The sequence below is a fragment of the Lathyrus oleraceus genome, chromosome 3 (assembly GCF_024323335.1).
Source record: "Lathyrus oleraceus cultivar Zhongwan6 chromosome 3, CAAS_Psat_ZW6_1.0, whole genome shotgun sequence".
NCBI lineage: Eukaryota > Viridiplantae > Streptophyta > Magnoliopsida > Fabales > Fabaceae > Lathyrus > Lathyrus oleraceus.
In genome coordinates, this window is record NC_066581.1 from 57,541,736 (window position 1) to 57,613,824 (window position 72,089).

At 38.0% G+C, this 72,089-nt stretch overlaps 2 protein-coding genes and 1 pseudogene across 4 annotated transcripts; all 3 read right to left on the reverse strand.

Annotated features, from left to right (window-relative positions):
* Nucleotides 1-4,737: 4,737 nt before the first annotated feature.
* On the reverse strand, nt 4,738-4,837 carry LOC127134065 (uncharacterized; annotated as a pseudogene).
* Nucleotides 4,838-42,002: 37,165 nt separating this feature from the next.
* LOC127132505 (protein NRT1/ PTR FAMILY 4.6) lies at nt 42,003-45,547 on the reverse strand. 3 transcript variants are annotated; one of them, XM_051061460.1, is made up of 6 exons: nt 45,410-45,547; nt 44,951-45,038; nt 44,650-44,867; nt 44,148-44,570; nt 43,929-44,047; nt 42,003-43,356 (listed from the first exon to the last, which is right to left on the reverse strand). In XM_051061460.1, the coding sequence occupies exons 2-6, from the start codon at nt 44,961-44,963 to the stop codon at nt 42,450-42,452; spliced, it is 1,680 nt and encodes a 559-aa protein (XP_050917417.1). In that variant the 5' UTR covers nt 44,964-45,038; nt 45,410-45,547; the 3' UTR covers nt 42,003-42,449. The 3 variants fall into 3 exon arrangements, with proteins under 3 accessions (XP_050917417.1, XP_050917418.1, XP_050917416.1); XM_051061461.1 differs by having other exon boundaries at nt 45,389-45,412; XM_051061459.1 differs by lacking the exon at nt 45,410-45,547 and adding an exon at nt 45,149-45,337.
* Nucleotides 45,548-58,027: 12,480 nt separating this feature from the next.
* Nucleotides 58,028-59,750, reverse strand: LOC127129643 (uncharacterized). Its single transcript, XM_051058794.1, has 3 exons — nt 59,457-59,750; nt 58,676-58,744; nt 58,028-58,615 (listed from the first exon to the last, which is right to left on the reverse strand). The coding sequence occupies exons 1-3, from the start codon at nt 59,748-59,750 to the stop codon at nt 58,028-58,030; spliced, it is 951 nt and encodes a 316-aa protein (XP_050914751.1).
* Nucleotides 59,751-72,089: the final 12,339 nt, after the last annotated feature.

The following is a 72,089-nucleotide window of genomic DNA, read 5'->3' on the forward strand; positions in this document are numbered from 1 at the left end:
CGAGACTACCAACCGAGACAACAACAACAACAACAACCTTATCAACCACATCCTCAAAATCAACAACAAAACTTCCAAGGGAATCAAGGGTTCCAACCTAGGAGGAACTATTACCGTAACCAAGGTTATGGGGGTGGTTCTTCTAGCCGTCAAAACCCTCCCCAAAATCCTTATCAACCTCAACAACCGCCGGTCGTAACTTCAAAATTAGAAGAGACATTGACACAATTTATGCAAATGTCAATGGCTAATCAAAAGAGCAACGATGCGACAATTAAAAATCTAGAGACTCAAGTTGGACAACTTGCTAAGCAACTCGCGGAACAACAACCGGTCCTTCTTTTTCGGCGAACACGCAAACAAATCCTAAGGAGCATTGTAAAGCGATCACGACGAGAAGTGGGAGGGAGTTGATTAGTGAGAATAAAAAAAGAGATGAGAGTGAACAAAGAGAGGAAAAGAAAAAAAATGAGGAGGAAATATTGGAGGAAAATATTGATGGTGAAGTGGGGGAGTGGAGTGAGGAGGAAGAGGAAAAGAACGAAAAGAATGGTGAAGTTGAAAAGAAAGAAAGTGTGGAAATTGAGAAAAATACGAGTGACGAAGTAATGGTGGAGGAAGTGAAAAAGAAAAGAGCAAGAAGTTCTAGAGTTGCTAAAGGAAAGGAGGTAGTGAGCGCTACTCCAATCCAAAACCTTCCTTATCCACATGCTCCATCTAAAAGGGAGAATGAACGGTATTACGCCCGGTTCATGGATATTTTTAAACAACTGCAAATCAACATTCTGTTTGCCGAAGCATTGGAGCAAATGCCCAAGTATGCCAAATTCATGAAGGACATACTTACAAAAAAGCGGAGGTATACGGAACCGGAGACCATTGTCCTAGATGCGAGTTGTAGTGCAATTATTCAAAGGACGCTTCCGAAAAAAGAGGTTGATCCGGGACGAGTTACTTTGCCGGTTAAAATTGGTGATATCTATGTCGGAAAAGGACTAATTGATTTGGGGTCAAGCATTAATCTTATACCATTGTCTATTGTAAAGAGGCTTGGCAACATTGAAATTAAGTCCATCCGGATGACGTTGCAATTGGCTGATAAGTCGACTACCCATCCTCATGGCGTAGCCCAAGATGTTTTGGTTAAAGTCGACAAATTCTTTTTCCCGGTCGATTTTATTGTTATTGATATGGAAGAGGATGATGATGCTCCGCTCATTCTGGGCCGACCGTTCATGAAAACCGCGCGCATGATGATAGACGTTGATGACGGTTTGATGAAGGTGAGAGTCCAAAATGAAGAAGTTACTTTCGATCTATTCAAAGCAATGAAGCATTCAAAAGATAGAAGTGATAGCTTTCGTATCGATGTGATCGAAGAGGCAATTTTGGAGGTTTCTAAGCATATTCATGAGATATCTCCTATGGAGTTAGCTCTTAATGACTCATTTGAAGTTTTCACAGTTGAAGAAGAGCAAGCTCTTGATGAATGCTTAAGGGAACTTGATGGTTTAAACGAACTACAACCGTGGGAAGTTGAGGAGGAAGACTTAAAGAAGGAGGTTAATGACGAAAAAGCGCCTATTGAATTGAAAATGTTAACTTCTACTTTGAAGTATGTATTCCTAGATGAGACCGAAGCAAAGCCGGTCATCATAAGCAACCTCTTGTCAAATGATGAAGAAGCCTGTTTGATCAATGTGCTAAAAAAAATCAAGAAGCCATGGGTTGGACTCATTCCGATCTAAAAGGAATTAGTCCTTCCTATTGCATGCACAAGATCTTAATGGAAGAGTATTTTAAGCCGGTAGCTCAACCACAACGCCGCTTAAATCCTACTATGAAGGAGGTTGTTAGAAAGGAAGTTGTCAAGTTGTTGGATGCGGGAATGATTTACCTGATTTCGGATAGTCCATGGGTTAGTCCTGTGCATGTGATTCCGAAGAAAGGTGGAATTACCGTAATCCGAAATGACAAGGATGAGTTGATCCCTACTAAAGTTGCAACGGGGTGGCGAATGTGTATTGATTATAGGCGGTTGAATACCGCAACTCGAAAAGATCATTTCCCACTCCCGTTCATGGATCAAATGCTCGAAAGACTCTCGGGGCAATAATACTATTGTTTCTTGGATGGCTATTCCGGGTATATCCAAATTGCGGTTGACCCGGCCGATCATGAAAAGACGGCTTTCACATGTCAGTTTGGAGTTTTCGTATACCGAAAAATGCCCTTTGGGTTGTGCAATGCACCAGCGACTTTCCAAAGATGTGTGCAAGCCATTTTTGCCGACCTTATCGAGAAAACAATGGAAGTCTTCATGGATGATGATAACACGAAATTATATCACATTTTAAGACTTAATTCAATTAGATTATATTATCATTTACTTTCGGTTTACTGCATTTTATGGGATATTACGTGGTATTTTCTTCCTAATTGTCGCAGGTAGTCTATTTTGAAGAACAAGTGAAAATGGAAGAAAAGGAGGTGTAAAAAGGAATAAAAAGGAAACAAATAACAAAGACCAAGCCCAGCCCAAAGAAAGTGCACGTTATGACTGTGACGGGCGTCACAAGGGTTGTGACGAGCGTCACACTAAAAGCACTCCTGTGACGAGCGTCACACATGGTGTGACGAACGTCACACCAGTCCTCTATATTTTTGGCGCAAGGAACTCAACTGACCACGTTGAAAGCTATTTCCACGCACGCTTAACCCTCGGAACGAGACCACGCACACGGAAACCCTTGAAAAGCAGTTACACCAGCAGCTGTATAAATAGCAGCTAATTGGGAAGTTTCAAAGTCTCGGTTTTTCCACGCTCATATTGCCGAAGCTCTGCCAAATTTTCTTGTCACACCTTTTGCTTATTTTTTCCTTTCCAGCACTTAACATTGTTTATTTTATTTATTTCTTTTGCAAGCTTTACATTCTTTTTCCCTTGCAAATTTACCTTTCCCGTTTTAACTTCTAGATATTTTCCGCATAATAGTTTCTACACCGGAAACTATTGTGCAACTTTATACTGGATTTAACCTTACGTTGTATTCCAGTTTTATTTCCTTGATTTAATTTACTGTTTAATTGAAGAATCCAAGAACAAATCCTACCGGCTTGTGGTGGAGTGTTCAAGACTATTGTATTACGCATTCAGGTTCTTTAATCATTATTTAATATTTTGTTTTATTATTTATCTATATTATCTGCCTGGAATGAGTCTGTTTATGCATGATATAAATTCTTATTTATTTAGCATGTCTGGCTAATTTGCCTATGTATCGGTATGTAAAGTAAGCAGAATAAGGGATCAAGACTGAGTCGGTCTACCTAAACTTAAAATCAAAATCAATCTTTTTACGGTCTCAACTTACAGGTTTAATAACAAGATTTTTTACAAAAGTAAAAGACATAAAGAAGTTAAAATCAATAGAGCGAGAGTTTGAGATTTTAACTGGACAGTGTAAGTTAGGCATTAATTCTAGATCAGGGCGAGAGCAAGTTTTAGAGTTAATTAAATTCTGACCTTTTCCAAAAAGTATTTTTAAAGATTGAATGTGAGGACGAGAGTTAAGCATTTGGATTTACTTATATAACCTAAGTCAACAGAGCGAGAGTTTGAGATAAGGGTGTTTAAAACGATCAGTATTTTCTTAAAAAGAGTTTCTGCAACTTTATTGCTTTCAAAATATGGTTTTTGACTTAATTATAAGTGACAGCAACATTAATATAAAATCATGGTTTATTCAACAGAGCGAGAGTTTGAGATAGAACCTTTAACCAATAAAGTTAACCGAAACGATTCATTTTAAAACCAAGTAGCCGACAAAGACTTGATTCCCTAGTTTTGACGAACTACATACCAATATCCGTTTTATTAATATTTAATCTAGATATTAGTTTAGCTCTTAGTTTTTTCCCAAACAATCAAACATTTTCACCTTAGATTTACGTAGTAACCTTAGATAACGGTATATCGATTCATAAGTCCCTGTGGGATCGATATCTTTTAAAACTACGCGATAGAACTGTGCACTTGCAGTTTGTATCCCATTCTCGACTACCCAGTCGAGCGATCAAGTTTTTGGCGCCGTTGCCGGGGACTTTTTATTCAATCGATATCGTAACTCTTCCGTTACGCTGTAGAGACTAAGGTTTCTTTTCCTTCTATTTTCTTTCTTTCGTTGATTTGTATGCCACGCACTCGCTCTCAAGGCGAACCGCTCTATTTACGAATCAACGATATCGAACTATATCTCCGAGTCTTACGACGAATTCGGGAATATCGTGCTGAAAACAATCTCCCTCCTATAGACCTTCCTGATCTCAAAGATTTTCCTTCTTTAACCGAGATGGCAGAACCAGCTCGTGCTCTTAGAGATTACGCCGCTCCATCGCAAGATGAACCGCATTCAAGTATTGCTCCGCCCGCAATCGAAGCAAACAACTTTGAACTTAAACCTTCGTTGTTGCAGGCTGTGCAACAGAACCAATTCTCTGGAAATCTTACCGAAGATCCAAACCTTCATTTATCCGTATTTCTCCAATACGCTGATACTGTTAAAGCTAATGGTGTCACTTCAGAGGCAATTCGACTTCGTCTTTTTCCTTTCTCATTAAGAGATAGCGCTAGAAGATGGCTTCAATCTCTTCCTTCCAACTCAGTCACCACATGGAACGAGTTGAAGAAAGTTTTTCTTGCCCGATATTTTCCACCAAGCAAAACAGCTATGTTAAGAGCCCAGATAAACGGATTTAAACAGAAAGACAACGAGTCTCTTTTCGAAGCATGGGAAAGATACAAAGACATGATGAGACTTTACCCACACCATGGTTTGGAAGACTGGTTAGTAATTCACACATTTTATAATGGTCTCTTATACAATACAAGGTTAACAATAGACGCCGCTGCAGGTGGTGCACTAATGAACAAACCTTACACTGATGCTTACCAGCTTATCGAGAGCATGGCCCAAAACCACTATCAGTGGGGAACCGAACGAACAACGGTGGAAAAACCTCAACCGAAAACTGGCATGTACGAGATAAGTAACCTTGATCACGTCAATGCAAAAGTGGATGCTTTGGTCCAGAAAATTGAAAGTTTAAACGTATCACCTCCAGCCGCCGTGGTTGCTGTAACTCAGAATTGCGAGGTCTGTGGAATCCAAGGCCACACTCCTGCGGAATGTCAACTCTTGATTGGAATCCAAACAGAGCAAGTAAACTATGCTCAAGGAAGCCCCTATTCGAATACCTATAACCCAAATTGGAAGAACCATCCAAACTTCTCATATAAGAGTAATAATGCTTTATACGCACCTGGACAGTCTCCAAATCAAGCCCCATCTATACCTCCGGGATATCAGAAACCGAATCCTAACAATAATACCCCTAGAAAATCCAACTTGGAAATCATGATGGAAAACTTTATAGCTTCCCAACAACAAACCAATAAAGATTTCTTAAACCAGAACATACACACTGGCGAACAACTTAAACAACTAGCAAGCAAAGTAGATGCCCTGGCTACCCATAACAAAATGCTGGAAACGCAAATATCTCAAGTAGCTCAACAACAAGCACCTACTGCTGCACCAACTGGTACATTCCCTGGACAGCCCCAACCCAATCCGAGAAGCCAAGCTCATGCAATTATATTAAGAAGTGGAACGGAAGTGGAAGGACCGTCTGACCCAAGGATAGAAAACCAAAACCCTAAGAAATCTACTGAGGAAAGTGAACCTAAGGAAAAGGAAGAGAGTAATAAGGAAACCCTAGAAAAGAAGGAACCTTATGTACCTCCACCACCTTACAAACCACCTATACCTTACCCTCAAAGGCTTGTTAAAACCAAAGATGTAGGCCAATTTAGAAAATTTGTTGATCTCCTTAAACAATTAAACGTTACAATTCCGTTTACCGAAGCTATTACGCAGATGCCTTCATATGCTAAATTCTTAAAAGAAATTCTTTCTAATAAAAGGAAACTTGAGGATAGCGAAACCGTTACACTCCCTGCCGAATGTAGCGCTATAATCCAAAACATGCCCCCTAAACTCAAGGATCCGGGTAGTTTCTCTATACCCTGTCACATAGGAAAATTTGTCATCGACAAAGCCTTATGCGATTTAGGAGCCGGAATTAGCGTTATGCCTTTATCCATATGTAAGAAACTGGAAATGGGAGAATTAAGACCGACCAAAATGTCTGTGCAATTAGCAGATCGTTCCATCAAATATCCTGTAGGAATCCTTGAAAACGTTCCCGTACGCATAGGTCAGTTTTACATTCCCACTGACTTCACAATTATGGACATTAGAGAAGATGATACGACACCTATTATACTAGGAAGACCATTCTTAGCAACTGCCGGTGCAATCATAGACGTAAAACGAGGACGACTCACCTTCGAAGTAGGCGAAGAGAAAATTGAATTCATTCTTTCCCAATTCTTGAAAGCACCTGCAATAGAAGATACATGTTACTTCATGGATATCATCGATGAATGCATAAAAGAAGCAGAGTCAGGAGAAGACAAATCATCAGACTATCTTTTAGAGGACAAATCTAAACAATGCCTAGCAATAACACCGGATCCTACGCAGTGTCTTAACAAACCAACCCCTGATTTGAAAACACTTCCCAAAAATCTGAGATATGAATTCCTAGACTTAGAACTTGAACGACCTGTGATAGTTAATGCAGATCTAGGAAGACTCGAAATAGAAAAACTCCTACATATCTTAAGAAAATATCCAACCGCACTAGGATACCACATCACCGATCTTAAAGGAATAAGCCCTTCTATTTGTATGCACCGCATCATGTTAGAAGAAGACTGTAAAACCTCTAGGGAACACCAGAGAAGACTAAATCCGATCCTAAGTGAGGTAGTAAAGAAAGAAATAACCAAGTTATTAGAAGCAGGTATTATATATCCTATATCTGATAGCAAATGGGTTAGTCCTGTACACGTTGTACCAAAGAAAGGAGGCATAACCGTTATTGAAAACGAAAAAGGAGAAACTATAACTAAACGAATCGAATCGGGATGGAGAATGTGCATTGATTATAGGAAACTAAACAAAGCAACCCGAAAAGATCATTTCCCTTTACCATTCATTGACCAAATGTTAGAACGATTAGCTAAACATTCACATTTCTGTTATTTAGACGGTTATTCAGGCTTCTTTCAAATACCAATTCACCCTGATGACCAAGAAAAGACAACATTCACATGCCCTTTTGGTACCTTCGCGTATAGACGAATGCCGTTTGGTATGTGTAATGCCCCTGCAACTTTTCAAAGATGCATGATGGCAATATTCGCCGACTTTCTCGAAGACATCATGGAAGTATTTATGGATGACTTTTCTGTATACGGACAAAGTTTCGAAGAATGCCTTGAAAACCTGGAAAGAGTTCTGGAGCGATGTGTAAAAGTAAACTTAGTACTTAATTGGGAAAAGTGCCACTTTATGGTACAAGAAGGAATTGTTTTAGGACACATCATCTCGAACAGAGGAATCGAAGTAGACAAAGCCAAAATAGAGGTAATCGAAAATCTTCAACCCCCAAGAACTGTGAGAGAAGTACGAAGTTTTTTAGGACACGCCGGTTTTTACCGACGATTCATCAAAGACTTCTCTAAGATAACTAAACCCTTAACCGGACTGTTGATGAAAGATGCTGAATTCATATTCGACGATAACTGTTTAAAAGCATTTCAAACTCTTAAACAAGCATTGATCTCCGCACCCATTATGCAGACACCAGACTGGAATGAACCATTCGAAATAATGTGCGATGCCAGTGACTATGCTGTAGGTGCTGTTTTAGGACAAAGAAAGGATAAAAAGCTTCACGTTATATACTACGCTAGCAGAACCCTGGATGAAGCGCAGATGAATTATGCCACAACCGAGAAAGAACTCCTAGCAGTGGTATTTGCGCTAGATAAATTTCGTTCTTACCTGGTAGGAGCCAAAATAATAGTTTACACTGATCACGCTGCTATCAGGTACCTTTTAACAAAAAAAGATGCTAAACCTAGACTCCTAAGATGGATCTTGTTACTACAAGAATTCGACTTAGAAATCAAGGACAAGAAAGGAACTGAAAACGTAGTAGCAGACCACCTCTCTAGACTTGAGAACCTTGAACCGGAAAGAACATCCATTAATGATGATTTCTCGTATGATAAACTCATAGCTACTTTGGAAGAGAACAACTCCGACATGCAAGTAGAAACCACCTTAGCTATATCTGTCACACCATGGTACGCTGATCTAGTCAATTATTTAGCTGCCGGAATAGTTCCACCTACTTTATCTTACCAGCAGAAGAAACGATTCTTCCACGACATAAAACACTATTACTGGGATGATCCCTTACTTTTCAAAAGAGGCCCCGATGGTATTTTCCGTCGATGTATACCCGAAGAAGAGGTAGAAAATATAATCCAACACTGTCACTCTGCGCCTTATGGTGGACACACAAGTACATCCAAGACCTGCTCTAAAATCCTACAAGCTGGCTTTTATTGGCCTACTATATGGAAGGACGTACATGCGGCTATTAAGGAGTGTGACAGATGTCAACGCACGGGAAACATATCTAGACGTGACGAGATGCCACAAAAAGGTATTTTGGAAGTAGAGATTTTTGACGTGTGGGGGATAGACTTCATGGGACCCTTCCCATCCTCTTTCGGTAACAAATACATACTCGTGGCAGTTGACTACGTATCAAAATGGATCGAAGCTATAGCTTCTCCAACAAATGACACCCGAGTAGTAACTAGACTCTTTAAAATATAATATTTCCGAGATTTGGCATCCCAAGAATAGTAGTCAGTGATGGTGGATCACACTTTATATCCAAGGTACTCGAAAAACTACTACTTAAATATGGAGTGAGACATAGGATAGCAACACCTTACCACCCTCAAACCAGTGGACAAGTGGAAGTATCTAACAGAGAAATCAAGCAAATACTAGAAAAAACGGTCGCCACTTCAAGGAAAGATTGGTCATTGAAATTACCAGAAGCTTTGTGGGCATACCGAACTGCTTATAAAACTCCCATAGGGACGACCCCATTTAAGCTCATTTATGGAAAATCCTGTCACCTCCCGGTAGAATTAGAACATAAAGCCTATTGGGCTATTAGAAATTTAAATTTGAATTATAAAGCCGCCGGTGAAAAGAGAATCCTTGACATAAACGAATTAGAGGAACTCAGAAGAGACGCCTATGAAAATGCCAAAATCTATAAAGAAAGAACAAAACAATGGCATGACAAGCGTATATCAAGGAAAATCTTCAAGCAAGGCGACGCAGTACTTTTATTTAACTCTAGACTAAAGTTATTCCCGGGAAAACTACGATCCAGATGGTCAGGACCTTTTCATATCACTAAAATCTTTCCCAGTGGAGCGGTAGAAATAAAAGGACAATCTACAGAACCGTTCACCGTAAACGGGAAACGTCTGAAACATTATCACTATGCGGAAACCAACGAGGATTCGCAAATTCTACACTTAGACGAAACGCCCCCAGGACTCATAGACTATATTTAACAGTTTATTTGTCGAGCTTGCGACATTTAAACAAAGCGCTTAGTGGGAGACAACCCACAAATTAATTTGTTATTTTATTATTCTATTATTATTATCATTTCCCTATTTTTCTCTTAATTATTCTTTTAATTTCTATTTAGTACTCATTATTGATTTATTAAAAAAGAAAAAAAAAATATAAATATATATAATAATATTAATTCTTTTCTTCTTTCGGCATTTGGCCAAATCCTGACTTAAACTCATGTTTCTTTTCTCTAGCTAACACTAACCAGATGGGACATTCTGATCGTATGGGTATCAAGTTCAGAGGAATGGCTCAGAAACAAAAGTTTGAAGAACTAGCCGCTAGAGAGATGCTACCTAGTTTATATGCTGATGATTGGGCTATGACTGCCCTTGGACTGAGACAGAGTGTCCTGTTTTTGCTGAATCAGATAGGATGGGAGACCTCCCCTATCCTGAGACATTTCACCACCTACCGGAGACTCACACTAGAATTCCTTAGTTCATTAATCTATCTACCCAGCCACGGAAAAGGAATTAGCAGAGGTTTTATCCAGTTCAGAATGTTCAATATGGAGTACCAATTTAATATTAGAGACTTCACCAACCTTTTGGGTTTTCCTACCTCCTTTGATACATTCACTGTAAGCCAGGAAGAACTTTTTGAATATAGAGAGCTTGAACACTTTTGGGGTAAGCTGACTGGAAATGATGATCCACATGATTCAAGACCGATATCGAACCCACGTTATGCTAAACATCCATGCCACGCACCAGATGATATCCATAATCTTGCAAAACTCTGGCAGCCGCATACCGGTATTGTGACCCAAAGTTCTGCAGCGAACCATTCTACAATAGCTCAACCGCGACGCGACAACATGATACCAACTTGAACTTGAAACTGAACCGGCCACCGGAGGAGAACCTGTTCACAAACGACGCAAAGAACAATGCTTCCCATGCTGTTCTTCTTGAAGCCTTTGCTCTGTTGTGCAAGATATCATAAAAAGACATCAAACCACTCATGAATGTTCCGATTTTCACTGCAGTAAAAACAAGTAAATTAGCAAGGCGGTAAAAAATTCAACAAATACCCCAAAAGAGAATTAAGACAAAATTAGAAGAAGAAAGCGTAGGTTCATATTACCGTTTCCAAATTAACGTCAAATAAGGCAGACCAAAATCTGAGCGCCTTAAAGCACTTCCAGGAGATGCCCGTTTGATCTCCATAAGACAACTCAGAACCCTAAGTTGTTGAGTATAAAAGGAGCGAAGCGGAGGCGAGAGGATGAAGAGGAAAAACCCTAATTTTTTAGGCAGCCACAAAAAACCCTAAATTTTTCAGAGAGCAAAAAACCCTAAAGAGAAAAGTGAGGGCGGCGACGGCTAAAAACCCTAAAGACTTTGAGGTGAAGGGAGGAAGATTCAAGCATCACCATCACCGTCGAACCACCGCCGAAGGTGAGCTTTGTTTGAATCTCTTTAAAGCCATGGATTTTTGCATGTAGAGTGAGAGTAGGGAGTGAGAGAGATTGAGAGATGACGAGTGGGATTGAGAGATGACGAGTGAGATTGAGAGATTGAATAGTGAGAGAGATTGGGAGAGGAAAGGGTGTTCGTCTGAGAGAAGCGAACGATTTGGTGGGGTTTGTTTCACGTGCCTCCATTTCTGTTTCTTTTATTTATTTTCAAAAAAGTGGCATTTAAAACCTAATTAAAAACCACCTACCCTTTGGTTTTTCTTGGCATTTTCTTCATTAATTTTTGTATGCTGGTATTAATGTGTTGTTATTCCCCACCAACAGCCAGGCGGCTAGGGTTGATTTTTGGGATCCCTCTCACCATTTTTGTGAGCTTCGATTAGTCCAACAGACCATCTCATTCTAGTTTTTTTTTGTTTTTTTTAATTTTAATCTATCCCTGTTCATATATTCAAGTTGTTATTAAGGTAATAGATGACCATAAGTGGCCTAGTGGAGAGAGAGCAGTTTCACTTTCTTTAGTGGGATGGGTTCGATACTTGGGAGTAGCATACCTCCATATTTTTTTGAATGTGATTATTTACATGTGTAAAGGTATGAATTAGATATCAATAACTATTGAGTGTAGTTTTGGTATCGGGTTTTTGTTATCGTCTCCACAGGGATTGTGAGATATCACCGCCGTTCGACAGTTGTTTTAATTCTTAACTCAAAGTAACAAGGGGTTTTGGTTTTAGTCACGGTAGCTTGCATAAAAGTGTAAGAAAATGCGGTAAAAGTTTTGGTTTTTCTATTTGAGAAAGATTGTCAAAGTTAGGGTTCGACGATCACTTTGCATGTATATGTTCGATCAACAAACTCATAAACTCCTTTAGATGATAAATTATTTCACAAAGTCCTCCCAATGTGTTTATCTCTAACACACATTATGGGTTTTCCCATTTTGATCCATTGTTTATCTCTAACACAATCTATCAAAATGACAACTTTTTGGTTCAACTTTATGGTGAACAAAATCATTCATTACTATCTCTAGCTAACAAACAAGATTGGATGAAAACCTAGGTAAATAGTTGGTAAACATCTCTCGATCATAAACCAACACAAAGAGTTATCGATAAAACAAAGTTTTCACCATATATTCATCATTAAAGAGTTTACAAATGAAGATCATCCCATTTACACACAAAGCTTATGATCATCTACATCTAACCTTGACAAAATGAAGAACTTAGCCACTCATTTTCATGGTGGCTTGCACAACAAGTCTCGGTTGAAGGTTGATCAACATCCACGTCGAAGAATCGAGATTGGATGGGAATCCACCTTCTTTTTGTAGAATAATGTTAAGAGATGAAGAAAAATGGGTTTCTAGGTTACAAAATATCTCTAGAGCAATGCTGGAAAAATATCTAAGAAAAATGCTAAGTAAAAGTACAAAGTATGGAAGTATGGTTCCAAAAAGTAGCCCCTTCTACTTATACTACTGTTGTCTGAGCTGTCATGCTCGCTAGGCGAGCTGAATGGTTCGCTTAGCGAGCCCCAAAATAGGCATCAGAGGCACCTGCGTCCAGAGAAAATATCTTGGCCAGATTTCACCTGTTCGCTAGGCGAAGAAACCTTCTCTAGGCGAAGCCTACGCTTCAACCTTCGCTCTAGTGAGCTTAGGAGGTTTTGCTACTGGAATTGTTCGCTGGGAGCTCGCTAGTGGCTCGCCTATCGAGTAAGTGCTGGCTGCTCTTTTGACCAAGTCTGGGCGTGTTCGTTGCCACCTTAGCTGGATGCTCGCCTAGCGAGTTTGCAGACTTTTGCTACTGTAAAATTCTGGCAATGCTCGCTAGCAGTTCGCTAGGTGCTCGCCTAGCGAGCCCTTCGCCACAACCCTCGCCTAGCGAGCAAGCTGATGAAACCTTTCTTCTCTTGGTCCCTTTGCCAACTTTCTTTTGCCTTCATTTTCTATTATTTCATGCCTAATTCCTGCACAATAACGCACAAATTAAAGGTACCAAGATCGTTTAACATTGTATTGCAATTCATCTAAAACAAAGGTGGTTTCGAACACTTTAGCAACAAAAAGGAGTGAAAGATGCCCACATTTGATAGCTCAAATAAGCACTTTTGGGCATCTAACAACTCTCCCCAACTAGATTCTTGCTTGTCCTCAAGCAAAGTATGCCTCTTGAAGGACAAGAGGATTTGCTTAAAGAAAAAGGTTTCTCTGAAGTCGGATAAAACGGCTCAAACACAAGAAAATCAACCAGGCATAAGTTCCCAATGGTTAGAATAACATAATACACAAGAACTAAAACTTAATAGCAATGTAAAACATGTAACAATCCACAACAATATTATCTTGAATGAATCACCCTATCTCTCCTCTTCGAATATGGATTGAAGAAATTACGCGTTTGCAACCGCGGGAATAATCTCACTCTCCAACAAACAATGAAGAAATCAATTCAATTCATACAATGTCTAACAATTAAAAATAAAAAATGCGGAAGCACGAAGATCACTAAGGACTTTTCGGTTGTAGCTTGGTTAGGTTTACAAACAAGGGTCATTTCTAAGGCCATTGAAAACGAGATTGCCGATGCAAAAGAGACATTCACTGTACACTATTTACACATCTCAACTTTGTTCCCTTTGTTTCTCATTTGAAACCTTCACAACTCTTATTTCACAACTCAATTTTTTTCTCACTATTTTTCTTCCAAGCAAGCATTCATTTTCATTTTCTCTATTTTTTCTTTTCTTTCACATCATATTTACAAAACAGATGTTTCTCTTTTCTATTATATTTTTTTTATTTTCAATGCTTGCTCGGTTTTTCAAGAGTTGTGGCACTTACCGATTCTCTTTTTCGTTCTCCCCAACTTATTTCTTACTCACCCTAAGTGAATACTCTTGACTTTTTACGGCAAAAGAACAATTATCAAAATTTTCCGGGTTTCAAGAATAAAAAGATTTTTGACATCTCGCTTTATTTCAAGCTGAGATTCAACTGTTTAAGCTCAAAGGGGTTAACGGATACTCTCTCTGCTCATGGGTAAGTTGTATTTGGAACTGGTTGTGCTCATAAGAAAACAAGCGCCTTGATCATTTCTAATTGCTTCCACAAATTCACAATAATAAAAGACAAAGCATGAATCAAATGAATCAACAAAGTTTTATAGAATCCAGCATTTAAGTGTACAATGGAGGTTTCCTCACAATTTGTGGTTCTAAGTCCTAGATGTAACATTCATTCCAATATGTTGCAAAAAGAACAATATTCAATTACAAAAAGAGTAAAGTTCTTAATGCATTCTAAAATTCTAACCGGAGGTAACCATGTACCTTAGCATTATTCACTTGTTTATTTTTATCATTGCCATCCAAGCTCAGATGCACCTTCATTGGATACTTCTTTGAGGAGCAACCAATCTAGAAGGTTTGACACTCAACAACCAAAAATTTATTAAAACAAAAAGAAATTTAAACCAAACACACAAATTAAAAACATAAACAATACTATTACTTAAAAAAATTTAAAATGTGCGTGGGGGACAAAACACCCCAAAAGTACATAACCAAAATCAAAATACAACAAATCTGAAAATACAATAAAATAAAACAAACTTAGCCCTCAAAGGACTCAAAAACCCTCATCACTACCGGCTTCAGAACCGGTAGCATCATCGTCATCACCATCATCCTCAGCACCACCAGAAACACCAGCACCAGATGCACCAGCACCCGCCCCCTCTCCGAAAGTAGGCTTGTCCACAGGCCAGCTAGCGTGCTACAGAAACTGCTCACGCGTTATCATCGAGTGCTCACCGGAGGGGTCACACATCTGCAACTGTAACAGCTGCATAGAATCATGAATATCTAGCATGGCGCGCTGAGTTACCACCATCCAATCCCAGTTATAGTTGCAGACAGCCTGCTGGAAAGGATCGGATCCATGAGCAAAAGTACCAGGACCATCAGAAGTCCCGGTAGCATCAGCAGTTGAACTACTCCTTAAGTTCTTCGGTTTGCAGTACTTGGCCACGTATCTGTCATCAATGGCCGGCGGGATCCTTACTTGACCCCGAGAGGGTAGCTTCACCCTCGCATGCTGGCATAAAGCCATGATGAGACACGGGAAAGCAAGGGGACAGTTAACTCGTGCCCCCGACTTTAGCCCGCTCTCAATCACGGACTTCAACTCTAAAGCAATTATCCTCGCCACATCAATCTGGATATTCGTGAGGATGCAGTGAACCAAGTGTGCCACTGGGATCGACACGATAGAAGTGTGAGATTTGGGTTTGATATTTGTCAGAACCAACAAAAGGATCAGTTGAGCCAAGGGAATCATGTCCTCTCTATGGTATCTCATAGGAACCCCAGATGGGTTCAGCTCAACTGATTTCCCTTCAAAAAGCAGGGCAGCAGAAATTGAATCGGTATCTCTGTGAAGCCTTAAATCCCGGTGGTATGCGTCTCTTTCATTGGCTCCCAGATGGAGCGGTTCACCCAATACTCGGTTAATTATATCCCGATCGAAAGCAACAGTACGGCCAGACACTCTAGTCGTCCATGTGAATGGCTCGTCGTCGTTCGGTAGTGCATTCGCGTAGAACTCACGCACTGTTTCGATGTCATAATGCTCAAGGGGAGATATCAACCGGTCCCACTTTTTGCTGTGAATCAACCCGGAAAATGTACGGTAGGTGCCTTCGGGGTTGATTATGAATCTTTTTTCCGGTAAAAATTTTCGCTTCTCCAAAGCCACATATGTAGCCGCTTGCTTTGGCCCGACAAATTTGTCGGTGTCGAATTGTATGGGCACGGGACGGGAAGTGCTCCCGCCCTTTCTCTTTTTAGAAGTGCCGGACCTGGATTCCATCTGAAAAGACATAGAGAAGAAACACACAAAACCACAGAACAGATTAGAAAGCAAAACAGAAAATTCACTACTGTCATGGTCACTGCTGCTTCGCCTAGCGAGAACCTAGCGAAGCTTCGCTACAGGTTCGCCTAGTGAAGTGGCAGCGAATGCTCGCCACTGATTCTCCTAGAGAGATGCTAGCGAATCTACGGGTTTTTGGGTTCTGCATTGTTAACACTAAAATTTCAGAAAAACCCAAGGTCTCATGGTATCTATTTCAGAACAAAATGATATATCATGCAAAAACTCGTTCTAGGATACATGCAATTCTAAACCCACATGCAAAACCTAAAGATTCCCACACCACCAACTTCACCCTAAATGTCTCATGTTCAGAAATTTCAAGCAATTGGAAACAGAAAGTAATGAATAAGGGGCAAACCTGATTTGAGATCTGTTGAATTTGAAATGCACAGGAGGTTAGGGATGCAATGCAATGCTAGGGTTTAGAGTTGTTAGATGAAATGTGAGAGAGTGTTTGTGAGTGTGAGTTCAGAGTTCGTGAGTGCAACACTTTAAAAATGGGTATGGACCCAAAAGAGTGGCCTGCTGAGAATTAAATGAGTTCTGCCACGCAACGCTCGCTGTTGCTTCGCCTAGCGAGCAGCTAGCTTATTAGCTCGCTACTGCCTTCGCCTAGCGAGCAGCTAGCGAGCATGACAGCATTTGCTTTTTCAAAACAGCATTCCAAGCACATATCAGCAAGGTTTTTCAAATGGGACACCAATACAACAAAAAAAAAACTGTAAATACTTACAATGTTGGGGTGCCTCCCAACAAGCGCTTGTTTAACGTCGGATAAGCTCGACGGTTCGATGCTCACAGAGGAGCATCCAAGGAAATAGCACAGCTCCTGCGATCCACATGACCGCCGAGATAAACCTTCAATCGTTGGCCATTAACGGTCCAACTCTCCTTCTTTTCCATGTCCTCAATGACAATAGCTCCGTATTCCTTAACTTCTTTGACCCGAAATGGCCCGGACCATTTTGATTTCAATTTTCCGGGGAATAGCTTCAATCTGGAATTGAACAATAAGACTAACTGTCCGGGCACAAATTCCTTCTTGCGAAGCTTTTTGTCATGATATTTTTTACCTTTTCTTTATACAACCAACTCGAGTGATATGCGGCATTGCGCATCTCTTCCAACTCGAGCAGTTGGACCTTCCTTTTCTCACCGGCCAAATCCTTATCAAAATTTAATAATTTCGGGGTCCACAATGCTTTGTGCTCCAATTCAACCGGCAAATGGCAAGTTTTACCAAACACCAATTGAAAAGGAGTTAGCCCAATTGGAGCTTTGAAAGCGGTACGGTATGCCCATAACGCTTCATCCAATTTTTGTGACCACTCTTTTTTCAAATTTGACACAGTTTTCTCAAGAATTCTCTTAATCTCACGATTAGAGACTTCGGCTTGACCATTAGCTTGCGGGTGATACGGAGTCGTCACTCTATGTGATACCTCGTAATGTTTTAAAACGTTTTCCAATGGTGCATTACAAAAGTGTGACCCTCCGTCACTAATCAACACTCGGGGGGTTCCGAAACGGGAAAATATGTTTTTCTTCAAAAAAATTATTACCGTTTTCGCATCCGCCCGAGGTGAGGCAATCGCCTCAACCCACTTAGAAACGTAATCAACAGCCACAAGCATATACTCGTTACCATAAGAGGGTGGGAATGGTCCTACAAAACCAATACCCCAACAATCAAAGACTTCAACCTCTTGGATGTTTTGGAGAGGCATCTCGTCTCTCTTACCAATCCCACCGCTTCTTTGGCAACTATCACAACCTTGCGCATGGGCATGTGCGTCTTTGGAAATAGTGGGCCAATAAAATCCCTACTGAAGGACTTTAGTGGCCATTCTTACCCCATTATAGTGTCCGCCGTAAGGCGAGTTGTGACAATGCCAAAGGATGCTCTGCGCCTCATCGCCGGTAACACACCTTCTCAAAAGGTTGTCACCACCCAACTTAAACAAATATGGGTCATCCCATACATAGTACTTGGCATCCGAGAGAAATTTCCTCTTTTGGTTCGAAGTTAGGTCGGGAGGCACCAAACCACTAGCCTTGTGGTTCGCAAAGTCTGTAAACCACGGCCTAACTTAAATTTTGAAAAGTTTTTCATCAGGAAACTCTTCCCGGATTTCCTTCTCTGAAGCGGTAACCTTCACATTAACTAAGCGAGATAAATGATCCGCCACCAAATTTTCCGATCCTTTCTTGTCTTTGATTTCAACATCAAATTCTTGCAACAAGAGGATCCAATGGATGAGCCTTTGCTTCGAATCCGGTTTGGTGAGCAAATATTTAATCGCCGAGTGGTCGGTATACACTACGACTTTAGACCCTATAAGATAAGACCTAAACTTTTCAAGCGCATACACTATCGCAAGTAATTCTTTTTCAGTGGTGGCATAGTTAATTTGAGCCTCATTAAGAACTTTACTTGCGTAATGTATCGCATGAAAAAATTTCTCTTTTCTTTGGTCTAATACCGCTCCGATTGCATAGTCGCTCGCATCACACATGAGCTCAAAATTTAGATTCCAATTTGGAGCGACTATAATTGGAGCGATAACCAATTTTTCCTTTAAAATCTCAAAAGCTTGCAAACATTCATCAGTTAAAAGAAATACCTGGTCCTTGGCTAGCAAATTACTCAAAGGCTTAGCTACCTTTGAGAAGTCTTTGATAAAGCGCCGATAGAAACCGGCGTGCCCCAAAAAGCTTCGGATTCCCTTCACATTCACCGGAGGAGGTAACTTTTCAATCACTTCAACTTTAGCACGATCAACTTCAAGCCCTCTTGAAGAGACTTTATTCCCAAGCACGATCCCCTCGGTCACCATGAAGTGGCACTTCTCACAATTAAGCACAAGATTGGTCTTCACACATCTTTCAAGAACTGTTTCCAAGTTTGCCAAGCATAGACTAAAGGAACCACCAAATACTAAGAAGTCATCCATAAAGACTTCCATTGTCTTCTCGATAAGGTCGGCAAAAATAGCTTGCACACATCTTTGGAAAGTCGCCGGTGCATTGCACAACCCAAAGGGCATTTTACGATATGCGAAAATTCCAAAGGGACATGTGAAAGCCGTCTTTTCATGATCGGTCGGGTCAACCGCAATTTGGTTATACCCGAAATAGCCATCTAAAAAACAATAGTATTGTTGCCCTGAGAATCTTTCTAGCATTTGATCCATGAACGGGAGTGGAAAATGATCTTTTCGAGTTGCGGTATTCAACCGCCTATAATCAATACACATACGCCACCCCGTTGCAACTTTGGTCGGGATCAACTCATCTTTTTCATTTCGAATCACGGTAATGCCACCTTTCTTCGGAACCACATGCACAGGACTAACCCATGGGCTATCCGAAATCGGGTAAATCATTCCCGCATCCAACAACTTAACAACTTCCTTCCTAACAACTTCCTTCATAGTAGGATTTAAGCGGCGTTGTGGTTGAGCTACTGGCTTAAAGTCCTCTTCCATTAAGATCTTGTGCATGCAATAGGAAGGACTAATTCCTTTGAGATCGGAAAGAGTCCAACCCATGGCTTCTTTATTCTTTTTCAACACATTGATCAAACGGGCTTCTTCATCTTTTGACAAAAGGTTGCTTATGATAATCGGCTTGGCTTCGGTATCGTCGAGGAATGCATACTTCAAAGTAGAAGGTAACATTTTCAATTCAATTGGCGATTTTTCTTCATTAACCTCCTTCTTCAAGTCTTCCTCCTCAACTTCCCACGATTGTAGTTCGTTTAAACTATCAAGTTCCCTTAAGCATTCATCAAGAGCTTGCTCTTCTTCAACTGTGAAAACTTCATAGGAGTCATCAAGAGCTAACTCCATAGGAGATATCTCATGAATATGCTTAGAAACTTCAAAGGTTGCCTCTTCAATCGCATCAATGCGAAAGCTATCACGTCTATCATTTGAATGCTTCATGGCTTCGAATAGGTCAAATGTAACTTCTTCATTTTGGACCCTTACCTTCATCAAACCGTCGTCAACGTCTATCATCATGCGTGCGGTTTTCATGAACAGTCGGCCAAGAATGAGCGGAGCATCATCATCCTCTTCCATATCAATCACAATGAAATCGATCGGGAAAAAGAGTTTGTCGACTTTAACCAAAACATCTTGGGCTACGCCATGAGGATGGGTAGTCGACTTATCCGCGAATTGCAAAGTCATCCGGATGGACTTAATTTCAATGTTGCCAAGCCTCTTCACAATAGACAATGGTATAAGATTAATGCTTGACCCCAAATCAATTAGACCCTTACCGACATAGACATCACCAATTTTAACCGGCAAAGTAACTCGTCCCAGATCAACCTCTTTTTTTGGAAGCGTCCTTTGAATGATTGCACTACAGCTCGCATCTAGGACAATGGTCTCCGGTTCCGTGTACCTCCGCTTTTGTGTAAGTATGTCTTTCAAGAATTTTGCATACTTAGGCATTTGCTCCAATGCTTCGGCAAACAGAATGTTAACTTGCAGTTGTTTGAAAATATCCATGAAGCGGGTGTAATGCCGTTCATTCTCCCTCTTAGATGGAGCATGTGGATACGGAAGGTTTTGGATTGGAGTAGTGCTCACTACCTCCTTTCCTTTAGCAACTCTAGAACTCCTCGCTCTTTTCTTTTTCACTCCCACCACCATCACTTCATCATTCTTATTTTTCTCAATTTCCACACTTTCTTTCTTTTTAACTTCACCATTTTTTTGTCCTTTTCAACTTCTTCCTCGCTCCACTCCCCAACTTCACCATCAATACTATCCTCTATTATTTTCTCCTCATCATTTTTTTCTTCCTCTCTTTTTTCACTCTCATCTCTTTTTTTACTCTTGCTAACCAACTCCCTTCCACTTCTCGTCGTTATCGCTTTACAATGTTCTTTAGGATTCGTTTGCATGTTCGCCGAGAAAGATGGGCCGGGTTGTTATTCCGCTAGTTGTTTAGCAAGTTGTCCAACTTGAGTCTCGAGATTTTTGATTGCCGCATCGTTGCTCTTTTGATTAGCCATCGACATTTGCATAAATTGTGTCAATGTCTCTTCCAATTTTGAAGTCACGACCGGCGGTTGTTGAGGTTGGTAAGGATTTTGGGGAGGGTTTTGACGGTTAGAAGAACCACCCCCATAACCTTGGTTATGGTAGTAGTTAGTCCTTAGTTGGAACCCTTGATTCCCTTGAAAGTGTTGTTGTTGATTTGGAGGATGTGGTTGATACGGTTGTTGTTGTTGTTGTTGCCTCGGTTGGTAGTCTCGTTGGTTTGCCATGTAATTCACTTCTTCGAACCCGGGAGGTGGACAAAATCTGGTGTCATGCTCACCTTTGCAAAGCTCACAACAAGCTATTTGTTTAGCTTTTGAAGGTTCTCTCAACTCTTTTATTTGTTGCGTTAAGAGTTCTACTTGTTGTGAAATGAGTTTGTTTTGGGCAAGAATAGCATCGTTCGTCCCAAGTTCAAGCACTCCCGGTTTCTTCAAAGAGTTGCCTCTACTTTGACTTTGAAGGTCATTTAGAGCCATTCGGTTAATGATATCTGTAGCTTCTTCGGTGCTTTTAGACAACAAAGAACCACCCGAGGTAGCATCGAACAAAGTCTTGCAATTCGGTTGAAGGCCATTTTTGAAAATGTGGATTTGAGTCAATTCATCAAAACCATGTCCTTTACACTTCCGAAGCATGGATTTGAATCTTTCCCACGCCTCATTCAATGATTCGTTGGTCCCTTGTGAAAACACGGAGATTGCCGTTTTGGATTCCATGAAACGGTTATGGGAGAAAAATCTTTCAATGAACTTCTCTTCCAACATGTTCCAATCCGTCATGAATGCATGTGTTTGATCCAAGTACCAATCTTTTGCTTTGCCGAGCAAAGCGTGGGGAAATAATCTTTTGAACAACGGTAGCTCTTGAGCTTGATCAACTCCGGCCGCCAATGCTATCTCATAAAATTTGGTGAGAAAAGCAAAGGGGTCTTCATGGTTCATTCCGGTGAATGGACTTCCATATAGTAGGTTAAGAGTTCCCGTCTTCATCTCGGCTTGCCTTCCCGTGTGGTTGGCAAACTGAGCAGTATTCCTTGGACTGTTGACACAAGGTGTGGACATGGGCGGTGGTTGTGGTGGTTGATCCATGATAGGTATGAAAGGTGGTGGATGTGTTGTAGAAGAACTTTCTCCTTGTTCTTGTCGTTGTCTAGCTTGTTGCCTCCTTCGTCTCGTTCTGCTATTCAGTCTCCTGGCGGTTCTTTCGATCTCAGGATCAAAAAGAAGTTCGTCCTCAGGAACCTGCCCTCGCATAAAACGAAAGTTGCACACAAAACCAAACAAATTACAAGCACAAGTCAAAAATTCAAAAGTTAAAAATTAAGCAACTATTGCGATGCTCGCAATATCAATCCACAATCCCCTGCAACGGCGCCATTTTGTTGAGTGTAGTTTTGGTGTCGGGTTTTTGTTATCGTCTCCACTGGGATTGTGAGATATCACCGCCGTTCGACAGTTGTTTTAATTCTTAACTCAAAGTAACAAGGGGTGTTGGTTTTAGTCACTGTAGCTTGCATAAAAGTGTAAGAAAATGCGGTAAAAGTTTTGGTTTTTCTATTTGAGAAAGATTGTCAAAGTTAGGGTTCGACGATCACTTTGCATGTATATGTTCGATCAACAAACTCATAAACTCCTTTAGATGATAAATTATTTCACAAAGTCCTCCCAATGTGTTTATCTCTAACACACATTGTGGGTTTTCCCATTTTGATCCATTGTTTATCTCTAACACAATCTATCAAAATGACAACTTTTTGGTTCAACTTTATAGTGAACAAAATCATTCATTACTATCTCTAGCTAACAAACAAGATTGGATGAAAACCTAGGTAAAGAGTTGGTAAACATCTCTCGATCATAAACCAACACAAAGAGTTATCGATAAAACAAAGTTTTCACCATATATTCATCATTAAAGAGTTTACAAATGAAGATCATCCTATTTACACACAAAGCTTATGATCATCTACATCTAACCTTGACAAAATGAAGAACTTAGCCACTCATTTTCATGGTGGCTTGCACAACAAGTCTCGGTTGAAGGTTGATCAACATCCACGTCGAAGAATCGAGATTGGATGGGAATCCACCTTCTTTTTGTAGAATAATGTTAAGAGATGAAGAAAAATGGGTTTCTAGGTTACAAAATATCTCTAGAGCAATGCTGGAAAAATATCTAAGAAAAATGCTAAGTAAAATTACAAAGTATGGAAGTATGGTTTCAAAAAGTAGCCCCTGCTACTTATACTACTGCTGTCTGAGCTGTCATGCTCCCTAGGCGAGCTGAATGGTTCGCCTATCGAGCCCCAAAATAGGCACCAGAGGCACCTGCGTCCAGAGAAAATATCTTGGCCAGATTTCACCTGTTCGCTAGGCGAAGCCTACGCTTCAACCTTCGCTCCAGCGAGCTTAGGAGGTTTTGCTACTGGAATTGTTCGCTAGGAGCTCGCTAGTGGCTCGCCTAGCAAGTAAGTGCTGGCTGCTCTTTTGACCAAGTTTGGGCGTGTTCGCTACCACCTTCGTTGAATGCTCGCCTAGCGAGTTTGCAGACTTTTGCTACTGTAAAATTCTGGCAATGCTCACTAGCAGTTTGCTAGGTGCTCGCCTAGCGAGCCATTCGCCACAGCCCTCGCCTAGCGAGCAAGCTGATGAAAGCTTTCTTCTCTTGGTCCCTTTGCCAACTTTCTTGTGCCTTCATTTTCTATTATTTCATGCCTAATTCCTGCACAATAACGCACAAATTAAAGGTACCAAGATCGTTTAACATTGTATTGCAATTCATCTAAAACAAAGGTGGTTTCGAACACTTTAGCAACAAAAAGGAGTGAAAGATGCCCACATTTGATAGCTCAAATAAGCACTTTTGGGCATCTAACAATAACCTAATTAAATTAATAAACACATGGAAATCAATTAACTTTCCATAGTTTCAACATTTAATTTCATTTCCTCCCATTGGAATCTAGCATTCTAGTGGGAACTCGATTATATATATATATAATTAATTCGATATACATATAAAATTGTAAAATTAATTTTATCCCTATAATTTTATTTTATTTTTAAACTATCTTTACAACTCGATTAAATTCTTTTTTTAAAACACGAAAGAAGAGGACCATTCGAATCTTGCATTCCGGTGGGAACCCTCGAATGATCAGTCCTGAGCCTCACATTTTGGATTAACCGTTCATTCTTTCCTTTCGTTCTTAAAACACCTTAATTAACTTGGACAAAATAAGGGCCGTTGGGATCAAGCATTCTGGCGTAACTCTTTGAACAATTGATTCTTATCAAGTGTTCGTTGTCCATTAAATAATTTTCTTAAATAATTCGAATGAAAAAGGACCATTGGAATCTAGCACGGTGGAACCCTGAATTATTGATCTTAGGGCTTATGTCCCGTTCTTATAAATATTCGTCTTTCAAACTCAAAAAAATACTTAATTCCTACCTTAACACTTTTTTTAATAAAGATGGAAATGGAACATGGTGTATACCGTGCACTCCTGAGATTAAGATTCAGGGTGGATGCCTTGCCTATCTTAGCTCTCGCCATCGTTTAAAATTGTCAATGAGGTTTCTTCAAACCCCTTTCTCAATCAAATTCAAAACACTTAATCTTTATTAAACACTTTTTCAATAAAGATGGAAATGGAACATGGTGTATACCGTGCACTCCTGAGACTAGGATTCGAGATGGATATCTCGCTCATCCAAGTTCTCGCCATTACTCAAAATAAATCCAACCAATCAAACTCTTTTTTCGCCGCTGTGCGATTAATCAAAAAACCTTTTTCATAAACGAAAGACATATTGTCTTAAGGTGATGCAAAACAATGTTTCGGCCACGATTGTTGAGTCGAGATAAGTGACGTTTTTCCAAATGTTGATTTATAAATCCATTCGATGTATGGTATACGTCCACTCCTCATCTGTTTTGGGTAAAACAATGTTTTCGTCAATTAATACAATATAGCTTTCGCTAAAATCGACCAACAAACAAACATTTTTCTACCCAAAACTACGTAAGCCTTGACTTCTCTATTGAGATACGTAGGAGCAGGATTTGTAAATCTTGTCAGGCCCACTAATAAAAAACTTAGGTTTAGTCCTTCGTCAAAAATCCAAAAACATTCTTCTCTCTTCTATTCTTTCTTTCCCACCTAATAACTCGAGAGGCCTAACATTTCAAGCTAACATTCAAAACGAAACTAACTAAACGGTTCCCGTTGAATACAACGGACGTGAGGGGTGCTAATACCTTCCCCTTGCGTAACCGACTCCCGAACCCTGATTTGGTTGCGACGACCAATAATCATTATCGTTTTGTCTTGGGTTTTATCGATATTTCCCCTTTCCTTTTTAGGAATAAATAAAGTTCGGTGGCGACTCTGTTCAGTCCATCATTGCGAGAGTGCGATTGCGCTTCGCTTTAAGTTGTGTTCTCATTTTTCGAGGTGCGACAATACTGATGATGTAAGGCAATGTTTAATCCCTAAACACCGGAGATATAAGGAAGTTAATCCCTAGTCAACCCTTTTGGGCCTTGAGTAGGAGTTTCTTTCTTTAACACATAAAACCCTCATGTTTAACCAGGGGCAAGGTAGTCTTCAGTTAGTTTGGACTTGCATTCAAACTTCAAAAAGAGAATATCCCATCAAGGGATTGATCACATCATATCCCTCGCAAGAGGATGGAATCATGAACTCCTAATGGTTGTCCCTTACCCCTCAAAAGGAGTGAGATAATCACAACCTGTGCGACAAATCGAGAAAGCAGTGTCACAGGATTTGCTCAAATACGAAAAGAAAAGATGAAACAAAATGAAAAAATCAAAAGCAAATAAAAAGCCCGCTAAGTCAAGAACTTGAAAACAAGATTGACTTAGGAAAAAGTTAGTGTATCCCGGTGGGCTGCAGACCCAAAGGACCAGCCCAGGAAAAAATAAGGGTAAACAAATCAAAAGAATTAAAGTATCATTATCAAAATCCTCAGCAAGAGAAAATCTATGTGACTGTGTAATACCCCAAAATTTACCCTTCATTTTTCCTGGAAGCATACGCTTTACACCTCATGCATGCATTCATTTTTAGGTCATTTAACATTTGCATTTCATCATGGCAATCTGAATCGGATCCAGAAAGCTTGAACATCATCCAGGACACTTTGTGGGCTCTATTTAGATGATCAGTCAACACAAGGGAAAGACTTGAGTTACTTCCAACAGGGGTCTATTCGTCAGTCAAAACGTTAATCTTGAAGGAGAAAGGTTTGCTCATGAGCTGTCATGCTCGCTAGGCGAAGCCCACGTGTTTTAAAAAAAAACGAAGAAAAAAAAACGAAAAACGAAAAATAAATAAATAAAAGAAAATCTTGGACTTGGACCTCTCTCATTTGAGCCCACAGGTCCACAAAAATCAGGTTATAAATTCAGAGTTTCAGTGAAACAAAAGGAATTCTATTCCTATTACCCTGGCTGGATAGTGAGAGAAGAGCTAACGGAGTTCAGAGCAGCCTCCAAACCCTGAAGGGAACTCAACTGCACAGAATCACCTCTGCCTCACATAAACCCTAAAGATTGTTTTGTAAACCTCACGGGTGCAACTCAATTTCAATCAAGCTCTCCAATCAGGTTTGCCCTTATTCCCATTACCTTTGAGTTTTGAATTTGAATACTCTGAATGTTTGAGGTATTATGGGTGAATTTGATACCCTTTTGATGCATGTCTTTTTTGTGAATTTTAATGGCATGATTCATGTGGTTACATTTTGATTTAAGGGCAACCCTTGATTACCCTATTTTTTTGTCTCTAACCTGTTTGTTGAGTTTTTGTGAGGGCTCACATGACTTTTGCAGGGATAACTTGCGTGGTTTTCCACTTTATTTGTGGGATACCGCCTGGAGGTTTCATTCCGATTACCTATACTGACTCGCCTTTTTTGATGGTACCAACTTGAGAGATCTCTGGGTTTCTCGTCCCCTTGGTTGCAGTTACTTCGGATCTTTATCCGTGTGGTACTTTTACCTATTTCCCGTATTTATGCATGTTTGTTTTGTATGTGTTCGTATCCCCGCAGGTAGCGCGGTTCCTTCGTCAAGGACTGCCTTTTTGCATGAGCATCCCTAACCCTACCAACTCATTGATTTTTCTTCTCCTAAGAACACGTTAACTCCTTCTACTATAGGCGAGTAAGTCTCCAAAGGTCGAGCATCCGGTAGATTGCGTAGGAACGTCGTTCGTCCAAAACCCAATCCATAACCTCGTAGTTAGCCGAACTACGGCTTGCTCTGATTCTCATTCCAGATGAGATACGTAGGCATAAGACGCGATGTCTTAGCGAGCACAATTACCCTTAACCCCTAGGTAGCCGAGCTACGAAGACTCTGATTCTCATATTCAAATAAGATACGTATGCAGTGGATGCGACATCCGTGCGAGTCATTTTCATTTAACCCTTTTTAGTAAAATAGCACAAGATAAACTCACACCCTTTAGACAAGAACTACAAAAGTGGATCCCGTAGAGTACTACGGATGCGTAGGGGTGATAATACCTTCCCTTCGCATAACCGACTCCCGAACCCAAGATTTGGTTGCGAGACCTTGTCTTTTCCTTTCCTCTTTTCAGGTTTACTTCGAGCGTTTCCTTTCCCTCCTTTGGGATAAATAACGCACGGTGGCGACTCTTCTGTCATTTTCTTTTGCCGGTTGTTTTTTCGCACACTGTATTTTTCAGGTTGCGACAGACTGCAAATCAAAACAGAAGGCGAGTGACTATAGCTCCGAACTCTCATAGGGTTCCTTAACCATCATTGCTGATATTCAAAATCTTTTATGAAAGATGGACGCTTGTCTTAAGCTAACTGAACGTAGGACTGAAGAACATCACGAAGAATGGACGGGTTAGATTAGGTTTTGAGCCTTATATCCTTTCTTCCTAAAACCGTGAACCAGGCCACGTTACGACCCTCAAAAGACCTAATTGAAGCAGGGTTTATTTCGAAAGCATAATATGGTAAGATTGCGTTAAGTTGACTCCTAAAGATTTGCTTGTCATTCGTATTGATACTGATATGGCATTCTAAACAGTGATTCATTCATTAGATGTCATAATCTTAGTGAACACACTTGAGTTTCAAAACTTTCATGAGCATGACATTATAATTATCATTTTTAAAATGAGCATGTTTACTTGCGAGCAATCATTTGACACCAAGGAAGCTTACATATCGGGAAGGTTGAACAAATTCATGATACCTCATAGCTCATATCTCTTCAAGAGTTAGTCAATTTGGGGCAACCACGTCGAGATCCTACAAATCTCTATGAATCAGCCGGATAGGGGCAAATATTACTTCAAGGCTCATATTGGGGCAAGTTACCCCAAGAGTACGAGAAGTCAATCCTTCCCAAGATGGTTGATCGAGGGAATACAATTTCAAGACATTGGGGAAAACCAGTTTGAGATACTCAGATGATGAGGCCACTCCATAACTTGTAACTGGGGCAGTTGGTACAAATATTTCGTATTGGGGGGCAGAGGCATGCTACACAGGTACAAGCTCTCTCCATGTTCCAAACACAATCCAGAGGTATGCCAACAGTTGTTGAGCTTGAAGTAGGTGTCAGAGAATCATATTTATACGACCATTTTCCTAAGCCCAAAATCCCCACCGCCCTCTATGTGAGCATCTGGCCTAAATATTGCATAAACCATCTCCATGCATAAATCATGTCGTTTCACTCATGCATATCATTCATATAGCATAACATGAAACCGTGCAAACGAGAAAATCGGAAATCCAGTTTCATTGACCCACATAAAGCCAAACTTTTGCTTGGCAAACTACAAAACTCCCACTACATTACATTCATTCTCAATGGGCAAATTTTTGGATTTTTTTGTATTTAATCCTCTTCTACCTTGAATATCTGAAAAGCTTTCTTAATTCGCGTATTCAGGTCCAAGATGATTAAATAGGGGCAGCTGTCATACCTCAAAATTTTCCCTACTTTTTTTATTCAATTTGTCTAGCTTATCATTTTGTTCATCTGCATACTTTGTTTCCATTTGATCATGCATTCGTCGACATTTGCATATGGTAACAAATTTATGTCAAAGATTCGATGATAATAGATTTAATCAATTTAAGTGAATTTTCGAGGTAGATATTATTTGGTAATTATTCGGGTTTATTTCCCGTATTACTTGTGGTGGGGATCATCTCTTTATTTGAGATCATGGTTATCAAGAGAGATTCAAACGACCATCAATTAATTCGGAAGTTTGCTTGGATTAAAAGCAAAGGACAAAGTTAGAATAAAAGGGAAATTTCATTCGTTTAATGGAAAATATCACTTCTCAAAAGTACTAAAAGTCATGGTTTAAGCCACTCAAAATTCAAGTCAAAAGTGATAGAAAAATCAAGGTAAATGCATGAAAATTCAAGTTCAATTACTAGTGACTATTTGCCTTACATCCTAACTTGGTACTTTTTCTAAACTCCAAAACCATTGGTCTTTAACTATCCTTAACTACCTATTTCTCCACAAGCCATCCATTTACCTAATTACCCTTAACTACCATAACTTCTAAACTAACACAAAACTTCCAAACAAACACAAATCTCAACTACCATTTTTTTCACTCAATCCTAGCCACTTTCAACATTTAATCCTATGGTCAAAATTGGTGATCCACAACTAAGGATTAAATTAACTCCTAACCGTTGATAAACTAATTACTTGGATCATAATCCAAGGGTGATCATTCACCTACCAATTCTATATAAACATGTTATTTTTCACATTTTGGGGGTTAACTAACCTAACTTGGAAAATTCACAATTAATCATTATTTTTCTACCACGTTTTCTTCTCAATTTCTCTCATATTTATCTTCTCCCTCACCCTCACTAAAGTTCATCTTCATCACCCTTTAGTACTTCACATTGAAGTTCTAAAATGGTGGAACTTAGCCATCAATAATTTCCATATTATCATCAACAACTTATCAATCATCAATCGAGTTGTACGACACGAGCCTTAAGCAATGGAGAAGGAGTGGGACTGGATAATTCCTACCCCCATTCTGAATATCTTTGGGTATGGGACGAATGACCCAGTGCTCATCATATTCACCTCTATTCATAGACTTTAGTGCGATTCGAATCGAACGATTGATAAGGTCTTCATCAACACAAGAACAACCAAGATTCTTCTCTCTCCACTTGAAATTTAGGATGAGAATTACATTCCATGAGCCTTAAGTAGTAAAGAAGGGATGAGACTAGAGACTTCCTACACTCATTTCTGGATATCTTTGGGTGCGAGACGTTTGGATCGTTGCTTATCGTATCTACCTTTACTCATAGACTTTAGTGTGATTCTTATCAAATAACTATCAAGTCTATTCCACTCTTTCCACTCTCCATTATAATAATTTCAATTCAATCATTCTATCATCTCTTCTTGCCTCCAATCACCTTGTTTTTAGCCCTAGTCGGCTGAACTATGAAAGCTCTGATTTCCTTATTGCATTATAAGGATACATAGGCAGGAGAATTCAGATTCTTCGTGAGCTATCTTATTTATCAATCTACCTTATCTATTCCTATCCTATTTATTAATCAATCATTCTTCATTCATTCTATCAATATCATCTTTTTGAGATCAATCATACTTCTTCTTGGACTCCTTGTCTATCCTTTTAGGATGATTTAATGATAATACACCTCATCAATCAAGAGTTGTTTGGGACTATGCCCAAACACTTAATTTTGTATTTCTTTTTGGATTTACCCTATAGTGGCGGTCTTGCTAGCCCACGTACTAGTAAATGCCTACCTTGCTCTTCGATTCAGAGTCTATCTCCTTCTTGGATCCAAGATATCGTTCCTTATTTGATCTCGAACTATTTGTTCCCCATCCAGTGATACATTTTTCCTTGTGCTATACAGTACTGCAATCATTCCTTGAAGTGGCGTTTGTCTTGTGAGTCCCCGTTGCTTAGAAAAATATCTCTCTCTCCTTGTTTCATGGCAGTTAACCTCTGAAATTGGGTTTGTCTTGTGAGTCCCCATTGCTTGGACAAACACATTTTTGTTACCATTCTGTTGGTACAAGTTATACTCTTCATCATTGTATGTCTCTCTTTCTATTCTCATGGTTCCGAACTACGATTGCTCTGACTTTCTCATTGCACCATGAGAATACGTAGGCAAGATGAGGCGAATCCTTGGAGAGCATACTTCTAATAATTCCTTCCTTCTCCTTAGTGAATCATTCGTATCTTTCATGATCCATTACCTACCTTCGATCCTAAATCATTCACCTAGTGACATATTATTCCTTTGAGATCAGAAATACCACTTTCTTTGGAATTCCATATATATCCTTTTAGGACGCCTAACGTAAAGTCTGCATTTCTACCTAGAGTTGTTTGGGACTGTGCCCAAACACTTAATTCCTTCCTTTTTTTGGATAATCACCTTATAGTGGCGGTCCTACTAGTCCACGTATCGGTTAAAGTTGTTTCCCTCTATGATACAAACCTCATTTCTCTTATGGATTCCAATACACTTTCACCTTTCAATTTCAAACAATACTTCTTCAGTCACTTATCACCAAATATTCAATTTCGTGACCTTGGTCACTTCATTCCATTCATCTCCATGATGCACTCGTATTCTACCTCCATTCACTCCATGTAATATATCAATTATCTTTGATCCAAATACACTACTTCTTTGTGCTCCTTCTTGCGCCACCTTGTGAACCAAAAGATATTTGGGATTGTACCCAAACACTTAATTCAGTCTTTCTTTTCGGCTTTACCCTATAGTGGCGGTCTTACTAGCCCACGTACTGGTAATAACCATCTTACTCTTGGGTTCATCTTTTCACCCTCGTTGGAGTTCAAAACATTATTCTTTGGTTCAAACCATACTTTCTATCACAATTCTTTTCATCTCCCACCATTAGTTCCTTGAACTACGAAGCTCTGAATTCCTCATTGCACTATGAGGATACGTAGGCATAAGGGCCCCAATCCTCACTGAGCACTTTATCTATTTCTCTTCCCTTTCCTAATCTTTTGCGAGTAATCTTTATATATCACACATATTCGAGCGAGAACAATCAAAACGGTTACCATGGAGTACCATGGATGTTTGGAGTGCTAATACCCTCCCCTTGCATAACCGACTTCCTTACCCAGCATATATCTTTCCCCCGGGTTTTATCGATGTTTTCCGTCTCCTTCTAGAATAAATAAAGATTGATGGCGACTCTGTTGTATTTTCGAGCATGCGATACGTTCAGGTATATTTCCGCTAGCTTCAACTAATATCAGATTGGAATCTTCAGTGATTCCAACATCGAAGACATCCGCGCTCTTGTCGGTGGCATCTCCCACAACTTTTTGCATGAAGTCAGTAAAAGATTCCTGATCAAGATGTTCAAAAATCCTAGCCATGACGGGTTCATTGGTGAAGTCTTTAGTGACTTCATCCATGTCGAAATCGTCAGTGACTTCGACTAGGTTCACTTCCTCTGGCTCCGTATAATGGGCATCAGCCACTTGCAGAGGATGGAGTCGATCTTCATCTGGCTCTGAGTTTTGTCTCCAAATTTGAGTCTCCCTTCTTGGATGGAATTATGCACAAGATCCCTGAAAAGAAAACATTGAGATGTTTTATGACCCATAAAATCATGGTATTTGCAAAACCCTCTTTTCTTTCTTTGTTCTAAAGGAGGCACTTTAGCACCCGGGGGTACTATCATTTGACCATCCTTAACTAACAAATCAGAAATTTCGTCACATTTTGTAACGTCGAAAGTATAAGTTTTCTTAGGAAATTTATCATTCTTTTCTGGTTCAGTATGGTTTTTTTCATTCGACGGGGCCAAAACCTTACACGCGTAAGGTGGCCCTTGCTTTAGTTCAACAAGGGCGATCTCATTTTCATCTAAGTCTGAAGGTCTGTTATAGGACCCTTCATCATCGTTGTTGAAATCGACATAGGCTACCCTTTTATTCTTATTTTCTCTAGTCTTTTCGTCCTTCAAACGTTCTAATTGTAGAATCCTATCATCCAGTTGGGCCATATCTCTGAGATACTATGTATCTAGCTTCTTCCTAATCGAATAGTCAAGGCCGCCAGCGGCCATTTCGACCAGTTCATGCTCTGACACTTGTGTAAAACACCTATCTTTGAGTAAACGAAACCTATTCAGATAATCATCAATTGGATCAGCAAACTTTTGTTTAATACTAGTCAATTCCTTCAGACTTATCTTCGTTTATCCCATATAAAACTGCTCATGGAACATTCTCTCTAACTGATTCCAAGTATGAATCGAACTCTGTGGCAAGGTGGTGAACCATGTGAAGGCGTTCTTTGTGAGAGAACTTGGGAAAAACTTTATCCTAAGACTTTCGTTGTTCAAAATGTCTCCTGCCTCGATTAAATATCTAGCCACATATTTGACAGTGGATTCAGTAGTATCCCCAGAGAACTTAGTGAATTTGGGGATTTTTGTTCTAGGGGGTGCTTCTGCCTGTAGGATATATTTCGACAAAGGTGATGTATAATTTGGCCTTCTAAGGCCAAAGTTTACCCCATTTCGAACCATAATCCTTTCGACCACGACTGCTAGATTATTATCTACTGCCACATCGTCATGTCAAATCTGCCGTATGACATTATCGGCATTTTGGTTTTTATTTATCATTACTACCCTTGGCTCCCTTTCTCTGGGGATTTGTGGTTCGATCCTAGGGGATCTGACTCCTACTTCCTGATTCACCATCTCTGGTTGAGGTTGATTTTGTGGGATCTGGTTGATAGTAAGGTCTTCCTCAAAGGTTTCCCCCTGGTTTTCTCTTACCCAATCCCTCAGAGGGTGTCGATGAGGTTGTGGTACACTCATGAATTCAGACATTCGCGCCACCTGCGCTGTCATCTGTTGATTCGACTGAGCCGTATTTTGAATCAGAGGATTTAATACGGTGGTCAATGTTTGGGTCAACATTTGGACCATCTCATGGTTGCTTTCGTCCATCTGTTGTCTCCACACTGCTGCAGAGTTATTGGTAAGGCTAGGTATTTGTGTCTGGTGTCTCAAACCTAAAGATTGGTTATTTCTGAAGGATGATTGCGATCCAAAACGCAGCGGAAATTAAAATTTTCTCCTTTAGAGATCCTTACGAATGGTCATGATCAGTGATAGAATATTTACCTCTTGTGACGATTGAAACCTTTGGTGCAGATCTCTTGTGACGATCAAAACCTTTTATGAAGATCCACGGAGCGATCACGAACGTTGAACGATGACAACGTCTCTACTCAGTCCACACGAACGGATTCCTTCAATCACAATGCTAGCTGGTACGAATGAAGGCTTTGAGTGAGAGAGAGAGAGAGAGAGAGAGAGAGAGAAAACGAAAATAATGCAACCGCAATGAATGCTTCTGCACAAGGGTTCTATTTATAGAACCACTTGTGTGGGCTTCAAGCTAAAAAGCCCACTTAAGTGTATTTTGACCCATATCTTATAATATGCCCAAAATCACTTAAGCTCATGGTACCTTACCATATTTCGTATTCTACTTAAGTACACCGTACCTTTACGATGTTCTACAATTCACTTAAGGGCACCGTACCTTACGGTGTTCCTTAGTTACTCTATCTCTCATCAATCCGTCCTTTGTGTGTGACCCTGTAGGTTTTCGCGGCATTGGCAATTATATTAAATCATGTATTTAACATAATAAACAGTGAGCGGTATCTAGCAACACATCACTGCTACCCAAGACACGAAAATGTCATGTGATCTGACAATTCCTTATGTGATAATACTTATGTGTATAATTACCCTTTTGCCCTTATGTCTATATTGAACACAAGGCATAGACCGTGTCATCCTTGTCCAGTTCAATATTGGGCCCATAGACATTTATCCTGTTATGCAGGATGGGTAAATTCCATCTAGGTCACTCATGTCCCTCAGCATGCTTCGTGGAGTACCCATCAACTGTCTTTATGGTTATCCAGTTACGGACAATGTTTGATCAGCAATAAAGCACTTGACTCTACATCTAGGGTCCATAGTGGTTTCAGGTTGAAGAGTGGTATACACCATTATCACCATGAGAATAACTTATGACACTTTGCATAACTTTCTATATAGTATTCTCATAGCGGGTCAATCCGGTATAAATATTACTCTTAATATTCATACCTATGTTTAAGACTTGATAACTCCTTATCCATGATCCATGAGATGTGATCATCAGTCTATATACATAATAGTCTTAATGCTTTAATGTCATCCCACTTCACAATAAAGCTCGACTACGGATACTTTAAGAATAGTGTCCTTATGTTTAATGTGATCTCATGATTAAGTCATACTTGATACATTAAACAGACTAGCTATTCTAGGGACTTTATTAAACAAACATAATAAAGAAAAAGCCTTTTATTATTAATAAATAATTCGATACAAGTACCAAAAGTATTGGCCTCTAGGGCTTACACCAACAATTTCGACCCATGTTAACCCCAGACCCTTGTACTAGAGAGTTTATATTAACCACTGGTTATAAGAAAGTCGAACCAGCATTGTGTAAACTTGCCATCACTGAAGTTGGCATTCCATATGGCTGTTCTCGACCACCAAATGGTATCGAGAAACCAGGGGGTACTAAAGGCCTGTTTGGAACATTTCCAATTGGTGGGGGAGTATGTGGAGGCCCCCTAGGCCCAATGTAAGTTAAAATCGGTTCAGTATGGGGGATCGAATGGGTTGGCATCGAATTCTCCATAGATGGAACCGTTTCAGGCACGTGCATTGTGGCTGTGTTCGCCCCTATCAAAGAAGAAGGGGGTGTTATGTTGCTGGTTGATGGGTTTTGAGAATTTTGGTTATCTGGCGCATTTAAAGTCTCCATCCTCGTAGTGGATTCTCTCCTTGGTCATGTTCGTTGTTTATGGCTACTTTACCATTCCTTAATAACATACAACGAATTTTTCCCCAAAAAGGAGAAAACGTATGAACAACCAGAAATAAAAATAATTTCAATAAAAATGTTAGCACGGTCCCACTGGGCGTGCCAATTTGTTTACTATGAAAATTGGTAAACAACCGTTGATCTTCCAAATTACTAAATTTGGTTACTTACAGGATCGATCAGATTAATCCTAAGACATGTGCTAATTGTTTTAAAGTAAATTCTAGTAAATATGAACACTTCGACAATGTCTGTGGTAATGATGATTAAAAACTCAGACAGTAAAAGACTAATATGAATTAAAGAGAAAGATTGTAAAAGAAATGATGATAACTAACAACACGGAAGAATGCTTGAAATAAAGAAGTATTAAGAATGTTTGAAATGAAGAAGTATTTCTGGAAAAGTAAAGATAAATTGTATTGCTTCAAAATAACTGACGATGGTGTAAACAAACGTATATTTCTTAATTTACGATTTCTCTTCACACGGGTACTTGGTAAATTTTACAAACTCTGTACACACTTTGACACACACTGATCCTAACACTAAGATCCTTTATTTATACTTAATCGAAATAACCGTTTCTAACGGTCCTTCAATCACGTCGAGACACATGCCGCTCTGCATGGATGAAACTATCCATTATGCTCCACGTGTACCTTCAGCAGTTTCAGATAAGAGCAAAGTTCTCTCCTTTATTTGAATTTTGAATCTCCAGTTGAAACCGTCTTCAAAACATTTAAAGAAATAGTTCTAAGTCCTAATTGCACGTTGACCCTTGTCACCTAGGGACTTTCAAGTGGATCTCCTTAATACCATATCCGGTCGAAACATCTTCACATGGTCGAAACATCTTCACATGGGATTTCCATTTTGGCAATTCTAAAGTCGGCGTCGAAATTATGAGTTAACAAATGGACAATGACAAACAAATTGCTGACAGTAGATATGAGTCCATCATGTTCATCCTCACCAAGTTAGTTGCACAAAAGGAACAACAACCACAAACTACCAATGTTCAATCAGCATCAAGCTCATCAGTGGCATAGCCGCATTCATTTTCCTTCTAATTAATGAACATAAACGTGTCTTCCATCACGTGTCTTGAACGTCCACCTTCCAATAACCGTATTATGTTGGTCCTAAGACACTCCAAATAATTTTAATGAGAAAATTTAGATACACAACTTGTATTGGGTCCTTGAGGGTTAGTTTGAGGGTTAGTTTGAGGGTTAGTTCTGGGAATTTTAGACACCTATTTCATAAGCCCATTAAGAACTTTTAGATTCTTAATTTAGCAATGAGCCATAATATTTACAATTTCACTACAATAATGACAAGTTATCTTAGAAGAGACATTTGATGTAGGCGTACTTCTTGTATTACGAATCATAGTGAAAACAATTGGGTTTTGAGAGAGTTTTGTTATTTGTCCCTTTAATTGTTAAATGCAATTTTTAATCACTTGATTCCTACTTTTCTTTTAAAGTTACAAGCATAGTGAAATGGTCGCTCACAAAATATGCATAGTCCTCTTTTAGAGATTTTAGAGCACCTTTGAATTTTACGATTTTATCCTCCAATTTTAATTTTTTCTATTTTAGAGAGAGATTTTCTTAAATATATTAGAAGTCTCTTTATGTATTTCATCCTCATTGGAGTTTTTGTTGGAAGATGAGTAGTGTTCATCATTCTCTCAAACTATGTATGTTCTACTACCTTTTGTTGGTGCAAAGGTAGAATATATGATGAATGGAAATATTCTTATTCAGAGAATGATGGCTACAAAAAGGATTAAAAGTTACAATGATTGACACCCTATTTATAAGCCTCTAACAAACTTAAATATGAATCAAATCTAATATTTAAATCTAATATCTAACAAACTTAAATATGAATTAAATCTAATAATTAAATCTAATACCATCCCTTAATTCATATTCCATCAAAACTTGTAACACCAATTCCATCCCTTAATCTGAGAAATTGATCAGTCTTGATAGCTTTCGTCAGAACATCTGCCAACTGCTTCTGAGTGCTGCAGTGTACAAATTCTAACACTCCCTTCTGAACTTGATGTCTCAGAAAATGATACTTGGTCTCAATGTGCTTGCTTCTCCCATGCAACACTGGGTTTCTGGCAAGATTGTTTGCAGACTTGTTGTCAATCATCAGCTTCAGAGGTTTGTTTACTTTAATCTTCAGATCCTGCAATAGATTCAGAATCCACACAGCTTGGCATGCAGTAACAGCAATCTTACAATTCTTCAGATCAAATCTCTTCAGAAGTTCTAATTCATACTTGAGCTGATGCAAAATAATACCTTTCTCAGAGTATCTGAACTCTATCCCTAGAAAGTATGTCATTTTGCCTAGATCAGTCATTTCGAATTCATTCATCAGAACTTTCTTGAACTTGGCTATCTCTTGTTCAGAACTTCCAGTCTTGTTTCTCTCTATAGCATCAAGTTCTTCTTTCATGGCCTTCAGCCAGAGCTTCTGCTTAAGAGCCTCTTCTGTACTTATGGGTTCAGAGTCTACTAACATGGCACACTGAATAACTTCTCCTTCAGAGTCTACTTCAGTGTCTTTCAGCATGTCAAATTCTGCATATCTTCTGGGGATGTTTCTGATTCTTTGTGGTCTCTGAACTTGTTCAGAGTCTTGAGCTTCAGAGTTTCTAGCTTCAGATGGTTGACTTCCTCCAAAGCTTTGACCATCTTCAGGGTCTGGCATATTTCCAGAGTCTGAATTGCCACCAGAATCTGGATTACCATCAGAGTCTGGGTCATCAGAGTCTGGATCATCAGAGTCACCTTCATCTTCTGAGTCTTCTCCAGAGTCAGAATCACTATCAGAATCAGAATCAATATCAGAGTTTACTCCAGCCTCAGAAATTCTGAACTCTGACCTTTCTTCAGAGGTTCTAACATCAGAGTCAGATTGAGACTTATCCCAATTCCAAACTTCTGATTCCTTCACAATCACATCTCTGCTGAATTCAATTTTATTGGTTTCTGGACAATAGAGCTTGTATGCACCTGTACTGTGGTACCCTATCAGAATCATCACTTTGCTTCTATCATCCAGCTTCTGTCTTCTGGCTTCTGGAACATGTTTATAGCAAACAGAACCAAACACCTTCAGATGACTAACACTTTGCTTATCTCCAGTCCACTTCTGTATTGGAACTATTTCCTTCAACTTCTTCGTAGGACATCGGTTGAGTACATACGTTGCGGTGGCAACAGCTTCTCCCCAGAGCTTCTGAGGAAGCTTCTTCTCCTTTAGCATGCTTCTCACCATATCAAGCAAAGTACGGTTTCTTCTTTCAGCAAGACCATTGTGTTGAGGGGTATAAGGAGCAGTAACCTCATGCTCAATTCCATTCTCCTCACAGAACTTCTGGAACTCTTTGGAGTTATACTCACCTCCACCGTCAGTTCTAAGAATCTTCAACTTCTGACCACTCTGATTCTCAGCCTTCATTCTGAACTTCTTGAATTCATCAAACACCTCGTGTTTGAACTTAATAAGGGATACCCATGTCATTCTTGTGAATTCATCAACAAATAACACAAAGTATTTATTCCCTCCCATCGATGCTACTGGAAATGGACCACACACATCAGAATGTACAACTCCCAAGGCATGTTTTGCTCTTGGAGCAGTTTCTGACGCAAATGGCAATCGTGGTTGTTTTCCTTCCATACAAACTTTGCATGACTTTTCAGGCTTCTTAATTGCAGGAATTCCATGTACCAACTTCTTTGAATTCAGATGTTTTAAGCTTCTGAAATTCAAATGACCAAATCTTCTGTGCCACAGCTCACTCTCCTTCTCAGCACTTGTTGCACTAAGACATTCTGAGTCTGCAGTTCTGACATTCACCTTGAATGTTCTATTCCTTCCCTGTTCTGACTCCATAATCAACTTCTGATTGCAGTCATACAACTTCAGAAGATTGTCTTTCATGGTAACTGAAAAACCTTTCTCAATTAATTGTCCCACACTCATCAGATTGCTCCTGATGCCAGGTACATACCACACGTTCTGAATCAATGCTATTTTCCCATTGTTCAGAATCACTCTGACATTTCCCATACCTTCTGCATTAAGATATTTGTCATCAGCACATCTGATCTTTGTCCTCTTTTCAGAGTCAAAGTCAACCAGCCATTTCTTGTTTCCAGTAAGATGATTTGAACAGCCAGTGTCCATATACCACCAGTCTATCAGATCCATATCATCAGATTCAGAGGCCATCAATAGCACAGATTCGTCATCAGAACTTCTGGCTATATTTGCTTCTTCTGATTTTCTCTCCTTGTTTGACCAACAGTCTCTAGCAAAGTGACCAAACTTCTTACAGCAGTAACATTGGATTTTCTTCTTGTCATACTTCTCTTTTCCCTTCTGAGCATTTTTTTGTCTATCAGAGGTTGAGCTTTCTGACTTCTGACCACCATCAGATCTTCTCCTGGCTTCTGACTGCTTCTGATACCTCCTATCAGAAGTTGCTTTCAGAGCCTGCTGCTCTACTTCCCTTTCAGAAGTTCTCTCAGTCAAACGCAACTCTTGCGCTTCTAGACTGCTCTGCAGCTCTTCAATTCTCATGGTGCTCAGATCTTTGGAATGTTCTATTGCTACCACAATGTAATCAAATTGAGAGGTAAGGGATCTCAATACCTTCTCCATGATTGTTTCTTCAGAAAGAGTTTCTCCACACGCTTTCATCTCATTAGTGATCAGAATCACTCTGGAGATGTATTCAGAAACTTTCTCATTATTCTTCATGTTGAGATTCTCATATTGCTTTCTCAAGGACTGAAGTTTCACCTTCTTCACTGATGCGTCACCACCATAACATCTAACCAGTGTGTCCCACGCAGCCTTTGCTGTCGTTGAATCTGCAATCTTCTCAAACACATTTACATCAACACATTGATGAATGAAGAACAATGCTTTCTGATCCTTCTTCCTTACTTCCTTCTGCGCGTTTTTCTGTTCATCCGTCGCATCTGCTGCTACCGGAACATAACCATCAGTGACAAGATCTAGAACATCTTGAGCACCGAACAGTACACGCATTTGGATCATCCAACGATTCCAGTTTTTACCGTCAAATACTGGAAGTTTGGTGTTCATGTTGCCGTTTCCGTTCATCTTTCTACCTTGCACAATACACTCAGATTTCTCACACAGTGTTTCCCAACCCACAGAATTAAAATTCTGATCAGATTTTGTTCAAGATTCAACACGAATCTAAGAATCAAAATCAAACACACAAGACCTCACGTTCACTCGTGTTTCCCGTGTTTCCCAATGAATCTGAACCGGAGCTCTAGATACCAATTGTTGGTGCAAAGGTAGAATATATGATGAATGGAAATATTCTTATTCAGAGAATGATGGCTACAAAAAGGATTAAAAGTTACAATGATTGACACCCTATTTATAAGCCTCTAACAAACTTAAATATGAATCAAATCTAATATTTAAATCTAATATCTAACAAACTTAAATATGAATTAAATCTAATAATTAAATCTAATACCTTTGACAACTTCTGCAAATCTCAAAATATAATTCCTTTCTCTTCATCATTCAAGTTTTTAAGACATATATTTACAATTTGAATGTAGCTTTTCACGGAAGTATTTCACTCCTTATTTTCACCTGGTTTGAATAAAATGTTAACATGGTTGTTGATGTTGTGGCAGAATATTTGCTAGGAACTCAAGCTCTTCAAAAGACTATAAGATGCAGAAATGCTAGTTATGGGTTAGATTGATTGTGAGTTCTTTAAGATACATATCAAATTAACAATTTGCTACATGGGATATTTAGTAGGAAAATAAATTAAAGTTTTGCCAATTCATATTCTCCAACATGAGAGTGAGCAGTAAATCAAACATAATCTTGTTTGACTTTATATTATGAAGGATGATTTCTGGCTTACAATCATAATAAAAATATATAGTAGAGGCATATCCTGAAGCTGTTCCATCCTTTTGCTAGAACAAAACTGGAATTATATGAGATGCTAGTACTTACTATTTAACATTACTTAAACAACCAATTACAAATCAAGGTGAATCAACTTAATTACCTTGTACTATAGGAACAAGTATAAACTCTGAACACAAGATTGGACCATAACCAACAATAGCAACCAATCATACAAGCACACATGCACCAAAACAGATACTTCAACCACTACCTATTTCCACATCCCAAAGCTTAGTACATAAGTAGCAACTTCATGGTTATTCTATTCCATATAACAGTCCAAAACATCTACTGATCCATTCTTGTTTGTCTCAACCATAAACTTCAATTACCTTCAGTCTTGTGTGTTTCCTCCAATGCTACCTTCCCAATTTTGTTTTGTCCCACCAATCACTTTCAGAGGCATTTCATGTAAACTCTTCAAACCTATTGGGCTTGAATTTTGGTCTTCAGATTTGTACTTATACCGCGAGGCCCAATAAAGGTAGTTGAAAAAATTAAGACAGCTAAGTATAGCTAGGAACCAATAGAAAAGGTTCAAATTATTTTGATTCAAATCAAACCCATGTAACCAACCTTGTTTACTTGGAGTAATCCTTTTGGTAACAGCATTAATCAAATTAACAAAAACAGTGCTCAAGAAGTAACCAATTGACATTGACAGCCATGTGAAAGAAGTTGACAATGATTTCATACTTGAAGGTGATTCCCTGTAGAAAAATTCCAAAAGTCCCACAAGTGTAAACATATCTGCAATACCAAAAATGCCATATTGGAATGAAAGCCAAAATAGGCTTATGGGGTTATTTGGGTCTTTTCTACTTTGGTTCCTTCTTTTCACTTCTACCATTCCAGCTACTGTCATTGATATAACTGAAAGTACTAATCCAACACCTACCCTTTGGAGTTGTGTGATTCCTGAAGGGTGGTTAGTGATTTTTCTTGCAAATGGAACAAAGAAAAGCTCATAAATTGGAACCAAGATGCTTATGAAAATAAGAGGGATAACAGGAATGGATGATGCTGGAACTGTAAATGAACCAAGTTTAAGGTTCATTATGTTTCCTTGTTGTACTGAGAATGTTTGAAGCTGTGCTAAACAAGTGTTCATTATGATTGTGCTGGCTACTATTGGTAACATTCTTGTTAGGATTTTCACTTCTTCAATCTGTGTCACTGTGCACACTTTCCATGGTTGTGGTTTCATGTTTTCTTGCAGGATTGCTGCTTTATCTAGAGACCTGATTCAACAAACCATAACTTTTTAATAACTTTTTAACACTCTAAAATCAATTTAAAATGTAAAAAGTCATTCTCTAAAATGATTTTCACTATTCATAAAAGTGAGTGCTACTATATACTCTACCAAACAAAAAATAAAGCTAGAAAAGGTACTGCTATGCTACACCCTAAGTTGCATATATTTCAGGTAGAAAAAAAACAAAAAACACAACATTGATTACACCAAGTGTACTACTGTTTTTTATCATCACCTCTTGGTTCTGTCAGAAAACTTTTATTACTTTTATCTTATGTTTATCAGTTTATACACGGCATAGATATTTTCTTTTCCTTCCATGATCATTTTCTTCCATATATCTCCTGCTCCAAATCGTCTAGATTTGTGATAGTGGGTCCAGTGTCCTTTGGCTTTACCTACTCCAATGTACATGAAAAAGAATCCTAAATCCTAACATGCAAATTTGCTGGACCATGAATTTTTTAAAATTGTCTTATCATTTTGCAGACAATTATTATGCAACTTGAATAAAAATTAATTTTTTTAGCATGAATGAAGATTGTAAAAAATCACCTTATTTGGCTTGTGTGAAGAATTTTCTCCACTGTTGCATCTTTGTCACTTATCTCATATAGTTCTTCGTGTGACTCTGGCAGTGACAGCTTTCGGTTTTTAAATGCGACAACAATAACCTGTAGTCAACAAAATCACACCTTTTAAACATGTTTAATTCATAGATTAATCGTATTAATGTGTTTATCAAAGAAAACTAAACAGAGATTAAGACTAGACCTGAGCAATTCTGATGGTGGGGCTATCTCCAGGAACTTTGATTCTATAGAAAGGTTTACCAAGAGCAAGTGTGACAAAACCAATAGAAGAAGCTATGGTTATTATGAAAAAACCCCAATGCCAAGCTCTTTGTGTACTAACCCAAACAACACCAGTAACACCAGAAATTGCTCCTAGAGTTGAGCTAAGCAAAAGCCAATTGAAATAACTCGCAAGTGCTTTTGCTTCATTAGGATCCTTTTCTTCAAACTGGTCAGCACCAAAAGCAGTCATGGATCCTCTCACTCCTCCAATACCCAATGCATACAAACTCAATGACACATAAAACATAACCCCAATCCCACCTTTCACACAGCTTGATTTCCCACATGCATTTGGATGTAAATGACCTGAAGCCGCTTGAAAAGTAACCATTGCCAAAGCCTACAGAACTCACAGAGTTATTACCACAAATAGTTGGTGTGCAAAGATTAAGAACTATTTCATGTTGTTTACAACTTACCAGAACTTCTAAGGAACCAAATATCAAACAGGTGGTGAACCTATTCAAATAAGTATCCGAGATGAATCCACCAACAAGAGAAAGCAAGAAAGTTGAACCCATAAAGTTTGTAAGAGTATTTGCAGAACTTGATAAATCAAAATGCATCACTCCATAGAAATACAGAACCAAACTAACCATGTTTGCAACAAAACCCATATTATCCAATGCTGACAAAACTACATAAAAAAACCAACAAAATCAACAACATCAACAAAAAAAACATAACCAACCAAGTTTTTTCAATGAAACTTTTCCTCACCAAAAATAAACATGGTAGCTCTGAATCCACCTTTCTTTCTCTTCCATTCAGCAAGAAGCTTGAGTTCTTCAGTTTCCTCTTGATCTACCTGAATAACAAAAAAATTAAATCTCATCATTGTCATCAACATTATACATAAAAAAAAAAGTATATAAAAAAATGGTTGATTTGAGTTCATTGAATCTCATCTCATCTCACCATTGTTGTAGAATGAAGTTGAAGACAAAAATAGTAAGTGGTGTTTGTGAATTGTGAAGAAATAGCTGAAAATTGTTTGCTACTTATCACACACTAGGTTTCTACTTTTTCAACTTTTCTTACCTTTTTCAAATCCAAAACAGTAAAAAAAAATTAAAATGGATGTTTTAGGGTACAAACTAATGATGCTTAATGAATCAATTATCATAATCATAATGATAATCATAATGATAATCAAACCTAACATGGATTATAGTATACCCCACTTTACTTGCTGGAGTGTATTTGTTTGTCATTGATGAAGAATCCATTGCAGGAAATTGCATTCAGTGAAGGTAATAGGTCAAATTGAAAGAATTGAAAAGACTGGTTATAGAAATTGGGAAGACTTTTCATTGCTTTTTTGAAAAGTTGCATCAATTTGATTAATTCGACTTATCATACATCAATTCTATCAACTATTCATTTGCTGTCTCTTAGTAATAATTTTTCTATTAATGATGTCATAACAGCTTATGAAACACACATATACCTTATAAATAAATTTGATTTTTTTTTATATATTTGACCGATGATATATTTAATTTATATATAAATTAAATATATATATATTAATTATGATGATAGATAAAAAAGGCTGAGATTGAAACTTGTTTTTTTGGTTAGACAATATTGTCAGACTGAAAATAGATCATATAGTTTTGTTGCTAAGGAAAAAAAGAAAACATTTGTAGCACAAAAGTTTCATGCGTAAGAAGGTAGTAACACATAAAGTTACTTAATTCTCCAAAAGCTGACTTTTCCTAGCTTTAAGGCTGTAAAAATATGTATAGGAAATTGAAATCCAATGTCAACTATTCAAAATTCACCGCATTTAAACCACTCTTAAACCTAGTAATCAATTGAGGTTATTTATTTATGTGAAGCACTTACACATAAATGATGATGTTGACATCGATATTGATGTTGACATGTTGGAATTTAAATATGAGTTTTTAAATACTGAGGGTATGTAAGAGAGATTAATGTTTTAAAAGTTGAATCAGTTTAATTACATAATTTATTTTTTAAATTTAAATTTTAAATATCAAAATTTTAAAATATTATTTTCTTTATCCTAAATTATAAGTTGTTTTAGATATTTCATGCAATTTTAAAAAATCATTGATATTGTATGGGAAAGTAAAATTATGTATGACTTTAAACTATTGTCTTTCATTTATTATAGATGAAAGAGAAATTTAAAGAACTAAAAGATGAAAAAATAATAAATAATAAAGGATATATTTTGAGAAAAATATAATTAATATTACATTGAAATTGAAAAATGACTTATAATTTGGGATAATTTTTTTTACAAAGTGACTTATAATTTACTCTCTCTCTATTACTTTTTAAGAGTAATTTTTTAGAAAAAAAATTGTTCTTTTTCAAGTGTCATTTCAAAGTTCAATGTAGTATTGATTATAATATTGTCAAAAGTATCTATAGTCATTTATAAGAGAGAAAAAAGTTAAATAAATTACTAAAAAGTTAAGGGTATTCTAGGAAAAAAAATCATTGTGTATAAAGTAACAATAATTATTAGTTGTCTTGTTATGTGAAAAAATTAAAAAACGACACTTAAAAAGGAATGGAGGGGATTTTTTTTTTAAATAACCCACATTTTCAAAAATATTTCCAAAATAATAAATATTTCAAAAAATATTCCAAAATAACCACATTTAAAAGAAGATGCATCAGATGAACTAGCGCATTCGTTGGACCAAGAGGAGGCACCTAAGACCTTGGCGCCTGCATTGGAAGCCTCATGAGGAGGCGCTAATGCCCTTGGCGCCTGCATTGTGCTTCATGAGGAGGCGTCAATGCTCTAGGCGCCTACTTTATGCATGTGGTGTATGCACCAATTCATCTGGCGCATACACCCTTGTATTTTTTTTCTTTTTTTTTTCATTTATAAAATAAATAAATAAATGTATTCATGATATAATAAATGTTACATGGGATTAACAAAAATTTAATGACCGACCCGATTGAAACGTCCCCTTGTTCCACATCTAGGTACGTTAGTTTGTCTCCGATGTCTCCCACGATTTTCCTGAGGTGTTTGGGATCTTTGTGTGCTGACCTGATCAAATGATGGCTGGTGTGAAGATCCGGCGGAAGTTCCAGCGGTATTTGACAGATGTGTCATCATTTGTTCTCAATATCTGGAAGGGCTCTGGCCAATGACGCTTCCGTAATGGAGTTCGGTGCCCATGTCATCGTAGTTAGGTCGATGGGGTTGGGTGGATTGTGGACGGTATAGTGCCCAAATGGGGACATTGAATCGTTTTGGAAACGAAGTAACGGTTCATAGGGCATACTATAGTTAAACAATGGTTGTGTATTTTTGTGATAGGATGTTTGAGTGGTCATTGGTGGGGGGCTACGATAAAGTGACCCATATGAATCATATGGGCTATAGACGGTTGTGGTTGAAGCGTATGGTTGTTGGTGGGTAGGGTTTGATTCTTAGTTTTGTGGTTGGGTGAGTGGCATGAATGGATTGTGACGTTGGGTGTTTGGTTGTTGGTTGGATGACATGAATGGGTTGCAAAGTTGGGTATTTGGTTGTTGGGTGTATGTGGTAGGTTGATGTTGTGACGTTGGTTGTTGGGTTTGGGTGGTTTGACATTGGTGTTGGACGAGGACTTGTTGTTGGGCATACGATGACGAAGCTAGTTGGCGTGGATCCATCAATGACTCAAACACAAATTGTTGAGTTGTTACCAACCTAAACCATGCCACATATTATTGAGTTGGTCTTGCACCATGGATGACTGGTTCGTTTAAGATATATTGTCGTCGATTCCTCCATTGACGACACGTCTCTTTTGCAAAGTCTCTCCAGTCAAAATAATCTCATTGGGCATCAACTCTTTTTTGATGTCAATTCCCCAAACACATGGGAGGTTCTGGAATCTGTTCTTACATGCCGAACTGCAGTTTGACCCGATCACTCTGGTGCATTTCCACAGTAGTGAACCAGATAATTGGTGTCTTTACTGTCCAAACTACAACATCGTCATGGTTCACATTATGATCAAGACCCAGATACGGCCTCCAGATAAACTGTAAAACAATATGAAACGATTAGATGATAAATAGTTTGATAAGTATTTTTAAATTAAACTATATTTGTGTATGAGTATTACATCGTCTGGTCCAGTGTGGTCCAATAGATTGCGATAGACTACTATAGCGTGGTTCAGACACCTATTGTAGTTCATCCCCCTTACTGACCACCTTAGATAAAAAAAATTGAAAAATATTATATTATTTACAGTTAATTGTAATATAAAATATAATTAATTAAATGGTAAAGTGTTACACTTACTTTGTTACAAACGGGAACATGAATGAGTTCTCGTTTATCGGTGCGAGTGACGACATTCTTGACCAATCCCATGGTTGTAGAAAATACGCACATGTAAAAAACGTACAAGTATCCTTTTTTGCATTTTTTCACATTGCACTATATAGATGAGCCAACACAGCTGAACCCCACTATATGTGCTTACCTTATTAATATTACGTAACAACGGTAAATACATAATATTTACTGAATTACCTGTACTTTCTGGAAATAAAAAATTACCAAATAAAATCATAATATAACATCGAGCTTTAATTATTATCTCGTACTCGGTTGATTCTTCGGACAATATTATACTCGCATAATATTGTTTAAGGTATTTTAAATTTATACATTTCCCCCTTGTTTGACCGGATGATTCTCCCTCAGTTTGGTCGTCACACAAAGGGGCACCCAATAATTCGTTGCAGATAGAGTTATCCTAGTTTACTCTATCATTCACGACCTTACCATCTATACGGAGACCCAACAACATGTATACGTCCTCAAGTGTGACGGTACACTCACCGATATGAAGGTGAAATGTGTGGTTCTTGGGTGTCCATCTCTCCAACAAAGCAAGAATGAACTTTTAGTCTACTGAGTACGAGACAATGTTGTGGAGATTTCCAAATCCACATCCTCTAATATATGGTTCTATCAAAGGATCGTGGGGTACATAGTCATGTACGCGGAATCGAAAACGCTTTGGGTCCTAATAACACATAAGTAAGAAAAACAATAAGAAGAAGTAATATATAATACAAACATAGATAACAAAGGTATACGAATTAAATATGGAATAAGTAAAAGAGAGTGATAACATACAAATGTCGAGATATTCTCGAGTGTTCCTCTATGTTCATCACCCATAGTCAACAAAGACATAATTTGATGTTGCAGAGGAGAGCTTGAGTGTGGCAGAGAAAGAGTGTGGTAAAGAAAGAGTATATATGATTAGTGTTGGAGATGATTTGATGTTGTGATTTGAAGCTTATTTATAGATGAGGGGGTCTTACTAGGTTTGCAACCTACGCACCATGTGATTGGTTGTATGCATGGAAAAATGGTGTAGCCATAACCTTAGGCGCATGCATGTGATATTCACATGCAAGGAAGAGACGCCCTTGCTCTTGGCGCCTAGGAGCTTTGTCATGAAGGGGTGCCCTTGCTCTTGGCGCCTAGGTTACTTTATGCGTCTAGGGAATGGGCGTTTGTTTGTGCTATTAGGGAAGAGATTCTCTTGTGAGATTCCTTATGTGCAGAGATTCCTTGGGCGTATACATTGTGTGTTCTTGTCACTGTATGCATTCCTTGTGTGTTCTTGTCACTGCATGCATGGTCAAGTTTGTGCATATGAATAGAGTGATCAAAGCATTCAACATTTACGTTATTTAAGTGCATTTGAATAACATATAAACACATTCAATTTCAGTATAGAAAATAAAGTTAGAATTAAAAAAATGTCTTCCTCACAACATTACATGATCAGTGCTCATATCGAAGGTGAAATATTTGAGCATCAACTATTCAGTTTTTGTTTTCGTAACACAGAGGTAACTCGGTCTACAAAAAATCGACGATCAAATTTTTCACATCTGAAACAAATAATAAAAAAGAAATTGCAGTGCAGTCTTGTTGGTCAAATCATCTATAAAAATCCGGTTTAGTTTGCAGAAAACCAGGTGAAGTTTTATCAGAAGAAGATTCGAGATGACGAAGATGTTCATCATATGTTTCTCAGTTACGAACAATCAGGGTACAACGATATAGAGTTGTATATATTACCACAACAACAAGTGTCTCAGTTCATTGATCAGTCACAAGTGTTTTATGAAACTGATGACGAACAAGCTGAGGTGAATGTTGTAGATGACGAAGAGGAAGAAGTCGAGATCTTGGTTGATTCAATGGTAAAGACTAATGAGGAAGATGAGCCATTACCAGCTAGTCATGTATATTGTCCACCTTAACACATGAAAAGGTTGAATTTGGGTTCCGATGAACCTTCATCAGATATATGTCAAGTTGGAAACGTTGCCCGCGTATAGACAAGGCGGGACATATGCTATTGGAAATGGAATATTCCACCATCTCTTCTGAGCGTATCAACCATGCATCATAGGTTTTTCTTTCTATAAACCTATTATATAAATTGATGGTACATGGTTGTATGGGAAATACAAAGGAACGTTACTGATGGCAGTGGTACAAGATGGCAACAACAACATTTTGCCAATCGCCTTTGCCCTTGTCAAAGGGGAGACTGCTGAGGGATGGAGTTTCTTCCTAAGAAATCTCCGATTGCATGTTACATCGCAGCCTAACTTATGTTTGATCTCCGACAAACACCCTTCAATCATCAGTGCATATAATAACATTGATAATGGCTGACAAGATTCTCCTTCGACGTATGCCTTCTGTATTAGACATATTGCTCAAAATTTCATGCGGGAAATCAAAGACAAGACGTTGCGGAAGAAGGTTGTCAATGCATGTTATGCATTATCAGAACCTTCTTTCAAACACTACCGCGATGAAATAAGATTATCAAACGCAGATGTAGTACGGTGGATCGATAGTATTCCATTGGAGAAATGGACTATGACATACGACAACGGTCAACGTTGGGGCCACATGACAACAAATCTTATGGAATCAATGAACTCTATCTTCAAAGGCATTCATAACCTGCCTATAACCGCTTTGCTGCAGACAACATATTTCAGGCTAGGGGCACTATTTGAGACCAGACGTTCCAAATGGAGTTCAGTGTTGCAATCTAGGCAGTTGTTCAGTGATGCTTCAATGAAATTCATTAGACATGAAGCTGCCAAAGAAAACACACATGTGGTCACGGTGTTTGACCGGACTAAAGGTTGGTATAGTATTTTCGAGTCCATGAATCACAATGAGGGCATGCCGATGGGACAATACAGAGTCGAACTAGATAGAGGTTGGTGCGACTGCGGAAAGTTCCAAGCCTTTCATATGCCCTGTTCCTATGTCATTGCGGCATGTTCAAAGGTTCGAATGGATCCATCTTACTAGCTATCTGGCGTTTACAAAGTCACCAGCCTATCGAATGTATATAAAATTAGTTTTTCCGTACTAGCAAAAGAGGATTACTGACCAGAATATCAAGGGGACATCGTCTGGCACAATGAAGTTATGCGAAGGAAGAAAAATGGTCGCCCAAACAGCACCCGCATTTGAACAGAAATGGATACGGCGAATAAAATGGTTAGATTATGTAGTTCATACCGTCAGCCAGGTCACAATCGTACTAACTGTCCTAGTGTTGGAACGAGCACAACTAGATAAATTCAAATGTACCTCTATTGCAATATATGAAAAACTAAATTTATTTCATATTATACGTTTGTGAGGAAAATACCATTACATAAACAATAATACAAACAATTAAAAAACTACAATACAAGAACTATGCGATTACAACCATCAAAACAATTTTAAACATGTAATGCATCATCCTATGAACGTCTCAGTCAGTCTTAATATTCACCCATTCACGCACTTCTCCATTTTGGTTGAACGTGGGCACAAGCCATTGGATTCTTCTAATCCTTTCACCATCTCCAATTTCTACATCTAACCATCTGTTCAATGTTTGATTAAGACGTTCAAACGAATCTATATTCCATAGTCGAATCTTTATCGGAGACGCAACGGTGGAAATATTAAATTGGCATTTTGCTTGTGAATGTATTCAGATATGGTTAAAATACAAAAACTTGAAGGAGAGTGGAGTTGAATGAAAGAAAATATGGTAGTAGGGGAAGATTTTGTGTGAAAAATATTGCATCAAAGGCGAGGTATTTATATAGAGGAGATATAAAATACACGCGCCAAGAGGCTAGGCGCTTAACATGTCAACACATGCAAGCGCCATAGGCATTGACGCCTCCTCTTGAGGTACAATATAAGCGCCCAGGGCATTGGCGCCTCCTCGCAAGGCACAAATGCAAGTTCCAAGGACATTCGTGCCTCCTCATGAGGCTTCCAATGCAGGCGCCAATGCCTTAGGCGCCTCCTCTTGGTCCAAAACGGTTGCGCCAGTTCATCTGGCGCATCTTCTTTTAAATGTGGTTATTTTGGAATTTTTTTGAAATATTTGTTATTTTGGAATTATTTTTGAAAATGTGGGTTATTTTTAAAAAAAAATCAACGGAGGGAGTATGACAGGCGGAGTATAATTTTATAAGTTCATTTTTTTAATTCAAATTATAAATATAGTCATCTCACACAACAAAATAGTACAAATTATAAATTTAATTATTTTAACAAAGTTTAATTACAACATAAACTGAATAACAAAATAATTGCACTGTCGAATAAGTTTAATTCTAAGGAGGGAAAATTGTTCCAAATAAGTTTTGAACGAAACCTACTTATATTTTAATTTTATTTTTCAAAAAAATTATCAGAATGGTGTCATTTTGTATGAGGAAAAAAACAAACATTTAACCCATCAATTTTGCAACCCCACTTGTTCACCGATTTATACCATTTTTGATCGGTTCCCGTTGGTTTAATAGCTTATCTGGTCCAATAATTAGACCAGACCGGTGACCCCTATGATTCCCGATTCAATCAGCTGATTCGATCCAGTTTTTAAAACACTGAGGGATGTGACATATACTTTCATTGCCTCAATGTCTTAGGTAAATATGTGATATAAAGGTTTCTTGAGTCTTGAACATTTACCTCGTTGACACTTCTAGCACTTTCCAAACTCCCAAACACACATATCTATTAGTGTTGTGTCAGAAAGTGACACTTGTTGCACATTGTACACACATTTATTCTAATATGCCAATATTTCAAAAGATATTACATCTTAACTAAATCAAATGACAAAGTGTCTATTTGTTTTTGCGTTGTTATTTGGAGTTTCACAAAATCAAGTTAAAATATGCATTGAAACTCGATAAAGTTGAAATAGGCATTGAAACTCGAGAAAGAAGTTTTAAATGTGTAACCAAACAAGCTACAATACGAATAAAGGTTGTCAAGATCGGGATCTTGCATAAGATTAGAAGGGGATAGTAAGATCGTGAAACATAAGATTGTTATTGAGATCAAAAGATCATATCTAATTATTTTTATAAGATCCATGTGGGTAGCAAGATCGTAAAACATAAAATCATAACAAAAATCGTAAGAGATTACTAAAACAAAATTGATACTATATATGTATTTAAAGTTTTTTTACATGATATTTTGATAGGCAAAATGGTTTCTCTTTGTTGAAACTCAAATAAAGCTTGGATGAAGTGAATCTCTTATTCATCTTTATTGACATTGTACTCATATTATGATCAAAATTTTACACAAGAGAGTGGAAATATATATATATATATATATATATATATTATATATATTATATATATACATATATATATATTATATATAATATATATATATATATATATACATATATATATATTATATATATATATAATATATTATATATATATATATATAACTTTTAACTATCATACTAACTATATTAACTAACTTAACTAATTAATTTTACTACATTCATAATACTCCCCATCAAGAATTCATTTTAAGCTTGACATGGAGGTCATGAAACGCTGCAAAGCCAAGACGCTTCGTAAAGACATCTTCAATTTGAAAGGAAACTGGAACACATTGAACCACGAGCTTCTTAGAGGTCACTCATTCATGAACAAAGTGAATATCGAATTCCACATATTTTGTGTGTGCATGGAGGATCGAGTTGTGAGAGAGATGAAATACACTCAAGTTTTCACATTGCAGCGTAGGAGGAAGAAATAGCATGTGAAACTCAATCAGAAGTAACGGAAACCATAAGAGTTATGAAGTTGTCTGAGCTAACACACAATACTTAAGTTTTGCGCTTGACCTAGCGAAGAGGGACCGTTTCTTTGAAATCTAAGACATTAAGTTTACATGGCTTTGGCCCACTAAGAATTAGCCAAGGCTTCTTTTACTAAAGTAGTCTCAATGATGGTAAGGAAAGCTTTAGGCTTATAGTGACTAGTTTTGGCCATAGTAAACATAGGATAATGGTTCACAATATGCTCATGTGTAGAGGAAACATGTACATTAGGGCTAGAGAGAGGGGTGGGTCCCTTGGATAATGAGGTAAGGCATATGGAGAGAGAGAGAGAGAGAGAGAGAGAGAGAGAGAGAGAGAGAGAGAGCAATGAGGACCACTACAGGTGTAAAGGTGATAGGTATTTTTGCACCTTGTTGGATGTTGACATGTCACAACTCACATGAGGCATATTAGGAATGGATGCAAGAATGTCAGATATTGACTTTGCAAAATAGGCACTGAGGTACTAGTCATGTCAGTTTGTTGAGGAAGGCATAAGGCTTAACTTGATGCCTTGTGGTACACGCTACATGTAACATTAGGAAATATAGACAAGTAAGGAAGTTTGTATTCATTGAAAGAGACATCCTTTGAGATGAAAATCCTTCCAGCTTTGTTATGGAAGTTGTACCCCTTGTGTTAAGGAGAGACACACCTAAAAAGACACACTCTTCACTTTGAAATTAAACCTTGTGCTGATTATAGGTCTTGAGTGAAGGGAAACATAAGCAACCGAAGTTCTTGAGGGACTGATAGCTAGGAAGTTTCTTGTGTAATACAAAATAAGGTTATATAAATTCAAGTAAGCCAATAGTGAGAAGCCTATTGATAATATAAGTTTCCATGGTGAAACTATGATCCCAAAAGGTCATAAAAACATAAGCATGTGCCAATAGAGAGGGGCCCATTTCAACAACCTGCATGCATTTCCTTTCAATAGACCCATTTTGATGGGATGTATGTGGACAAGCATCGTATGTATAATTCCTAGTTCAATTAGAAACTTGGTGAAAGGAATGTACTCTCCACCAAAGTCAGACTGTACAAATTTGAAATTGGCTTATAATTTAGTCATGACTTAGGCATAAAACAACTTGTTAGCAGCCATATCATTTCACTTGTGTTGAAGAAAGTAAATTACATACTTCTTAGAAAGTGTACGATAATGTTGAAGTAATAAAAAGATCGAATCCAAAGGGACTCCATTCAAGCAAGACAAAATGCGTGCAATGTATCAAAACTAATAGGGGGTCGAGTTTTAGTGTGAAAAGTAAATAAACGATTAAACAATATTACGAAAGCGGTTAGATTGTGTTATAGAATCCCTTATTCCTCTATTATTGATGTTTGATGCCTTATACGAATGGTCTTATCACTATAACCCCACGATAAATTAACAAAATCGTTATAGTTGATCCTTCATGAAATAACTCACTAACCACTACTCATAGCTTTCTATCCCTAGTCCGCCAGCATAAGCAGGGTTAGGCGATGTATAGATTGTTAATTCCCTATGCTACTACTCGGAGTCTTCTATTTTTATTAAACCAACATAAGTACAACAATTGCCCTAGGTCTAACACATAGACTAATGGTCAGTATTCCCTATGTTCCCAAGATCAGATTAAAAGAGTATCTAACATAAAAAACATTAAGAGAAATAAGAAATTAAATGTCATTAAAGATCAAAAGGTTCATACAAAGTCAAATCAACATAGAATCCAACAATATAGAAATAGGTTCATCATAACACAACCTAATCTAGAGGAGCTTAGCTACTCATAATGCAATTAACAATACCATAATTGATAAATGAAAATAACATAAGAAATCCCTTGAAGTGATGGTCTCCAATGGCTTCAAATGCTTGAAAATTCACCATTTGTGCTCTCAAAATCGTGGTTCACTCTCTCCAAATTGTAACCCTTGTAAAAGTGCAGAAAATCCCATTTTATTGGCTTCAGAATGGACCAGAACATGTCATAAAAGCCTAGAAAAAGTGACCATCATGCACATGATGACTTGCATCGCGCATGCGATGAAAGGTTTATGTCCCTATCGCGCACGCGATGTTGCGTGATGGTGCATGTGATTATTTATGAAGCTGCATCCTTTTTTGCTCCTTTTCACTCAATTTTTTACTAAGTCCACAATCTTCACACTTAGCTATTTTTTCCTCATTCTTTGGTCATTCTTTTTCATTTTGGATCATCTTTCACTTATTTTGCTCCGATTCTTCGACTAAATTTATGCAATGGCATACTGTCATTACAACTCCAAACTTGAATCGTTGCTTGTCCTCAAATAACTCGCCTACAACTGCACATTTCAACGGAACATAAGTCGCACAATAACAATCGAACATCACCAAATTAAATATTCCTTTTACCTAACCATTATTCTAGCTTCCAACTTCTATCTGGCGAATTAAAAAAACATCCTCAATATTACGAGTACTCAACTTGTCTCTCAACTCACTTCAACTCACTCAATGGATAGGGTGATCTCTTAATCAACATGCAAAATCAATTATGCTTAGCTTGATCATGTTATAATACAGTTCATCACAGAAATCACAACACACATATTAGAGGTCTTTTCAGGTTGTAACTTGGCTTATGTTTGGGTAGGATATTTTTAGGAAAGTAGGTTTAAACCTTTCGACTTAGGTGCCTAGTTCTTCCTCTATCATCATACCTCTTTGTTCCTTTTTGACGGTACTAGATATTTTTGGTCCTTCTTATCCACTTCTTTTTTTTCTCATAAATTTTGATTTTTTTCCAATATTCTTTACTACCCCAACCCCAAACTTTAAACTTTTCTCACTTCCAAGAGCAACCCCAAACTTAAAACTTTGCTCACTTCCAAGAGCAACCCCAAACTTAATCTTTTGTTCATACACTTTAGGAACTAAAGATCTACCTAACTCCAAAGAGAGGGTGGAAATAAAAGATCTTTCAAGTCATATGGCTAAGAACTTTAGGCTACGTCATCGAAAGAAAGGCTAAGGCTCAAAGTGGTTAGAAATAGATATACCTATTACTACAAGGTGGTTTAAAAAGGCTCAAAGTTATAAACAAAAAACTGCCTCAGTGTGTATCGATCAAACCAGATAACTTAATCGAAAATAGATCAAACCATACAAAATAATAATGCATGGACACACTCATAAAGAAAGAAAAGTGAAAAATGCAAATTATTTGGCTCAAACCTTACTAGATGAGGTATTTGTAGGTTGAGTACACATCCGTTGATTCTTTTCTCATCCTTCGCCTTCAAGTTGTTGGTTGCTATTGTGATTATCAAGTTTCTTTTGGATAATTTGTTCAATGCTAAAGTGCTAAACTTGCAAATCTGAAAAGAAAAAAACACAAACAACTACAAACTTGTTTATTAAAGCAAACATAGATCGTCATGAAAGGGTTATGCTTGAGCAGCTAATTCCTCTTTTGAATGGTCTTGAATTTAAAATAAAGTAAATTCTACAAAGCAAAACTGATTATAAAGGATGGTTTGCCTCCCATCCAGGGCTTATTTTTCGTCATTAGATTGACGTCTCATGCTTAAAATATGTCAGGCGCAAGGGATACCTTCACGCCGGTGAAAACTCATTTTTCATTCTTTTATGAACTTCACTACCTTTTTCTTCCAATTGGTAGCATGTCTCTAGGTCCTCCACATATAGTGTCCATTTATATGCATTAAACACCACGTTTCCCTTGTTAAACTTCAAAGTCATTTCACCTGTTTCCATATCTATTTTTGCCTTCCCGATTGCCAAGAATGGGCGTCCAAGAATAACTGACCCTCTTGAATAATATTTCATGTCGATCACCATAAAGTATGCAGATAAAGTCAAACCATTAACATGAACTAACACATCATGTACAATACGCATTGGATGTGTAATAGACGAATCAACTAAAGTGAGTGTCATGTTGCTCATTATGATCTCTCCTATCTTCAATTCCTTAAACTTTCTCAACGATATGACATTAATGCTCGATCCTAAGTCACATAAATCATGTTGGATTTCCAACCCACCAATGGTGCAAGCGATGGTAAACTCTGCTGGATCCTTCATCTTTGGTGGCACTTCCGGCGGTTCTGTCATCTCCTCTTTCTCTGTCATGTTGACATGTTCTTTAGTCAACTTATGCTTTCCACCTTTTAGCAATCCCTGCATAAACTTAGCAAACTTAGGAATTGGTTCTAAAATTTCATGGAACGAGATACTTACCTGAAGTTTTGCCAATATTTCTTTAAATTTTTCAAACATTCCAGCCTTATACTTATGTACCAATTTCTTCTTAATGATGGGATATGATGGTTTTATGTAATATGGTAAAGGTAGGTTTGGTTCATTCAGGATTTGATTCTTTATTCTCCTCCAAGGAAATTTTTTATCTATAAGTTGATCAATGGTGACTCATCTTTCCTCTTGGTCACCTTGATTTCTACTCTCCTCATTTTCAATCACACCTTACTTTTTCTCAATTACATCCTCTTTAACTATTTCAACTTCACCCTTTTTAGTAACTACCCCCAAAATTTGTTTCTAGAACCTTGCATGTTTCGTTCTTAGGGTTGTCTACAGTGTTACCTGTGAATCCTTCACTCGAGCTTGGCAAAACAACTATTTGCCTAGATAACTGACCAATTTGTGTCTCCAAATTTGTGATTGACGCATCATGGTTTCTACTCATAATTTTATGGTTCTTATTTACTTGATCAAACCTACTTTGAGTGATTTTAATGAAATTCTGCAAGGTCTCTTCCAACTATGATGCCTTCCTTTGAAATAGAGCTTGTTGGCTTTGTTGCATACCTTGGTTAACATTTGAGTTTTGATTATTGCTCCAACAGAAATTTGGGTGATATTTCCAACCCGGATTATATGTGTTGGAATACGAGTTGTTCTTCTAAAAATTAGCAAGTTGGACCTCTTCAATTGTACCTTCCAACGAACATTTTCCATTCACATGTTCTCCTTCACAAAATTCACACCTAAGTGCTTGTACCTGGCTCACTTTAGCTTTATATGAGCCTCTTTCAGCTAGATTTTTATTTACCAATTCAATTTGAGCTAAAAGAGCAGTATGAGTATCGATAGCTAACATACCTTTAGGCATGCCCACAATTTCAGGATTGATTGACCTTTCGCTTTTCGAACGGTACTCATTCATACACATCTTCTCAATAACGTCATTTACTTGTAGTTCGATCATTTGGCGGATAGTAACTCCAGCGGAAGCATCCAATAATATGCGAGTTTGACTCTTGAGACCTTTTATAAATTTTTGCATCTGCTCCATATTATTCATATTGTGATTCATGCATCTGGGTAACAAAAATTTGAATCCTTCCCAAGAGTCATAAAGTGACTCGATTTCCTACTGCTCAAAATTCACAATTTCTGCTTGGCGCTCGGTAAACTTGAAATTCTGGTATCAGATATGAGATGTCGAAGGTAATGTCACGACACTAATATCTGAACAACAAGTGAAATATAAACAGGATAAAAACAGAGAAACAATTTAAACGGCGACACAAGCAATTGTTAACCTAGTTCGGTGCAAACACACCTACGTCTGGGGGCTACCAAGCCAGGAAGGAAATCCATTAAACAGAATTAGTTCAAAGACTCTCATTAAACAACTTCAAGTTATAGTCTTTTCACCTAATCTCTACCCGTGTGACTTCTATCTAAGAACTCTTAGATATGAGACCCTACTCACTCCCCCTCAATCACAGCAGTGATACTAGAACAAATACTACAAAGAAAGAAGACACACTTCAAGGACACATACTTGATCTTGCTTAAAAGCTTCAATCAAGTAAACAAATACACTCGTACTTCAAAGCTTAGAGTGGACAAATTACAACACAAAACTCAGTCCAATTCATACATCAACAAGATGAATGAATGGCTCACAATTCACAAGCTCACACAAGACTAAAACCCTAAAACTTTCTCACTTCATCGTTAGTATCTTGTGTGTGTAAAACATGTTTTACATGGCCTTTAAATATAAGCTTTTTGAATGGGCCTGGGCAACATGAAACCCTAATTCTATTTTAATTGTGTATCTCCTAAGAAACAGCAGCTAATCATTCCTTTTTGGAAAAAAGAACATTCTGGTTTTAAATAGAATTACTCCTTGAATAATGCATGCAATCTCCACATAAGTACACAAAGATTTGCATGAAAACGCAACAACAAAACACATAACATTCAGACTGAATATTCTGTATGCACATGTCTTAACATCGGGTCTGACATCTTGGCTAACTCCTGCACAACCATATTTAAACAACCTGCAGGAAGCTGATATCACATGTCAAGACAACACACGTGACATCTTATGATAACACTAAGTTTTACCAAAATTGATGCCAACACATAGAACCAACAAACTCCCCCTTTGGAAAATTTTGGCTAAAACATACATCAAATCATACGTTCACAAGAGTTCACAAGAAATCAATCAAAGTATTAGTTCAACAGCAGAAGTAAGCATACACACATTACTAGCAAAAATAGCAACTAGTAAACACACATGCGCTTGTGCTCAGAACACACCATCTCCCCCTTCAGCTAGTCCACACCAAGCAATAACCTGCTTCACACAGACAGAGAATCCCACCCTGTGCCAAAGCCAAAACACATTAGAAAAGTTCTCTAAACATCATCTATCTAGCTATAGCTACTTCTCCCCCTTTTTAGCCAAAAGAGACCAAAGAGACAAAATAAATGTCTATTTAGTCATTAACCGAAATATCAAAAGTTAAAGGGTTACAAAACCAAGTACACAACCAACTGTAAGTGAGCTGAGATACAAACCAACAAAATAGCAAAACAGAATTGCCAAAATCAAGAAAATCCATCACATCAATAGGGACCAAAGTCAAAGGAGCTAAACAGTAGAGCTTGAGCTTACAACTTTATCAGCACCAGAAACAGAATTGCCACTTGTCTCATCATTGTTTGCAGACCTCTCACTAGAGGTGTGGCCTTTAGCTTTCTTAGCATGTTCAATATTTTCACCTTCAGCCTGCTCCAAGCTTGCAATCAAGGCTTTCAACGATTGTTTCCTAGTTGTTGCTACCCTTATCCCTTCACCCAGCTCTTTGAAAGTCTCCTTAAGCTCAGCAATTGTTCCAACTTTTGAGGCTAGCTTTTTCATGGCAGATGTCATGACAATATCCTCGACATGACTGGCTTCAAACAATTTATAGTGCACAAATAGAGCAGGTTTTCTTCTACTAGGTAAGTCATTAGAGCAGAGAATATCAGGGTGTTGATTCAGGATAATCCCACAGGTCATAGAGGGAAAGGCAATAGGCAGCTTAACTGCATTAGTAGATGCATGCTTGATGATTTGTTCAAACATAAATCTACCATAGTCAAAATTCACTTTGGTTCCAACAGCAAAAATAAACCTTCCAAGGGTATTAGCAATGGTGGAAATATGGTTGGTAGGGACCCAATTTGCATCTCTTAATTTATGCAATATAGCATACTTGACAGTCAACTTCCCAGCAGGAAGATGCTTTTTAATAGGCCAACCTTTCACCTGCCTAGCTGTAATCTCTCTACAGACCTCATTGTCTGTAACTTCCAATTCACCTGCATCCTCAATTTTTCTTCCTAGGAAATTATTAATAACAGTGGGAGAGAATGTTATACACTTACCCCTCACAAACACCTTGCAGAACTTCTTGCTGTTCTTATCAGCAATATCCTCAGGAATATTGACAATGAATTCCTTAACTAAACCCTCATAGCATTGAGAGAACCCAACCACAGTCTTCAACAACCCAGCAACCTTTATCAGTTCCATGACCTCCTTGACATCAGCAACATCTTTTCCCAACTCCCTTTCCAAAACCACCCTTCTTTGAATCACAAATTTCCACTTGGCAGCTCCATCCTCAAGATGGAAAGAGATGTTATCCAAATGAACAGCAGGAACTTTAACAGAAGATTTCCTAGCAGTGGTTTTCTTCACAGGCGAGATGTCAGGGACATCTTCCTCAACATCCTCTTCAGACTCAGAATCTTCTCTGACCTTCCTCTTCTTTACTTCAACCTTGCTCCAAGATTTGGAGGGACCAATACCAACAGTCTTAGTTTTTCTAGCTGACATAAGTTCAGCCACATATCTTCCTTTTCGAGTCTTCATGCGTTTAGCCACACTTGGCTTTAGGTGATGAAGTAAACTTTCCTCTTGATCATCAGAGCTACCATCCTCTAGATCAATCACCACATTTGCATCATCGTGCTTCTCAGAGTGGGAAGCATTGGCAGTTTTAGGTGTCACATATTTTCTTTTATCAGACATAGTTTGCCCTAGAGAGCACAACCATTCAGTAGCCATGTCCTTTTAAGAACTGGAGGAACTGTCATCCTTCTCACTATGTTGTTTAACCTCAAGAGATGGGTACATTTTAGACATGGGAGTAGAGACTCCTTTCATAGAATGTCCTTCATTAAGGATTCTAGTGACTAGGTTTCTTATAACACGATTAGTGTGGTGTATATCTTCCTTAGAATTAGTGCCAGGAGTTGAGCCAGAAGGGATACTAGAAATGTTACCTTGATTGGGGCATGCAGAAGTTGAGGCATCCATGGGTTGGTTCAAATCAATGGCCTCGTAGGGAATAACAGAGAGAGGAACAACATCCAGAATCTCATCACCGGGAATGTCCATGGGAGGAGCGCTAACCTTTTGAGTAGACTTAGTATTTTTTGAAGCAGAAGTATCTTGATGTTGTGACATTTTGGAGTTTTTCTAGAAAAAGTGCAGTTGCCCTAGCAGAGGTGTGTGAAGAAGGAGCAGGAAGATGGAAGAGTTGAAGTAGGTAGTGAGGTTATGGGGGTAGCGTGTGAAGATGTAATAGATGGTATTTCCAAAACTAGGTGATGATTTACCATAATGAGGGCGCTTTATTTTAGCCACATAGACACTAATTTGCTTACTTTTTCCACTCCATATTAATTTCTACAAGTCTTCATAAATGAAAATCCCTAATTTTCCTTTCAGGACTTCAAACTGATTTGCATCCAAAGCCTTTATAAAAATATCAACTAACTGTATCTCAGTAGCAACATGCTCTAAGACTACAATCTTATCCTCCACAAGTTCTCTAATAAAATGGTGACATATATCAATATGTTTGGTCCTACTGTGCTAAATAGAATTCTTTTAGATGTTTATGGCACCCAGGTTGTCACAGTATAATGTAATGATATCTTGTGAGACATTATATTCAGTCAGCATTTGTTTCATCCACGCCAGTTGAGAACAACTACTTCCAGCTGCTATGTATTCAGCTTCAGCAGTAGACAGAGAGACCCAATTTTGCTTCTTACTGAACCATGATATTAAGTTGTTCCCCAAGAAGAAGCATCCTTCTGATGTGCTTTTCCTATCATCAGCACTTCCAGCCCAATCAACATCACAATATCCAGACAACACAGATTCAGATCCATGAGTGTATAGCATCCCATAGTCACAAGTGCCATTGACATATTTCAGGATCCTTTTCACTTGGTTTATATGGCTCACCTTTGGTTCATCTTGATATCTAGCACAAACACCTACAACAAAAGCAATGTCAGGTCTGCTTGCTGTAAGATATAGCAGACTTCCTATCATGCTTCTGTAGAGACTTTGATCCACACTGACACCATTTTCATCTTTAGACACTTTCAGATGAGTAGGAGCAGGTGTCCTCTTGTGGCTTGCATTCTCCATGCCAAACTTCTTAACAATATTCTTGGCATATTTACTTTGAGATAAAAAGATAGAATCTTCCATCTGCTTGACTTGCAGGCCAAGAAAATAGGTTAGTTCCCCAACAAGGGTCATTTCAAATTCAAACTGCATTTGCTCAACAAAATGTTGAACCATTTTACTTGACATCCCACCAAACACAATATCATCCACATAGATCTGAACAACCATGAGCTTTCCTCCTTCATCTTTGACAAATAAAGTCTTATCAATGTCTCCCTTCTTGTATCCATTGTCAATGAGAAACACTGTGAGTCTCTCATACTAAGCTCTAGGAGCTTGTTTCAACCCATAAAGAGCTTTTCTCAACTTATACACATGCTTTGGAAGATTTGGGTCTGTGAATCCCTTTGGTTGTTCAACATATACTTCCTCATTCAAGTAGCCATTTAAGAAGGCACTTTTCACATCCATTTGGAATAGTTTAAACTTCAGAATACATGCCACTCCTAGCAATAATCTAATGGACTCCAGGCGAGCTACAAGAGCAAATGTTTCATCAAAGTCAACTCCTTCAACTTGAGTGTATCCCTGTGCTACCAATCTTGCTTTATTTCTAGTAACCACACCTTTTTCATCAGATTTATTCTTGTAAACCCACTTTGTTCCAATAACATTTATTCCTTCAGGTCTTGGAACCAATTCCCACACTTCATTTCTCTTGAATTGGCCTAACTCTTCCTGCATGGCATTGATCTAGAATTCATCAGTTAAGGCTTCTTTAACATTCTTAGGCTCAACCTTGGACACAAAACAGGCGTGTGAGATCACTTCCCTTGATCTAGTGGTGACCCCTTTATTTGGGTCTCGTATAATGAGATCTTTAGGATGATCCTTCTGAATTCTGATAGAGGGTCCCTTATTAACTTTATCAGCTTCAGGTTCAGCTTGAGTGGACTCACTCTCACTACTTTTGTCCAGGAGATCAACTGGGGCATCATTCAGAAATGTTTCAACGTCGTCTGTGACATCAGTCTCTTGATCATTAACAACAACATTGATAGACTCCATCATAACTTTTGTTCTGGAATTAAACACTCTAAAGGCTCTGTTGTTTGTTGAGTAGCCCAGAAATATTCCTTCATCACTCTTGGGGTCCATTTTCCTCCTTTGTTCATGATCAACCAGGATATAGCATTTACTACCAAACACATGGAAGTATTTGACAGTAGGTCTTCTTCCCTTCCAGACTTCATATAAAGTGGTTGAGGTCCCTTTTCTCAAGGTTACTCTATTGTGAACATAACAGGCCGTGTTCATAGCTTCGGCCCAGAAGTGGTAAGGCAACTTCTTAGCATGAATCATAACTCTAGCAAATTCTTGGAGAGTTCTATTTTTCCTTTCCACCACACCATTTTGCTGAGGGGTAATGGGAGAAGAGAACTCATGACCAATCCCTTCAGATGAACAGAGTTTAGCAAATTTACTATTCTCAAATTCTTTCCCATGATCACTTCTGATTCTGGTAACATGACTCTCTCTTTCTCTTTTAAGTCTTTGGCAAAGATCTTTGAACACATCAAACACATCAGATTTTTCCCTTATAAAATTAACCCAGGTATATCTGGAGAAGTCGTCCACCACAACGTAAGCATACCTTTTCCCACCAAGACTTTCCACCTGCATAGGTCGCATCAAGTCCATGTGGAGAAGTTCCAGCACTTTAAATGTGGTGTCATGTTTGATCTTCTGATGTGACATCTTCATCTGCTTTCCAATCTGACATTCACCACATACTCTTCCTTCTTCAATCTTTAATTTTGGGATTCCTCTAACAGCTTCAACAGATATGATCCTCTTCATTCCTTTAAGATGCAGATGACCCAGTTTTTGATGCCATAATTTCACTTCTTCTTCTTTAGCTAGAGCACATATGGATGAATAGCTAGTTTCTCGAGGAATCCACATATAGCAGTTGTCCTTAGATCTGACTCCTCTCACGATCACCTCATTTTTTGCGTTAGTAATTTGTAGCGGGGTATTCGTTACCATTAGAGATATTGACTAAAGCTAAGGTAAACCATACAAGTCGAGTCGCCACCGCACTTCTATTTATCCAAAGGAATGGTTAGAAAGCGAACAAAAACCTAAAAGTTTTATCAAATCAAAAACTAGTAAAAATGTCAGAGATCTGGGTAAGGGGGTTGGTTATGTAATGGGAAGGTTTTAAGCACCCAAAACATCCTAGGTACTCCTAGGGAGCCCTTTTCATACTTGTTGTAAGGTTGGTGTTTTGTGAAAATTTATTTGTGCAAACATGATTGAAGAGATAAGGAAAGAATATACAAGTTCATTTACATTTTGTGTTTGGATGGATGAACCCATTGCCTACGTACCATCTTAAAAAGATTAGGATCAAAACCTCGTAGTTCGGGGTAAAAATCCCAAAAATGAGTTGGTGAATTGATTGGTCCAAAAGCCTTAAGGTCTTTTGTTATCCAAGGGAGAAAACTCAACCTAAAACCACAAATCCACCATGTGAGGATAGCTTCAACATGCTAGTGAGGGGTTAACCCTATAATAAGCATGGAAGACTCATTGTCCATCACTAAGGATATATGTGAGCATTACATCTACCTCAAGGATAACTCAAACCTAATAGCTAAAGGTTATGAAAAAGTTTTGATAAGAAAGTGGCCATTAAAACCACAAAAGACATTTGAATGGGTTATATTTACCAATGAAAATTATGTACAAAATATGGTCAAAGTTGACTTATAAGTCCAATTCAAAATAAGTGTTATGTAAAGAAAGTTTGAAAATCAAAAGCATAGGGCTTAGGTTTCTAATGTTTAAAAACAAGTTAAATGTTTGCACAAAAGTTTTGGCTTGGGTTAGAGTGGAGGGAAGAAGAAGAATGGCTAAAGTCCTAATCATACAAGAGATAAGGGATAAGAAGTGAGACCACAAATGGAGTTCCTCTCTTGAGATCATATTGATGATCCAAGTAGCTCCCATCCTTTGGAATATGCAAGCAAGATAAGCAAATACTCAAGCAATCAAGCATTCAATCCAAACAAGCTCCTAGGAATCTTCCAATGGCTTTTAGATCTCTCTCTCTCTTAGAAGCTTATGGCAATGGTTCCTCACTTAGGCTCAATGTTGGAGTCCCTAGCACAAGAACACACACATTAAAAAGTTCTATCAAACAAATCAAGAATGAACAAGCAAGAGTTTTAGAAATTGGTTCTTTCAAAGTCCTCTTCAACATTTAGCACTCTAAAGGCTCAATGCCTAGTTGCTCTTTGACTTTCATAGCACTCTAAAGGCTCAATGCCTAGTTGCTCTTTGACTCCAAATTTGCATAGGGAAGGTCCTAAAGTCTAAGTCCAATTGTTCATTTCTTTGCATTTGGTCTACAACAATCAAAACAAAACACAAACATAATGATATATACACAATTATGTGCTCAAGTGAGCAAAAGGCAAATTGCATTAAGATAAACATGTGCTCAAGTGAGCAAAGGAAAAGGCAAATGAATAATATGTACAAGAATAATAAATTGCATGAAAGTAAAGAGCAAAAAGTAAATATTAATAGTTAACGATTAATGTTAGTAGTTAGTGTGCCATAAGGCAAATTTAGCGCTATGTTAAGCAATCGTAATTTGACTTATGTAGAAGTCACAACTATCTGAGGCCGGTCAATAATAATGTAGGCAACAATACAAGTTAGAAGTCTTGATTAGTGAACCAAGTTCCAACAACTTGCCATGCCAAAAAGAAGATGAGAAATGATCTTGTATTGGTTTAAGTTCTTTGCATGATTTAAGAAGCAATCTATCCTTAATGCAAAGCCATTCACTTGATCATTTGATCAAGATGAATTAGATTTAAATCAAGGAAGATTAAACCTCCCTAATCAATGCTAACTTATCAACCTTTAACTCATTGATAAAAAAAAAGGAGAAGAAGAAGAAGATGGATAATGGAAATGAAGAAAATAAAGTGCATTGAGTGAAATGGAATGTACCAATCCACAAATGTTGACCAAAGATAGGGAAGATCAAGGTCAAACCATAAAAACAGAAATGAGATGAAGATTGGAAGTCAAGAAATAAACAAAATACTTTTGGCATTTTTTATATTTGAAAAAAAACTTGAATTAAAATATTAAAGAGAGGTCAGACTTCAAATTCACTTCAAATCAACTTTGAAAAGTCCAAGTGAATTATCCCAAGTTCAACAAGGTCAAACAAAGTTTGATAAAAAATTTCAGCATTTTTAAAAGTCAGAAACTATTTTTAATCAATTAAAAATGAAGAAAAATAACCTAATCGAACTAAAATCTCAAATCAATTAATAAATTGATGAGAATATTTTTCATAGATCTATCATCATTCAAAGAGGTTGAGAAAATATTTTTGAATTTTTTGAATATAAAAAACTATTTAAAATGAATTAAAAATGACCAGAAAAGAGAAAATTATTAAAATATAGCAAATGATAAAATAAAAAAAATAAAAAATCATTTTTAGAAACTAGAAATTAAAAGAGAAATAATGCAATTGGTCCCATATTTTTTGGACCAAGAATAAAAGAGATATGAATTTTTGAAAATGAGATGGAATTAAAAAATAAAATGGAAAATTCAGAAATTAGAAAAAAACCACATGCGTTGGATGGATCCTCATTAATTGCCGTGGAGGATCTAATGGCAATGAGCTGCGCGCGTACCATAGTCCAAGGTTAATGAGAAACATAATGAATTAAATAAAGTCATGAGATCTGATGGCTATGATATAAACTGGAGATCAGATCCAAGGGCTCACAATTGATCTGGCAATGAGACGGTGGCCAGCGCCACCGTCTTCTCCGGTGAGCTCCGGTGAAGATAAAAAAATACAGAGTTTCAAATGCTAACTAAAATGAACGATCCAGTCACCATTCGAAAGGTGAAGTGATGTACATCACTCCTATGCCACTCACCTCCACTCTAGATTCCTATTAAGAGAGAAATCAGAGATGGAAGTTTGGTGGTGTTCAACTGAACTTGCTCGATTCCAACAATTAAACACACAATAATGATGCCTCTATAGAGAGGACTTCAGACAACACAAGATCAAGGCAAATGGAGCAATGTATGATGAGATTCGAAGCAAAATTCAGTGGAGCAAAACCTTTGGATTGTGAAGAATTGAGTCACTCTCTTTGGTTCCTTTTGCAAACAGAAGCTTCAATAGATCAAATGATGAAGGTCTAAGAACTTTAGATCTGAAAATTCAACCAAATGCAATTGAATTTAAGATCTGAATTTTTGGAGAAAAATGGAGTTGTTCCTTTAGGTATGGCTAGGGATTCAATCTTGCATCATTTCAGGCACCTTCAGGTTGGAGAATTTTGAAGGTAAGGCATGATATTTATAGATGGAGAGAGCTGAATGCATGAGCTAATTCGTGTGCATGGCCAATGGATTTTGCATTGCATGGGCTTGTGTGAGCATGTGGAAGGCCCAATGAAGGCTGAAATAACTTGCTGAATTTATGTGAAATGCAAATGGACGTGTACATTTGATGTAAACAACTCATGCATGGTAATTGAATTGAATTTCACAAAATGCACTTAATTCTTCATGTCTTTGAAAATGGTGCTTCCAAACTCCAAATGCTACCTTATGAGTAATGGTTAGAAAGTTTGTTGCATAAGGAACAAATGCTATGTTGATCAAAATTCGAATTGAGCCTTGGAAATTAGTGAAATTTGAGCTTGAAGTGTAGGGTGCAAAACATACATATGTGAAGTTTCCAAATTTGGCCAATGTTCAAGCCCTTTGTTCTTAATGATGCAAGCTCCAAATGATAAAATCTTCAACATGAACGTTGTAGATCTTTTCAAGAAAATCAATTTGGACTTAAATTTTGCATCATTTGGAGTTTTAGTGAAGAAGTTATGGGCACTTGAAGTTGGACTTTTTCACATTTCAATGCATTTGGCCCAAAGTGACCTATAATGTTTTGCATTATCACATGTATGTATTTTGAGATTTTGAAATTTTTCTCAACATAACATTTGAATTAGACACAATAATATTTCCAATGCATTTGGTCCCACCTCAAAATCATGAAAAATGAATGAGTTATATGCTTGGGAAGTTGACCCAAAATTAGGGTTTCAATCAAAATGACCTATAATGTCTTGGAATGGATGATGATCTTCCAAGATTCAAATCAAATTTTGATGAACATGAAAGTTGTTCATATTGTCCTTAAGAACATTGTTTATCTTAGGGTCATCTCCATTTGACCAACACATAAAAAGTTAGGTCTCAGAGTATTTCAAGATAGTTAGATGAATTGACTGATCAACTTCTCAAGTCCACAACTCATACCTTGATGAATTGATGATTGAGGGAACTCAAATAAGTCCAAATATGCATGAAATGATGAATTAAAGAACTTCCCTTGATTGTATTTGACCATGGGTTGAGGTTGCTTCATGAGCAAGGCACAATTGATGATCAGATGAATTAGGGTTTCCTTGGAAAATAAACCTTAAACCATTTAACTTGATTTGATAAAAATGATGAATTTAGATACTATGGAGGCACATTTGATGGATGAGAGCTTTGGGAACCATTGCCATGCTTGCTTTCATCTCCTCTTGACCTTATCATTGCACAAAGGATCTCCTAGAAGCTTTGGATCTTGTGACTGCTCAAGCTACAAACAAGAAATGTTAGTGACATATTTTTGTGCTTTTGGTTAGTAAATAAAATGAGAAAAGAAATGATATACAATTCAAGCATGCTTGGTGATCTCAAACCACTCACAAGAGGTCCCAACCCAAAGGCAAAGGGAACCAAGATGCTTATGATCCTTGAGGCTATGCAAATGCAATGTAATGGTGCCATGAGGGATCTTAGGATCAAAATTAGGGTCTTAAATAATCAAGCATTCAGTTTTTGTGAAGTTCACATTTAGACCTTGATCACATAGTTGACTGATGCTGATCAGGTTTGCAGTCAATCCTTTAACTAGCAGCACATTATCAAGGTTAGGAACTCCAAGGCAGTTCAGATTTCCAATCCCCTTGATTTCACCCTTTGCTCCATCACCAAAAGTTACATAGCTGGTGACATGGGATTGAAGGTTAACCAACAGGTTTTTGTTTCCAGTCATATGTCTGGAGCATCCACTGTCAAAGTACCAATCTTCTTTGGCTGAGACTCTGAAGGAAGTGTGAGCTATCAAGTTAGTAGCACCAGCCCTAGGAACCCACTGTTTTTTGTTAGCAGGGATGTGTTGTTTGGGTCTAGGTTGATGAGTAGGACTAGGATAACCATACAGCCTAAAGCATAATGGTTTTATGTGACCAAAATTCCCACGGTAATGACATCTCCATCTTTGGTGTTTTCCTTTATGTTGTCTTTCCTTGTGATGTTGAGACACCTGATGTGACATCTTTGGTTTGCTACCAGTGGGACTATAGTCAGGAGAGGATTCATTGAACCCAAGGCCAGTCATGTCTCCTGCCATCTTTCCAGTCTGGAGGATTTTGTCTAAGGTGTCAGATCCATTGTTTAACATTCTGACATACTTTGTCACCTCATCCAGTTTGAAATTCAGGAATACAACTTCAATCTTCAACTTAGAGATGGTTTCTAAGTGTTTTGTCCTCTCAGTCTCTAGCTGAGTTATCAGTTTCTTCTGATTCTCCACTTGTTGACACACTTCTTCACTTCTGAAACACAACTTCCTATAAGAAGTAGCTAATTCATCAAAGGTCAATTCATCATCACTGGAGTCTTCATCAGGATCCCATCTCCTAGTCAAGGCAGTCACAAGATTGGCAGATTCTCCTTCTGTTTCACTTTTAGAATTATCATCAGACCAAGTAGCAGCAAGACTCTTCTTCT

Coding starts and splice junctions, on each gene's coding strand:
- LOC127132505 (XM_051061459.1), bottom strand. Junction 44,868..44,950: donor AGCTACCATGTTTATTTTTG/GTGAGGAAAAGT, acceptor TTTTTTATGTAG/TTTTGTCAGCATTGGATAAT. Junction 44,571..44,649: donor TTGGTTCCTTAGAAGTTCTG/GTAAGTTGTAAA, acceptor TGAGTTCTGTAG/GCTTTGGCAATGGTTACTTT.
- LOC127129643 (XM_051058794.1), bottom strand. CDS start 59,750: ATGGAGCAGATGCAAAAATTTATAAAAGGTCTCAAGAGTCAAACTCGC. Junction 58,745..59,456: donor ATAAAGCTAAAGTGAGCCAG/GTACAAGCACTT, acceptor CCCATCATTAAG/AAGAAATTGGTACATAAGTA. Junction 58,616..58,675: donor AAATATTGGCAAAACTTCAG/GTAAGTATCTCG, acceptor AAGTTTATGCAG/GGATTGCTAAAAGGTGGAAA.